The sequence below is a fragment of the Pyxicephalus adspersus genome, chromosome 1, assembly GCF_032062135.1.
Source record: "Pyxicephalus adspersus chromosome 1, UCB_Pads_2.0, whole genome shotgun sequence".
In the NCBI taxonomy this organism is placed as follows: Eukaryota; Metazoa; Chordata; class Amphibia; order Anura; family Pyxicephalidae; genus Pyxicephalus; species Pyxicephalus adspersus.
The window spans coordinates 41,676,279-41,748,367 of NC_092858.1; the positions used below are offsets into that span (position 1 = coordinate 41,676,279).

The following is a 72,089-nucleotide window of genomic DNA, read 5'->3' on the forward strand; positions in this document are numbered from 1 at the left end:
TCCATGAGCAATTCTCATTCTTATTGGAATACAGCTGGTGGAAATGCAGGGTTTTTCTTTTATTCTTCCATGTGCAGTTAGCATCCTGTGCTCCATCCCGCTCCCATTTTTTTATGCACTTCTGGTCCTGCAGCTGCTTACAACATTTAAAGTCTGACTTCTGATTCCTTCTTCACTGAGTCAGCAGGTTAAACACTTATTATTGTAGTCAGGACTTCTCCCCTGGGTGAAGCTACGTTAGGCTAGGTACACACGTGCAATAATTATCGTTTGAAAATGAACAATCAATGATTATTCCCAATTATTTTGAACAATCATAATGTGCACAATTATGTACATGCTGTAAAAATATGATCGTTCAAATATAATCCACCAATAGTGTACACACTAGATACGATCGTTTGAACAATGCAGGTAGTGACATGTACAGGAGAAAGTGTATCACAGAACAATCCACAATCACTGAACGACCGTACACACAATAGATTTACAAACGATCATCGCCCAATCAGATTCGCCAGAGCGGTTGATCGTTTCTAGCGAGATTCCTCATTCGTCTGAGCTCTGCCATTTCCCTGATTGATAAGAGTATCTTTAGGAACACTTTGATCACTGCCACTTCTTTAAGCAAATAAATACACTTGAAGATAGTTTCTAACTGGGCTTTATGTGATTTCCTTGTGAAGTAATAAACCCCCTACTCTTACACACATGTTACTAGTTGAAAATATTTTTTTAATCCTGGACCAGATCTTTTCCATAGTTACATAGTAGGTTAGGTTGAAAAAAGACATAATTCCATCAAGTTCAGCCACTAGGGAAATAAACATATCCCAGATATAAAACCCTATAAGACATAGTTGGTCCAGAGGAAGGCAAAATAAAAACCCTGGTACAATTTTCTTCAACAGGGGAAAAAATTCCTTCCTGATTCCATGAGGCAATCAGATGTTCCCTGGATCAACAGTATTATCTTTACTTTAAAGCCTAATACCCAGTTATATTCTGTGCTTCTAGAAAAGTATCCAGCTTTTTTTCAAAGCAATCTAAAAATATTACATTTTTCTGTGTTTTACCTGCAATTAAAAAGACAGTAAAATTCATCATTATTGCCTTACATTTAATTACGCTCACCTGTACAGTAAACTCCAATCTGACCTTCAGAAATATGACTCTCTGCCCTATCTTGGTTTGCACGCATTAATACCCTTAAAATGGATATCTTGCCCTGGTTACTATATGTGTTCCAAACAGTGACCATATTCTTACCTGTTACGTATCTTTATAAAATACAAAGACTGTTTCAGATTTTCTTATGAAAAGCCAAACGTGGTCGTTTTGTACTCTAACCAAACCCAAGAACAAAGGGGGAGTAGGGGTTCCGGACATCATATCATACTACCGCACATCTGTTCTGGTTCGTCTGATAGATTGGTTTCATAGTGGAGCAGACAAGGAATAGGTTTTATTAGAGAATTCTCTCTCCCCAATCAATCTCAGATCCCTGCCTTGGGTAGACCGCTCCCTTCTGCAACCATTCATCCCTATAACCGGTCTCACTTTTAATCTATAACACATTTGGGATACTTTTATTCGGACACGTAAACTCCACGCCCATGTCCCATGACACCATTATTTGACAACCCAGCATTCCCTCCAACTATGGGCAAAACACATTTGCTGTCCTGGAATTCCTCTGATGACTGCCATCTCAGGGTATACTTCGCAATGGACAGGTCCCCCCTATAGCATCCCTTATTATTCCAACTCAAGGTAACATGTTATCAAGATCCATGGGTCTGGTCTACGTGACATTTGTGTCCTCATTTACCAATACAACACCATTACAGAGAGGTCCCACTGGAATTGAGACGATACTCAGTTCACCTGATAGGCCTTCTCATATTATTTCAATGGTATATAATTTGATTGCCCAAGACACTGACTCTGACACCCCTGTTTATACATGGTACTGGCAAAGGGATTTAGGTAATTCTATATCAGAAGATGGCTGGTAGAAATCTTTTATCCTCACATATAAACTCGCTTTGACATGGAAAGCACAGGAGACTAAATACAAGATCTTGTCCAGATGGTACTATTGTCCTGTAGACTTGCATCATAATTCTCCTTCTATGTCTGATAGATGCTGGCGCTGCCTTTCCCAAAGAGGTTCAATGCTCCATCTGTGGTGGGAAAGCCCAATTATTTTTCGTGTCTGGTAAACAATTATTCAGTTGTTTATTAACTGTACAGGGTCCGATGTAACAAATAACCCCAAGGTTACTCTCCTGTCTATGGTTCCGGGGTTGATTAAAACCACCAAAATGGGCGTGCTTTACCACTTCCTTATGGCTGCTAGGGTTCTCAGTCTGAGACTTTGGAAATGAAAGACAGCCCCTCTTTTAAGGACTGGGTTTTAGAGCTCGAGAAAATTCGCCACACGGAACTGATAGTTGCGGAGGACGATGATTGATTAGAGCAGTTTAAGCTAACCTGGGCTGCTTGGGACTGGTTTAAAGAGTTCCCCCCACTTCAATCATACAATATAGAGATACCTGTGGATAATATGAGAATCCTTTTCTTTTTGCTGTGCTGAGGGTTACCATTTCTGAATTACCTCCCTTGATTTTTGTTTCCCCCTCCCCCCTATATCCCTATAGGCTGACTTGTTTTTTTTTTGTTTATGTTATCCTTCCCCTCCTCCCCCTTTTTTTTTTGCTACCAACCAAAGGTTTAATTTGTATTTTAGGCCTCTAGGTCCACCATAGTGTTCCCAACATGTTTCTGCATTATAGTCCAGCTTGATGTGTACAGGTGGTTGTGATGTTCATGAGGGCACATACCCTTAAGTTTACACAATTGAGCGAATATCCACTGGTCTAAAAACTATTTATTTCTTTATGTACACCCCTGGTTTGTATTTGGTATTACCTTGTACTAGTATTGTGAATGTTCTGTTTATTTGTATTTTGTTGTTTCTTTTTAAAAATTCAATAAACATAATAGACACAACAATTATTATTGCTTTAAGTGTCTGTATTAATATAAATAGCACTAAGTGGTCTTTTTCTTTAGGTGATTTCATTTATTAATAAATGACATTTGATTGCAGCCATGGTTATTACAATATGGAAATGAAGAATCAGAACTGTAAATACTTTTTTTTTTAAATTAAATATGGCAACATGAACACCTTGCTGCAAAAAATCCTTACAGTGACCCAGTGGTAGTCAGGACAATGTGGAATAGTTTTATTGCTTGTTTTTACACAATGTACAATTTGGCTTTTTAGCAATGAAGGGGTTTTAAGTTTTTGGCCAGGTTTTCAGGTCAGTGAAGACTTAGAGCTCAAACACATGGAATTCTGACATGTGAGCAGCATTTGGTAATATTTTTACATTCCATTATTCCAAAATTAAAAAAGCGTCGGTAACATCTGAGGTCACTATCATTTTCCAACAAATCAGAAAATTGAACCACAGGTAGGATAAAAAGAAAAGCAAAACAATGTAGTTTTTGCATAAGTACATCATTAGCTGTATTTTTTTCAGGGAGTACCAGAACTTCAATTGGTATCAACCTTCTGCAACTTTTGTACACTTATTCTGGGAAAAATGTTTTTTTTTATTTTAGTTTTTAATAGAGCGTGGAAAGAATAGAACTTTAAATCCCTCCACAGTTGTTGTCCAACTTATCTAGCTGCTCACTGTGCTTCTCCAATGGCCTACTAATGACTTCCTCACTCAAAATCTCATCACACACTCCAAGACTTTTCCTGAGCTGCTTCGACTTTCTGGAATGTCTTCCTCGTCCTATACCGCTTGCTTCAACTTTCTACCCAAAACGCATCTTTTCAAACTTGTCCACGTGTCTTCTTCTGTCTCTTAAAACCCTCACTACTTCCCACTATTACATATCCACCTCCTATTGCGTGCTACTTGCCCCTCCTCCTAGATTGTAAGCTCTACGGGGCAGGGTTCACTCCTACTCCTGTGTCACTGTCTGTGCCTGTCTGTCATTTGAAACCTCTATTTAATATATAGTGCTTGGTAATATGTTGGTGCTATATAAATCCTGTTGATTATTATTAATATTAACAATATTAATAAAATATTAATAATAATAACTTTCAGATTGTAATAGATACCTGAGTGGCTGTACATGGGAGATTTCATTTTTTGTATACCTGTAATACCAGGACGATAAATGTTTTTGTTGCTGTCTCTGCCTCAAATTGGTAAATGGATCTCTTTTAAATGAACATACAACCTGCAATAAAAACCTATATAGAAATTTGCTATGTCACAAATATTATTGTATATATAAAGTTTCTAACTGACAGTAATGCTGGCCAGAAAACAAACAGTACAAGTAATTCACCAAAGCAAATCATAATATTTTTGACTGAATATTAAGGAGTGGGCCATCATAGATATTATAAATAGATTGGAGACGCTGCTCCTTCAGATTGTATGAAGTAATTAAAAGAGCCATAGAAAGAAAAATCCCAGCCAACTTTGTATGTGCAGACATTACCAAGGAATCTGAGTATTATTCTTACCTTTATCCCAGACCATGATGACCAAGTTCACAAACTTGGTATAAAATCAAGAGTGATGTTTTCTATTAGAATTTATAATGCTGACAGTTTCTGATACTTACCACATCTAAAATAAGAAAAAAAAAGATATATTTATGTAAATTATTATTTATTACCTTTTTAAATATTATTTTAACACTTTTCTATTACAGGCAACTATTGTCCTGTCCAGGATAGCGATAAAAGACCTGTTTGGCTCAGAGGCCAGTCAAAATAAAAAGAGAGAGCGAGGTCAGCCAATATAGAGAGAGGTGATCAGCCAAGATGATGAGGGGATCAGGCCAGCCCAATGGAGAGAGGGAGTCAGCCAAGGAAGAGAAGCACACTCAAGTGAAGAATGGGGCCAGGGACATAATGAGTGTACATCCAGGTTCTTTGACAAGGAGTATGGGCCAGCCTGCCAGGGAAGAAGGAAAAGTGTGGCATCAACACCCCAAGGCAACCTCCAACACATTTAAAAAAATTGGTGACCTGGTTCACTTTGCCTTCCAAAGCTGGTTCCTCAGGGATTTTGGTCCATGATGACATGATAGTTATTTGCTAGACATTGATGATGCTATTTTCACATTCTGTTACATCCAAGATCTGCTCTATTGGATTGAGATCTGGTGATTGTGGGGTCCACTTGATTACAGTGAACTCATTGTCATGAGCTTTGTGACATGACACATTATCCTGCTGAATGAAGCCATCGGAAGGTAGCAAGCTGGGGTCATAGGGATGGTCAGCAACTATACTAAGGTAGACTGTGCATTTTAAGGGTGCTTACTACTAAGGGGCCCAAAGTGTGCCAAGAAAACATTTCCTACACCAGTACTCCACCACCACCAGCTTGATCTGTTTCTGATGTTAGGCAGGATGGAATACTGCTTTCATATTGGTAATGTCAATTTTTTTCAATCTCCTGTTTAATTTTGCTGAGCCAGTGTAAATTGCAGCCTCAAGTCCCAATTCTTGAGTGCTCCTGAAACTCATGTGGTTCAAGACATGGGTACATGGGTACACAAGTGCATTCAGAGATGTTCTTCTGCATACCTTGGTTGTAACAGTGGTTATTTGAGTTACTGTTGCCTTTCTATCATCTCAAACCAGTCTGCCAAATACACAGAGTTGCTGCAGCTGAGTTGCAGTTTAAATATAATTTAATTTTATCTTTCAACTTGCTTTTACAGTTGTCAAGTTTACAAGTTTAATTTTTTACATACTTGTCATCCATATAGCTTTGAGTTATAGGATGGCAATTTACAGCAAACTTTGACCTTGTATCTACAGTCAATCTAACTTCAGAACTAGTCTCTTCACTATGTATGTTTTAATAAAATACATTTTTTCTTTTTTTCTACTTTCAACTAAATAGAATGGCTGCCATTGGTTTTATATTTGGTGTAGATACACATTGAATGTCTTTAGCTGACTTCAATATTGTTGGACTAATGTGTTGAGAAGGAAAAGACTGCATCCGGGTGAGCTTGCTCTCAATTTGTGCAACGCTAAATATGTCACGTATCTGGGCACTATAAATTAAAGACCACATTTAGGTGCCTTGGTGAGACAATGTTTCTTTACATGTATTTGCACTTGTACACACCATGGCTAAAACAATTTAACATTTTTTCCTTGCTAGCATGAAAAAAAAAAAAAACAGGCAATGTTGACAGAAAGTAATAGCAGTAGTTGGGATTGGGAAATTTAGAACACCAAAACCATTACAAGCATGAATCAGAGGAAGGCATTGATATAAAATATTGTGTTTTTCTTTTTCCAGTATAGCATACATATAACATGAAAAGAAATTAGGAAGTTTGCATTCTGTTGTGACCCAAAAAGGATGCTTTATCTCTAATAGAATATGTTAAAAAAGAACACTTAGGGGTCTATTTTTAAAGCAGAAATCTGACATTCACCGCATCTGTTATAAGTACTAATGATCATTTTTAAAAAAGGTTGATAAATGGTAAATTTTAAACATACACGATTTGACATTATTGACAAATGGTAACATATATTATAGCAAGGTGTGTCTGTGGTAGCCATGGAATGTTCCGCAGCAAAGTTGAATTGAAAAAGGTCAGAGAGCAAGAGTAAAACTCTAAGAGTTGCAAACAATTCCTGGAAGCTTCACTTTTAAGAAATTGCTGGGAAGGAGGGAGACAGGAAGAAGAAATATCAATGAGACAAGGAAGCAGCTAGCAAAGATATAATACTTCCGGAAAGGATACCATTCAGCACTGACCCCAAAAAGCACAAATCTGCTGAGTAAGGGAGATGAAGGATTTGTTAAGTGCTCATGACTAAAGTTCAGGAACATGAGAGATCCACAAAAAAAATAGTAACTATTCACAGGATTTCTTATTTCTGCCTTTGAGTAAAATATTAAGAAAAACATATGAATGTGCACTGTGTAAGTGAACCCATCTGCCACTGATATTAAAAACAAGTTAAAGGAACACCACATGGTGCCTATTTTTACCTATTGCTAGTAAACAAACTTTCCTTTGCAATCCTTCTCTGAAGCTAATTTTGTTTGCTTAATATGGGCCAAACTGATGTAAGCATCTACCAGATTTAATTCCCTGTACAATTAGAGTGCCCTTAAGAGCCTATAAGGACTCGCATTGGTAACTGTCAAAAACAGGCAAAAACTGGACCTTTACAATGATGGGCCCATTACTCTCCTCACCCTTAGGTAACCATTGTTTGGTACTCTACACTTTCCCCTATAGGTATCAATAGGGTACACAGTCTTGGATTTACCTTGGATCCACAAAGTCATTTCTTTTGGCCCTTTGTCTTAGTTTAGTACAAAGCTTTGTTCTATTTGTATGGTGTTGGTCAACTGGCTAGCTCATTGGAATTTCAGTATCACTTTTTTGCAGATCACACATCATCATCTATTATGCCCTTTGGTTTTCTTCTAACTTGATAAAACAGCTAGTAACTAAACTTGAAGGCAAGTAATATTAATAACAGCTTCTCATTCTTGGCATTATTATTCATTTTCACTCATTTAAATCATACTTTCACTTACTAAACACCTTCTGTTATCACCAGCATACATGTGGGTAAATCTGTGTGTGATATTTCTGTTACCTTTCTAATCTACTGTACCTTTTTTTGCTTGCTTGCAAAGCCTGTATGGCTCTGTCATTTACTCCACTGCCCTACAGTTTTTCGGAGAATACATACGTCTAAATCTGTCTTACAAGGCAAGTTTTTGTTATACAACAGTATCTGAAATCCTAAAAGTGTGAAACTGTGTCAGAACCATGTAGATCAGGGCAGTGTAGGCGATTGCAGGTGTCACACTTACCTCTCACCCTATAAACCGCAGACGCCTTTCTCCTGCGTATGCTGGCAGTTCTTATGCTGGGTCTGCCTCTGTTTCCAAGCTTTATCCGTTCCATCCAATCCGCTGGTCAATCACAAAATAGTCTCTTGACAAGGTCTGGCTATTTAGCCAGCTCACACATTGCAATCTGTGTTCGTGCAACGTGTCCCATTGTGCGGAGCCCCTAGTTCTGTGAGCTAGTTCCTGTTCACCTGGTGCTTAATACAGTGTTTCCTCTGTCCAGCTCCTGTGTTAACCCCCTCGTTGTCCAGTCTGTTGGTTCCCAGCCAACTTACCTGTGCTGTTCCAGTGTTCCTGTCTGTCTGTGGATATCCCTGAGTTACTTGTGCCTCCTGTTTTGCTTCCTGTGTTCCCTGTGCCTGCAGTGGCCCCTGTGTCACTAGTGTCTGTCTCTTGGATCCCTGGCAATTAACCCCTGGCGTGTGACCTGACTTCTCTTGCTTGCTGCCTCCCTCAACCCCTTCTGCATGGTGATTTGGTACCGTGTTTTGCCCACCTTGGTGTGCCCAAGGACCGCAACCTGGCAGTAATTAGCGGCGCAACATCCTCACCATCAGAGGCTCTGGAGAAAACCTGGTTACTGCTTAAGCTACGTACACACTTCCAATTTTTATCGTTGGTAAACGAACGACGAACGATCCTGCACGATATCTGCGAACGATCGTATGGCACCGATCCTGTACCTACAGATAACGACACGATCGTTCAAAGATATTGTACACACGATAGATAGCGAACGTTCCTTCACCGCGCATGCTCAGACCATGGACGATCACTGAACGACCGTACACACGATAGATGGTCAACGATCGTCGTCCAATCCGATCCCCCGGTCCGGTCGTTCATTTCCAACGACTATCCTCGTTCGTTGGCGTCGTTGGTTACTTTTTTTACGAACGATTTTTGGCCAATCGGTCGTTCGTCGTTCATTTCCAACGATAAAAATTGGAAGTGTGTACGCAGCTTAAGGCTCTGCACCTTGGCCCTTCTCAGGGATCACACCATCTCTGTGCAAGTCGTAGCACCCCCTAGTGGTCCTGTCTCTCTGTGCATAACAGAAGGGCTCTACTATTTATTGCTGTTATGTATTTTTATTACTTCAAAAGCAAAAGCAGAAGCCAGACAGCGGACATATAGGGATAGGTGAAGAAGTTCATGAATATTTGCCAAACTGATTTTGCCTGGAAAGTCCCATTAATAATATTATTATTTTCAGGATAATTCAATAAAATACCAATCATTTTTGAACCCATGGAGCAATATTCCAAGGTGACTCTGCAAAGCATACTGTGCATATACAGCCACCTTCAGCAATCAATAGGAACTCAGCCCTACTCTCCATAAATTAGCCACAGACTTAGAGTTTCATTTCTATTTGGAGTCTTGCTTTTGATGCCTATAGTAAAGGAGAGTGTGTGGGAGAAGAAGATAGCTTGACAGCTTTATAAAAACCTCTACATTTTTTTTATTGAGGAAGAGAATGGGACTGCTTATCATCTGCAGTGATGGCTGCTTTTGTCCTCCCTGTTAGTAGCTTCTCAGTGCTGCTGCTGTCTTATAGCACAGTGAGGCAGAAACCACCATTTTTAAAAAGCACAGATTTCTCATTTTGGTAAACTTTTTCTTTTTATTTGTAACCCATTGTAAGATTCCTTTTGTAATTAAAATCATAATGCATTTTTCAAGAACAGTAAAAATTGTATTTTCACCTTCTTATTGACTCTCATGCATGTAAAGTTAATTTCACTAATCACTATTGACAAGGCAACAACTTGTCCAACTTTAGGGGACCTTTAAGTAAAATTACATCATTGTATGACAGTAACACTTTTGGGACACCTGCAGGACCATGATGGTTAATTTATCTCATAAACTTTAAAAAAATGCCAGGAGTTTAAGTAAGATTACATTTATCAAATATACTAATAAAAACATAAGCAATCAGTGATAGAAAAAATATACACAGAAGTATTAGTGTAAAGTTTTGGCTTTGATCAACTATACATGTTCCTTTCAGTTGCAAGGAATTTACCCTATAACTTTTCCTGAAACATAGTTAATGACTGCTTTCCTGTTACGGACCCATAGACTATTGTAATATATTTTGCAAGTGTTCTTCAGGATAACAAATAACTGCAGCCTCTGGTCGAACTAAACAAGCTTTCTCTTGTTTTTGAACTTTGCACATAAATTCTTTTTTTTCTCTAGTGGTTCTTGGCAGGACAGAAGAGGTAGGGATTTCCAAGTTTTAAATCTCCATGCCACATATTTAACCCATTCCACAGATGGAGTTGTAGATAATCATCACATTCTGCAATGTAAGCATGCTCATAACACCTAATTAACACAACTCAAATTGGTATAGATTTTAGAAATGCCAACCTTAGTTTTCTGTGTAACAAATCCGGTGCAGAAATTAGGGAGCAAGGATTAAAATAATTTTACTTTAAATACCTATGTCTTCTTGTTCTCCCCTATCTCTAACATTTACACTTACAGCCCAGCTTTAGCCATTTTTCTTGGTCTGGTAAAGGGTTATAATCTCTGTTGAATTTGTATTGTTGCCTTAGGGCTCGATGCCACAATTGTGTAATGGTAACTGTGGGGGAATACACACACCATGCATTGGTTTCCAGTGCTGCCATCAATGCTTTATGGCACCCCAAATGCACCTGTTGGGAACAAGCTAAGAATAGGAAGAAGGAAGTAAGGAGAATGGTTTAGGTTTGCCATAATTACAGTATTACCTTTAAGAGATTCCTAAAGTCTTTCTACCTGAAACAGTTGATAACTGTAGGAGGGTGAGATGTTTAAGCAAGAGAAAACATGGTTCCTATATTTATTCAACTTACACACTACCTGCCTTTGATTTGTCACTGGCCTTTGGAGTCCTCCTCCTGTCTCCTGTGCGTAGATCTTTTGCAGCCCCCATAAGAAGAGTTAAGCTTGTGGTGAATAGGACCAAGGACTGGGCCTTGTGGTATATCAAAAGAGAAAGGACAGGTGATAAAGTGGATTTTAGGTGAGAAACTATGAAGGTCTGGTCAGTCAAATATCAAGATATTCAAAATAAGTCTAGAGCTTGAATTCTAGAGGAAGATGGCATTTGCAGTAACAGACTTTTGTCAATTATTTCAAAGGCTGTATAAACCTTATACTCAATTATTACACCATTGTCACCCTTAGAGACCATAACGTTTCATGTTCCTCTCAGTACCTGATGTAACCTAATACTGCCTATATTCAAGTGGGTTCTAAACTTGTTGTGACTAGAGTATGGTTTTAACATCAATATTTTGCCTAAAGAGTAAGTGTTAAGGGATTAAAGGGCATGGCAGATACTGTGGTTGGGTGGATCAGGGTAGATCATGCGTGTGATTTCTGTTTGCAGGATGTATGTTGGGCAGATGAAAGCATGGAATAGTTTGTTCATGATTTTTTTTTTCACTTGGTTTAACACTTTATTCTCATGGAAGCAGCACTACCTTTGCACTTTACAGCACACAGGGACACAAATTACCTTTTATGAGCTTTCATGTTGTCATTTTAGGATAGCTTATGCACTGTTTTGACCCTCTTCCATGAAATACCTCTGTGATGTGCAGTGGATATTTGTTACAACATACATTGGTTTAATAAAACCACGTGTCTGGGTACATACATGGGAACTTGTCCTGTGCCTATAACCTGGCTGCAGTCTCTGTCTATTGTAACATGGTAGCAGTCTTTTATAATATGGTAGGAGCTTTCCACAGTCTTTTTATTTTACAGGGTTCAGTATTCTAATGAATTCCCAGGTAGCAATTTGTATTCAGTGCAGCAGTTGTATTATTGTTTGACAGTCCTTTTTGACAGCTCTTTTGTGGCATAACAGGCCATTATAACATAGCAGAGACAAAAGTGGATTTTTGGCAGCTTTGCTGCAACTGCAGATTGGACTAAGAGTACAAAGGGGTTTTAAAAGTGCCTAGGGTTAGTTAGTTAGTTAGATGTTCGTGTAGAACATTTTAGCTCTTTCCTTTCCAGGTAAAGTGTTCCGATCTGAGTTTCTGATAATCAGGCGTGATGACTTGCACATGAGGAAGGATAGGAAATCAAAAACTCTGTGTAACGTTTGACAACATCCGATACAGAGTTTACCAAAGTTTGGCAGTGGAATGTCACTGTGTAACGCTACAAAGTAGAACCTGCATGTGTATTGTACAAATATGGTTGTCTCAGATGCATAAATAATAACTTATAAAAGCAGAACTTTAATCATTACCGCATGTATAACAATAACTCGAATATTCTTCCCCTTTAACACAATACAGTGTTTTGGTGCCATGCCAATCTAAGACCTGCAAATCAGGATAGTTAATGATTTGCGGACTGAATCTAGGACATCTAGGATGGAAAAAAATGAATATATGTGGCAATATATTTACCTGGATGTCTGTTGAGAGCTGACAATAAGCAAGGTAAGGCTAACATATTACCTCTTATTTATTTGATGATCATGATACTGTCCATATTAAAACACTACAGTTACAAATGTTCTAGATAGGGGGCTAATAACTTATCAATATGTTGATGTTTTTAAAATGTGCTTTCTATTGTGGCACATTTTACATTCATCTTCTAAAACAGAGCAAAAAAAGACATTCAGTGAGCGGAGAAAACTAGTCTGCATGTTTTAGTGGTGGAAAAGTGGTGCTATTAATTTTTACAGACAATGAGGTCTGATATATATAATAACAATGGCACAGTATGGAATTATAACCATCAAATAGGAAACAACAATTAAAATGACTAAACTGCTTATTGAGGAGGGATGTTTGAGGAGGTATTTTCCCACAAAAAAAAAATGTGGACATATGTGTATAAGAGTTTACAGAAGCCCGGCAGAAATACTATGGGTGAGCCACAAGTAGACGTTTGTACATGCCATTATAAAACACATTGGGCTAGTTGACTACAGGTACTGTAAATCTTCACTAAAACAATTGTGTGAATATTTCATTCAGTTGTCCAATCTTGTTAAAAATACCTGCACATCAGACGGATTTCACCTTTTACATGATTGAAGGTAAAAGTTACACATTTTTTGAGTCAAGCTTGTCTCCAAATCTGCCAAAACTAATTGTCAGAAGTAGCCATGCCTGGGATCTCATACTGCACAGGAGTGCCAGGGCAAAAACTTGATGTTATATAACTGCAGTTTTATTATATCACTACTAATAATAATACTAATACAATAACATGTCAAAGTTTACCCTAATACGTAGCATATATTATTTGTTTTAATCTTACTCTACCCTAAAGCTGATCTCTGGGTTCCTACTACCCACCCATACCTACCCTAATATCCTAAACCCCTGGTCACATGATGTTCCAAGCCCCGGTCTTCTGTGTTTTCTGTATATAGGAGGTGGGGTCCTCCTTTGTGAGTCCACATCATTGCCTGTAGACACTTCCAATTGGCCCAGAATCCAGAAGAGTAAAGTCAGTTTTATTGGACCGCTGGGGGCTGGCCAGCACAGGGATGTGCTGGAATTAGTAATTAATGAATAGAATTTACCAGTTATAATTCCTGACACTCAAAATGTTACAGTAAGATACTGTAACATCTCAAGATGTTATTAAGTAATAAACACTTTTCAAAAAAATGCATGTTTTTTTACTAATACAGGTTTTGTAAACTCTAACCCCGTATTATTCTTTCATTGCTTCACCTAAACTTCAAGCTGGTAAACATGAGGAGCTGGAGAGCAGCAGCAGTCTTAGAGCTGGTTGGCAGAGCAGCCATGTAATGACAGAGAAGGCTTCTTTGTCACCTGTAAATCTGTGTACAGAACGTATTAATAAAGTGCATGTAAGGGTGGCTACACTGGGGCTCCAGGGAGATGCTACAAGGCAATGTAGCCTCCCTTAAGTCAGAAGTATAGGTTGCCAAAAATGTTCTGTTTCAATGTAGCACAGAGTAAGAAAGCAGTAAGCGTTTTATAAAGCAGGTGATGCTACCACATAATATTATACAGGTAGTCCCCGGGTTACATACAAAACTGTAGGTTTGTTCTTAAGTTGAATTTGTATGTAAGTCCGAACAGGTACATTATTTTATTGAATGCAATTAGGAGAGATGTTTGTCTCAACATATTATTAGGCAGCACGGTGTCAGTTACTGTATAAAATTCTCACTGAGAGTTAATCACAAAGCAAAAAAATATTTATGGAGCCTAGACATTCATTAACTTCTGGAGCAAGCTGTGCTTTAATATGCAAAAAGAAACAACTGTAGAGTTTGTCTTGGTCGTAAAAGGGTTACAAGAGGCTGCAAAAAGAGCTCACCCCCCTAAGGTCACTCACAACCTCAGCTGTGTTTAGCAAAAAATTTCTTCTGCAAGTCATGCAAGTCGCCCCCTCCCCCCTTCAAGCCTCTGTTCTGCACAGGAGAAAGCAGGGAAGCCCATTTGTATTTAGGAGTCGTCCGTATGTCAGATGTCCTTAACCCAGGGACTACCTGTATTTGTTTTGGGTTTAAGATCACTTTAAATGAAATAGGTATGTGAAACATTTGCCTTTCACCCTCAATCCTTTTCTAGAGTTATAGAGTAGATACAAGCTGAGAATCAACACGTTATGAGATTTTATTGACAGCCCAGAAAAATTGCTTGATATCCCTGGATATATTTATTAAGATATATATATATATATATATATATATATATATATGTGTGTGTGTGTACAGAGTACAGATGTGCTTAATAATAAAATGACAAGATAGCCACTTTTAGGTTTATTTATTTAGATTTTATTGTAAGTCAATCTAATGCATACAGTAAAATAAAGATACAAGGCACAAACTTTTTCTTCTTAATTCTAAATCCTATTTCTCACCACCTTATCAAAACTATCACAATACTACAACATCATTAAAGTGCAGAACTCCTTTAGCATACTTATAGGTCCCCTAATCTACCATGGGAGGCTCTATATGTCCCGTCACAATCTGGTGAGATCTGTGATGTTTTACACTATTCATCTGCTTCCCTTATATTTTTCTCTTTTTTCATTTCAGGTCTGTGGGGCTTAGTGAATAATGCAGGAACAGGGATGCCTGGTGCACCTAATGAATGGTTGACAAAAAAAGACTTTGAGAAAGTTATAAATGTGAATTTGCTGGGTCCTGTCGACATAACCATTAAGCTTTTACCTTTAATAAGGAAATCCAAAGGTCGCATTGTTAACATGTCCAGTATAGTGGGAAGAGTCACTATCTGAGGTGGAGGATATTGCATTTCCAAATTTGGAGTTGAAGCATTTTCAGACAGTCTAAGGTAAGAGAGAAGATTATTTTAATATACTTTAGCCCAAAGGTCTTTCCTGTAATGTGTGGCATGTTTAAAATCATTATTTATAACTCAGGACTTTGACTTGTGAAATACATTCCACTCCTAATACTCAGCACAACATGCATATAATAGACTTACCAAATACGGAATACGTTTTTCTATCTTCCATGCATACATCTCCTTCTGTAGGAGGAATGATCCCAGTTTACAGTAATCAGATGAGAAAAAGATGGCTATTGCACTTTTTGTATTAACCTTGTACCTTACTGAGTCAACCTCACACAGCTTTAATGTAAAATCTGAATAGTTCATAAAAAATTAAATTCTTTAAAACTGTTATACAGCTGTTAAACATGGTTTAAAAAAATGTATTAATCAACAAGATGTCAGCATATAATGAAAGAACTCAATACCAAGAGATTAAATTGCTGGTTTAGACCCAGGCAATTGGCTATGCCACATATTTGGTCCTTTAATTGAAGGGCTAATCACCAGAAATGGGATCACTAAAAGACCACTTATCAATTTTGCCATTACCTCCACCCCCACTGGCCTGATCAGAAAGGTGTCATTCTATCAATCGAGCAAGGAAGTGGCTTCTAATATAATTATTATTAATATTATTAATATTATTATTAATATTATTAATATTATTATTAATAATAATAGTAATAAACAGTTTTTAATAGCACCAACATATTACGCAGTGCTGTACAATAAATAGGGTTTTCAAATGACAGACAGTCACAGACTGTAACACAGTGGAAAGAGAGGACCCTGCTTAAATAAGGCACAGTGGCCCCTGCATCATGGTGATTCTGTCACAGATGATGAGCTGAAGTCTGACATCAGCCTTCTATTTCTCTACCACCATTTACCGGATCTTACACAAAATGCATTTGTAGGACTTATCCAAGATACCGATACCAATAGGATGTCATGCAGTTGAATGCAGATTTTTGATTTTGATGTACTGTATTAGGGTAAAAAAATTAGATAATCAAATGACAGTTGTGTGGGGAAGACTCAGTAAGATACAGGTGATACAAAAAATGCAATATTCTTTCATCTAATTACTGTATATTGACATCATAGCTACAGATAGAGCTGTATACATGGAATATATGAAACTGTATTCTGTACTGGGTAAGCCGGTTATAAGCAAGTTGTGCTGAGTATTAGGAATGAAATGTATTTCACAAGTCAATGAAAAGACCTGAGTTCTAAATTATTTCATACATGCCACATATTTTCTATAATTATCAGCAGTCAGTCAAGCATTTCATACTGCCTCTAAAGACCTAATCGATTTAGTCTCTTCAAAATAAAACCTATCCAACAACCTAGTTATGATATTTATATTTTATTTTCTGTAGCTACAATTTCTTTAATGCTTGTATATACCGACAGGCGTGAGCTGAGTCCCTTTGGAGTAAAAGTTTCCATTATTGAGCCTGGTTATTTTAAGACTGGACTGAATGATATGCAGAACATGAAAAATTGTCTAAAGAATGTTTGGAAAAATGTCCACCCAGAAGTCCAATATAGTTTTGGAGAGAAGTATTTTGAACAATGTAAGTTCTACAACCTTTTATTGCTTTATCTTAACATCCTTTTCATTTTAGAAATCAATTTATTAAACAATCTGATTATGAGAAAAACATGGAAGTACCCATTACTGACATTTAAATTCGTTAGTTTTACAGTTGTAAGGTCGATTACAATAATTAATGATTCACCGCCTGCACCATTTTTTGGCCTCCAGCATTAATGTTCCATGGATGCTGGTAAATACTTTACCCTCTGTGCTCCTACAAATACTGATTGGGTTTTTTTTTTTGTCACTCAATGTTTTTATACATTTTTTTGTCAATTTTTAAAGCAAAGTAGGCCATCCTATATAATAAATTTTGTCTTCTTTTGCACCTACCAAGGTTTGTATATTTTTTATTAGGAAACCTCTAGGAGTACCTTACCTTTTTATCCTATAAATAAAACTGGAGGAAGAAAATGTAGAAATGTTTATTGTAGATTCCACCATATAAATCTCTAAAACTGCTTGTTAGTCACTGAGCTGCCACTTCCACATTTCCTGAAAAGATTCTGTAATAAGCCTAAGCGAAAACAACTTATCACTGATGATACTGATAGTTTATTTAGTAATTGTAAAGTAACCAATATATAGCTAGATATGTTCTGTTTAAAAATATGTCCTCTTTTGTTTTTTAACAGATGTGTCTGATATGGAAAAGACCTTTTCATCCATGTGCAATACAGACCTAACTCCTGTCACAGACTGCATAGAGCATGCACTGACCGCAGTCCACCCAAAAACACGCTACACAGCAGGCTGGGATGCCAAAATCTTTTTTATTCCACTCTCCTATGTCCCAACTGTGATATCTGACTATCTGCTTACTCGAACAGCTCCCACACCAGCTCATTAACTCATAAACATTCTTTTGGTTTACCTTGTCTTTGACTATTTGCTTGTGCAAGAATAATGAGACTGTCGTTATGTTTTTGTATGTGGAAAAATCTGTATTCAAAACATTTTACCCAAAAAAGGGGTATGTACGGCCTGCAGGGGCTGTTATTTCTAGCTAGTATGATCATGTGACCCTGACTTTCTTTACCTGTGCTGTACCCACCATGTGTTCTGAGCCCACCCTTGTACAGTGTTGCTGGGTTTTCATTAGGTTTTCAAAGTTTTGGAGCAGCCATGAGCCTGGTTATAAACACTAAACCAGGGGTGCCCAAAACTTTGATGGTGATATACTGGTCGATCGCAAAGGCAGCGCATGTCAATCGCGGTGCCCTACCTTACCCCTCCCTGCTTTTTACCAGCAGCCCTGCTGTAAGTCTGTAGGGATGCTGGGGATGTCTTCCAGTGCGTGCGTGTGAAGGCTTGTGTAAAAGTAGGGAGTCAGTTCAGGCTCGGAATCAGGGTTCAATTACCGAGATACCTTTGTACAGATTAGCAGTTCTTTTTTCTTGTGCAGCACGTCATTCTCCTATGATAGGTGAACTGTAGATTTCCTGTCCCTATAGTCTTGTAGTGCAATGTCTGTGCAATGGTCTACCATTCAATGTTAGCTTCAGTCACTTCTGTGTAGTATACTCGGTATAAATCAATAAATTTATGTTTAGCATTTTTGTTGCTGGTAGATCATTTTGACTTGTTCATTTTAAAAGTAGCTTGCAAGCCAAAAGACACCCCTGCTCTTGAACTTTATTCTACAACATCTTGGAACTTTGAACAGATCATCATCCCTTCTAAGAGTTAATGCAAAAGGGCTCAGGCTCAGAACTCATTTGACTTGCAATTAAGTTGTTTTGATTTCCGATTTAAAATGAGTTGCTACTATATCCTGAATTGCATAAAGAGCTTCTTAGTTTCATGGAGTTACTTTTTTTTATTTGAGTCCAAAGGTCAACTACTCTTTCAAACAGACTTTCAGCAAGTAGTGAGAGGGTCAGTAGCAAAAAAAATCAACATGACGGGCCTATACAACAGCCAAAAAGTTTAAAAAAAAGGACAGTTTTAGTATGTCATTTGGTCTTTTTCTACCAACTTTTAAAGTACGGTCGTTCAGTGATCGTCCATGGTCTGAGCATGCGCGGTGAACGAACGTTCGCTCACTTCCTGTGGTGCACGTCACTTCATGTATCGTTCAAACGATCGCATCTATCATGTGTACAATATCTTTGAACAATCGTGTCGTTATCTGTAGGTACAGGATCGGTGCCATACGATCGTTATATCGCAGATATCGTGCAGGATTGTTCGTCGTTCGTTTACCAACGATAAAAATTGGAAGTGTGTACGTAGCTTTAGTTTCATGGAGTTACTTTTTTTTATTTGAGTCCAAAGGTCAACTACTCTTTCAAACAGACTTTCAGCAAGTAGTGAGAGGGTCAGTAGCAAGAAAAATCAACATGACGGGCCTATACAACAGCCAAAAAGTTTAAAAAAAAGGACAGTTTTAGTATGTCATTTGGTCTTTTTCTACCAACTTTTAAATAACATATTACTCTACCTTCAGTTTCTCAGTTCAAACAAAGTTTCTTTAGCCAAACAAATGCACATGTTTGACTCTAGAGCCCGTGCCCTGATATCCACAATGTTATCGAATGGGTTTCATGACTAAAGCTAGACATTTAGGGCAAATTCCATGTTATGGTTGGCAGCAGCAAAAGGAAGAGGAAACAGAAAACTCTGTTTGCATTAAAAACAATATATATATATATATTAGTAAAACAGGGAAAAAGAGAGCACCGTTACTGGGAAAAGTCCTGGATGGACGGTATGTGGGAACACAGTATCTCACCTCATTACTAAGGTGAAACCAGCGGAGTTTTGTTTGCAGGGAAGCTCTAGCTTTCCTTGCTGGTTTTCTAAAATGTCTGTCCTGGGGCTGGTTTCACTGGGAATCTACAAAAGCAGGGTGAGACAGATTCCCAATTCCAAGTTTCACATTTTCCCAAGGCCCACAAGCCCATATAGCACATCTGGGGCTAAGCAGCAGTGGATGTGTTATTGTGTAAGCCTGTCTTTGGAATTGGACCTGTGTAGGGAGAAGAACTGGTTTATGTTAGCCAGGAGGCTATTTTTTATTTTGAGGGAATTTTGTTTTATTGAAACACCCCTACAAGTTATTTCCATTTTTTTGGACTTACGGGCAGGAGCCCTAAAGAGATACTCTTGCCCGGAGTTATTACATTGCCAGCCTGTCATTTGAAGCTAATCCCCACAATATATATATATTTATATATTCCCTTGCTTAAAGTAACATCCCAGTGTAGTGTCTTCTACAAACTAAAGACAATTAAAGCAATTTGTGGTGTTACATGTGTTTCAGGAAAAAGAAAAGTAGGTGGCCTGCTGCTATTCTTGATCCCTGAGTCCCTGAACCAGGACAAATATGCAACTCAATACCTTTTAACTTAACTTGCAGCTTGATTGCAAAATGATTGCATGGCATCTATCTTTTCATAGGAAGGTCAGCAATAGAAGCCTTCAGATTTTTCTCACCATTTGTTTCCTTGAAAAAAAATGTTTCTTCCATGTAATTATTTCTTTAGCTTCCACATTTACTTTGTTTTGTTTCCTACAGACCCTATGGTCCTTATTAGACCTGCCTATAGACTCTTAAAGCACTTTAAGGTTTATATTTTATATGGTAATGGTGCTGAAACATTAATAAACTTTAGAAATTTTAGGAAACTAGATCTGATTGGTTTCCAGAAATTTCCTGGTGGACTTAGTAAAATAGAAGCTTGTCTGTCAAATGCAGAAATACCCATTATAGGTTTGCTTTGCCATTGTTTCTAATAAAGCAAGAACTTTTGAACTCCCTCAGAACCCCCTTTTACCACCAATGTTTCCATGGTATTCCGTGAATACAACACCCTTTCCGCGAAGAACTACTTCCTTGTATTTCCCTGGAGCTATATTCCCAAACAGTTTCAAAGCATGACCTCTTGTTTTAGCACTTCCCCTCTAAAGCATGTTTCCTTTCTATGCCTCAATCATCAACCTATGCAACTTTCATCACTTTCATATACAAAACTATATAGAAACATTTTTGCATATAAGGGTAAAAGAACTAAGTAAATGTACGTAAAATGCTGTTGAGTACAGTAGGTGATGTATTCAAGACAGAAGACTAGAAGTGTACTGTGTGTCTCTAAGGTGTGTACTTTTTTCTTTTCTGTGTGGTTTTTATGATATAAACTGTATTTTCCCAGTACTGTTCAGTAAGTGCCAATTCAATGCAACCAGAATTCATGTTTTATGCAATACATTAGGGTAAAACCTGATTGGTTGTGAAGGGATATTGGGCTCACTCTATTTTTTTAAATAGACCAGATTATGTTTTTAAATTCAATCTAAAGTCTGTTTTTTATAGCATCATGTGTAAGGTACAGCAAAGCATACTTACCTTTACATGCAACCTTTATTTTAAAAAAATGTACTAGTTACTAGTTTTACTAGTTAATAAATTCAGCAATATACAATTGTAGTTTGTATATACAATGTCTCTCATATAGTACATACTAATTCCCCAGGTTCCCCAGTACATGCCAACCACACTTTGTTTTGCCGGTGGCCAGGGGAAAATGGTCCGTATAAGTATTTTTGCATTTTGCATTTTTTGTATGTTGTGTCTGATCACTGTCTCCTGGTTTACATAATTGACATTTACCACTTGAGTTTTAATCAACTTTCATTCTGCCCCCTTTATTTGAGGCCTATAATATTCTCTGAATCTGCTTTATTTCTCTTAATTTTACAATTATTCCCATATTCCCATTTCAGATTTCCCTTCAGGGAGCTTTCCCTATTTACTGCGCCGGCAGAGGTATCAACGCTGGCTACGGTAGTTCCTAACACCCTCTGGCCGGTCTAGCGGCTAGGCCGTATCTGGCCTAAAGGCCGGAGATTGCCGACCCCTGTTGTAGATGGTTCTCTTCTGTGCAAAAAGTGTTTAGTCCAATTTTCTATCACATTGTGACTTCCATACAACAAGCACTAGAACCTGCAGTAGGTATCTTGAAACCACCTCATTTTCTGTCTGATGGACAAACAGGATCCTCCAGCCCACATCTCCAAAACTGTGTTGTCCTGGTCATACCTTTACAGTATTTGCTTTTTGTCCTCTCAGACATGCAAATATAGTTTGCCAAGAAATATTTTGTGACTGTGTATGAGAGCCAAGTGCTGAAAAATCATTTGAAGGTAAAATTTAGTCAGAGCTTTTTTTTTCACTTGGGTAATGTTCCTAAATTCCACCCTATAGCATAATGGCTCCTGCAAGAGAGCCTGGGATTGCTAGGTATCCCTGCCAACAACAAACAGCTGGATGGTGATCAGACAGGTAAGAATAGTTATTTCAAAAGGGACATCGCCTGTTCTATTCTGCAATAAACACCTGTCTGATCACCAGTTTTCAAAGTTGGTCTTCCACTGTAAGTGGGAACTTCAGACATTGCTCTCTATGCAACGCCTGATATCCTTGCTTATTGCAGTAAACAGCACTGCACCGTGCTGCACCACACATAGGAGAACAAAGCCTAAGGCTCAGTGGATATCCAGGGGAACATCTTTAACCACTATAATAATAATAATAATCATATGATCTTGCAGTAACAGTATTTACAGGAATTGGTCCAAGCTGTGCACTAGTTTGTCATTGCACAAGGGAGGTACACAGGATAGAGATGGATTGTTTTGTATATAAATGTATCTATGACAATCATTGCTAATCATATGATAAGGTATGAGGGCAAAGCTGCTATTCGCCGAGGTCCCCATTCTGCCTTAATCTGTCTGTGCTGGGTATAAAGGATATTCATATTTCTATTTTAGTGCATGCATTCCATAATATTTTCTATATTCATGGCCAACTATTATTCACATACTCCTCAGAGGAGAATTGGATACAGGCATTTCCTTTTTTAGAAGTCTCAATGTGTTTCCAACTTTCCATGGGATAAAATCTTCATACACCCAATAAAAAAAAAGAACATTAAGTACGACAGCATAGGAAACAATCAGTTGGAATATGAGTTGTTTTGTTTTTGCTGAAGCATACGGATATAATTTCCTACATACTGCTGAATATATGACTTTTGAATTCTTGGATTAATTTGAAATAAAATTGGCATTCTGGGCAAAGTGCTCCCTTGTTTCCCTTTCAGAGGCATTTCCTGCTAACACAAAAGATCTTTGTGTATATACAAACAGTTAAGCACCTTTGCCAACCAGTCTGTGATCAGCATTACAATTCTATTCATCCTTGACATCTAAGGCACATCTGGAGGCTCCAAGCCCAGGCTGACTCAGTAGTAGTTACAGAACATCCCCATAGAGGAATGGGAGGCCTGACAAGTTTATTCCGACTTTTGCAGCTCAGGCAGATGCTGGACATCTCAAAACGGCTGCTTTCAAATTACAGGTAAAAAACAATTTAATGGCATGTTGGTAGGTGGCTCCTACATGTATATAGCAGGAAAACATAGACTATAGTAGGGCAATGGTTTATATAGTACTTTGATTCTGCTTTACTGTGCAGATTTGTGATCTGCTGCTTACAATATAAGTTTACAAACTTTACCAGGTAAGCTGACTTTATTTTTCATTCATTTATGAAGAACCTTTGCTACATCTACAGTTCTAATTATTTCTTTTCAAATGGAAATTTAAAAATAAACTACAATGTATGTATATAATGTTAAGTTTCATGTATGCTTTTTTTCACTTGCTATATATATATGTGATGTTTCTTTTTTAGCTGTGAACTATAGCACTTTTTTGCATGTTGTTGTAAAGACTGATCCACATATATACATTAGGCTGTATTTATAAAACAGGGAATCTGACATTTCCTCAAACATTCCCTGTGCCCATGTGTTTCAATGGCAGTAATTGATTCCCACCAGGGAATGCATTTTTACTTTCAAAGTAAATGTTTACTGATGCTTAATAGATGAGATAAAATAAAGTGAACTTTTAGTTTTAAAGCTCATTTATGTGCAAGTATAAATAGATTTACAGGATTTTTGCTTTTTCATGATTAGGTAATTCAAGTCAGCAGAAACCTTTCTAATTCATGAAGTTAAATACAAAATCACAATTCATGGGAGAAAATCACTTAGCTTGGAAAACAAAATGAAGTTGTACCACTTGAGCAAATCTTCCCATAATCTATATAAGTAAGAGTCTAATTGTTATTTTTCCATAGCCCAGCTTTAACCAAAATGAAAAAGAGCAGGCATTTAGGGAAGGTAAAAGTCACATTAGATCATACATTATTGTGAAGCTGTATTTTACATGCAAGGCAAAGAAACAGATTATTGTGTTAGTTTAACATGCTCAGCCTTTCTTTATTCCTCCAGACTGCAGTAAAGCCCAGAGAGTTAAGTAGAATCCTTGCCACCTTATGGGTATAGGGGTATGTGTTCCTATGGGGGAGCATGCACAGCTATGGGGAGCATGCGACTCTTGAATTCTTTTCACATGACAGTGCAGGTGCTTGTTTATTATAAGCAACCAATTCTGCCACACTGGGGGAGAGATGAGTGTTCATAAGCTTCAAGATGCAATATCTTCACTCCCAATGGCCAACCAAGTGCACGGGGTAGGGAATGGAAGTTTTGTGTAAGTAGCTGAAGAGGGCAAAAGTTAAAATATCACAACAGTCAAACACAGAAATTGATATTTGTTTCAAATCTTCATGATGCATTCTTTCTTTTTGGTTCCAGAAACGTGTTCAGTTAGTCCCCATAAATACTTAGCATGCTTTGCAAAGAGCAGCATATGTATAATGTCTTTGGTTACAATTTATGCCCCATTCAGAATGTCTTCATTTGTAGCCACCCCTTTGTGCTTTAGAGAGCTGGGACTACAAGTGTACACAACCATATCCATGATACACAATGTACCGAATCATGGAACATGGAGTTTTCCTATAAGCAGCTGCTTTGCTGCTCTTTAGTATTTAGTTAAAAGTGAAATCATCAACCACCTTTAAAAAGAGTAACTGCATAAAGGAACACTTTTACACAAGAATGCATTTACAAAAATGTTTTTTATTCATATATGATGAATAATTCATATATGATGTTGTGTTTGTTGCTCGTTATAAATCTTAATCTGAAGTCAATGACTTTAGATCAATTATCAATTTTACGTGATGTTCTACTGCAGATTCTTTGCAACCAATTTTTCTGTCTGAAATGGCCTGTGTGTGATGGGGTTTCTTGACTCCTTTAGTTAGTAAGGACATATATAGATGATGACATGACAACCCTTTTCACAAAACTCTATAAATACCAATTTATCACCCAGCTCCAGCCAAAACCTTCTTTTCAATATTATTAAACTAGATGGAAGAGGCACAAAATCCTCAGGTTTTCATTTGCAGCCTGTGTAACTATTGAGGAGATGTTCCTACACTTAATGTGTGAACAGGACGTGTTGGAAAACCTCACTCCAGTGGCTGCAACAAAACTTGAAGAAGATTAGGATTTAAATATTAACAATAATCACCAAATGGGTATTTTTATCTCCTGCCTCTTCCTGTTCATAGATAACCACTTCCCTAATGCCTTGGGGACAGGAACAGGAAATAAGTAAATAATGACACCTACTTTTACTGTAGGCTTCTGTCACCACCCTAATATTGGTATTGTGCTATATCCTGAATATGTTATGTATTATGCTGCTTTACTTTTTAGTTGGTTTTATGTATCTAAGTACAACATTTGGTTTTAGATTACATTCAGTGATATCCCATGATCATGTGGCTACCTCTGCTGCTGGTGTTGGGTCTGATCCTCCTGTACAGATGGTACAGACAAAGGCAGTTGATGGAGAATTTGACAGATAAATATGTCTTCATCACTGGATGTGACACAGGATTTGGGAATTTGCTGGCAAAGCAGTTGGACAAACGTGGAATGAAGGTTCTGGCTGCGTGTCTGACGGAGGCTGGGGCTGAAAACCTGAAAAAAGAGACCTCCAGCAGGCTGCAGACAACAATTCTTGATGTTGCTAAAACCCAAAGTGTCAGCTCTGCTGCTTTGTGGGTTGAAGAGAATGTCAGCAGTAAAGGTAAGAAAAAATGTATAGAAAAATATTTATTACTTAAGATTTTAAATTTTGATGAATATGCAGTGGTAGGAATCCCTAAAGCTGGACATATTTGGGACAATACAATGATTGGAATAAAAATATCCAAAGAACAACACTCAACATCCAAACAATGGTCAGCCCAATTGTGCTTGTAGGCAGATCAGTAGCTTTAGCAACTTCCGGTTTGGCTAGAACATATTTCAGAGCAAAGCTGGCACCACAAGAGGCTCAAAACAGAGGCTTTTATTGCAGATAATGTGAATACAGAACAGGTTTTTGTTTTCTGATGACTTGATGACATACTTCAACGTACACATGATGATCTGCTTGTTTTTGGCTTTTGGCAACTCTGAAGAAGGCCACAGCCGGTACTGTAGTTGATAAAGGCTACATTTTGTTTCAAAGGGATCAAACATTGGAAATTGTATTTATTACTATATTATTGTAATGATAGGTGGAAAGTGCCGTCATTTGTTTCTTGGATTGCATGTGTGTGGCCCTTAGTAGATGTCTTTTCAAACTTGCCTACACGTCTTCCTTCCTCTGTCTCCTAAAGCCTCACTACTTCCCACCACTCCATAACTTTTCTCCTAGTATGTGATACTTCTCCCACCTACTAGATTGTAAGCCCTTCGGGGCAGGGTCCTCTCCTCTTGTGTTACTGTCTGTATTTGTCTGTCATTTGCAACCCCTATTTATTGTACAGCACTGCGTAATATGTTGGTCCCATATAAATCCTGTTTATTATTAATATTAAAACCATGGCCCAATTCAATCCACTAGTTTAATTTAGGTTGACATGAATTAGGGGGTCATGCTTGTGACTTATAAACAGCAAATAATTGCTTCTACAAATTGCTTATGGCAGCTCCTAAAATTGCAAAAAGTTGCGCTAAATAATTACATTACACTGTTTTTTTAATGTTACAAATCACTTTGTTTTAGGGATCATTCAGGATTTTTTAGCGAAGCCATAAAGATAAAGTGATTGTTCCTAGTGAGCTTGTCCCCGACATAAAATGCTGCACAAACTCAATTGCTAAGTGGTTGAAATACTCACACAATAATAACCAATGTGACATGGTCCTTAGACTCTAGAGTAGGAATATAGGTTAAAGAGAAAGTAAACTGAAAAATGCCCAAAACAAAAAAAATCCACTTACCCTCAATCCCGCAGCGCAGTCGATCGGTCTGGAGGTGTCTTCCATCGACTCAAGTGTCTGCCTAGCGAACAAGAATTAGGATGCGGTGCTGCGCACTTTTACTCTCAAATAAAATACAAACAAACATAATTTTTACCTTACATAAAATGGTTGTCTACCCTTTTATGTAAAGTGAAATTTCTGAGTTTAGGTATGCTTTAAGTTTCAAGTTTATGGCTGGAATGATATTTCCATAATAATATTTATCTTTTTCTTGCAGGGTTATGGGGGCTTGTGAATAATGCTGGTATCGGGATACCCACAGCCCCCAACAGCTGGCTAAGAAGGGAAGATTTTGCCAAGGTGCTAAATGTGAATTTATTGGGGATGATTGATGTAACACTCTGTCTGCTGCCCCTTATTAGTAGAGCCAAGGGACGTATTATAAACATGTCCAGCGTCATGGGCAGACTAGCATTCGTAGGAGGAGGATACAGCATATCCAGATTTGGGGTGGAAGCATTTTCAGACTCGCTAAGGTAAAAATAGAAAGCATGGTCATTCGGTGCCAGCATGACCATTCCTCACCTAACTTTTCCATTATTTTCTACCCAGCTCATAGCAATATTCTGTACATATTTGTTCTTGTTACAATTGGGATTTTGTTTTTTTGTTTTTTCATTTCAATGAGTTTTATTAGTTTTCAATTAACTAAAAGGGAGAACAATAACATCAATGGAATAAAAAGTAATGTAATAACAATAAACAAATCAAGGATGGTACAACAGACAATTCCAGAGCATATGGTGGTAAGGAGAGGTTGTGCAAACCCAAGTGGGCAGCACTGTGAAATTATAGTCTAACAGAAAGTAAAGGAGGAGGTGTAATGGTAAATGTCATTACAATGAATTAATGGTGGACTGGTGTAGAAGAATGAAAATGTTGCAAGCAGGGATTCCAAACTTGTTAAAACTTCTGACAATCCAAGGGTATGCTAGTCGTTTTTTAGTGCTAGTAATGCTAAAAAATGCTAGTATCATTATTACAGATTCTATCAACAAGTCTTATCATAGCATGAAAATGTACAAACTGTGTTTTCCAAGCTAGAGCAAAAGCTTGCTTACTGGCAAGTAATACATACATAGACAATTTATACTGTGGCATATGTAAATATTTTATTTGTTTTGATTGTAAGCTCTTCGGGACAGGGTCCTCTCCTCCTGTGTCACTGTCTGTATTCGTCTGTCATTTGCAACCCCTATTTAATGTACAGCACTGCGTAATATGTTGGCACTATATAAATACTGTTTATTATTATTAATAATAATAATAATAATAATATTAATAATAATAATAATAATAATGATGAAAATTAATGTGCATTGCTTTGTATTTCTTGTTCACTTTGTAAAATGTAGCCACCAGATGGCACTTGTAATCAGTTTATCATTCACCATGCTGAAAAGTGAAGGCTCATTGTAATACAAAAGAAAGTAACCTGTAGTGGGTATTCTGGTAACATTCTAAACAGTTTGCAATGGGAGTAACCTTTGTGCAAGGCATGGATGAATGCTGGGATAACCCCAAGTGAGATTAAGCTTTTCTTGCAATGTTGGAAGAAAGCTGATATAATGGTTCCTGATAACAGATTTTTTCTTTGAAACATATGCTTAATAAAAAATGTCATACTTAAGCCATGCACATACTATTATATCCATGGATTTACCATCCTTGTTTCTATGTTATAATAATACTATCTGTCCCTAAATTGAGTATTTTTATTCAATGACCTGGAACAAACGTTATTACGAAGTAAGCTCCGTGTATAAAAATAATATCATCTGACCAAACCACGAATGGTGGAGAATGAAGATTTGGCAGTGAATCATTTCTCTACCCTGTGTTCTAGAAATGAATGGGGTTGGTTTACTAAAATAATTATTGCTGTTCAGTTAGCAATATAAATTCTAATTTTAAGGTATAGTTCACTTACCTTAACAGAGTAAAGTTCAGCTTATTTCAACCAATCAATTACAAGCAAGAATCCTTTTTTTGTTTTAGATTTCCTTGCACATGATTGGGTGAATTTTCACAGTATTTGCTAAACTAAGTGGTATATCCCTTGCAAGAGGATAATACCATCCTAACTTAATTCTCCTAATAAACCAACCACAATATCTCTGTTAATAGTTTGTCAGATCACTATTCCCTGTTGTATAAATTGACAGCTCTTGAACACCAACATAAGATAAGAAACAGACACCTAAATTGTTCTTTTGGGGATTACATAAAGCAATTTAATCTGAGCATATCCAGAAAATATTTACTCTTTTGGAGAATCAAGAGAATTTACACATGTTCTGGCAATCTGTAACACATCTGTAAGGCAAAAGCTTGTGACTCACTTCTACTTCGCTAAGAACAGATTTGCCAAGGTTAATTGCATCTCTCAAAGTGATTATTTGGACTTACAACAAAATACTCATTTCATAAATCCTATGCATGTCTAGGTTACAATGCCTGGGGGCATGGAGTTTCTTATCTATCTATGCCTAATTATGAAGCAAGAACATAATGGTGATCGCCTAGTGAATTATGGAATAATTTAGGAAAATTGGCAGTAAAGATGTGATTGCTCAGCTTAATAAAATAATTTAATAGAACATCAATCACAGCTCTGAGACCCTTTGATTGGGTGTAGGAAAATTGGACAGCCAGTCCCAGATCTTAGAAAAGAAAAACTGCCCAACAGCAGGGAAGCTCTCATTAGCATTAGAAACTACCATCTACCATTAGACTTATTCCAAAACATCTATCCAAACTTTGGATTTTACCAAAGACTCTCACTTAAAGTCTATGTAAATGCATTTTCATTTTTTACAAAAAGTAATAAAGAGTTAGACTGATGATGATTATCAGTCAGAGAAAACACTTTGGTCCTCATTTATCACAACCTTCGCTTATTACTTCATTGGACTATGATGGAAGAACCTTGGCGATCCAGCAAACATGAAATTCATTTTTTTTAAATTAGTTGCTATAAGTTGGCAAATGTTTTCAATCCTGGACCAGATCCATTCTGAGGTTGCTAGACCATCCAAGTTCTCCCATGATAGTCTATCTTCTCCAGTCTTGGGGAGTTTTATTAACCTCCCTAGCGGTTCATTTCCTTCCGGTTTTATATGTCTAAAAGCAGTACATTGTTTTTCATGAAAATTTATTTTACAGTATAATATAATAGTATGAGTATAATAAAGTTTGAAACACAAAATCATTTAAAAACAATAAATTGAATAAATTAAAAAATCTATATATTTAAAAAAAAAATTTAATTTTTTTAAATTTAAAAAATAAATATACATTATACTCATACTATTTTATATACTGAAAAATAAATGTTCTTGCAAACAATGTACTGCTTTTCCACATAAAAATCCAATGTATTGCATTCAATACAGTTTTTTTGTATTGAATGCAATACAAATGGATTTTGAATTTCCCTCCACACCCGGCCGGGACGTACACACGCACCAACGTCACCGGGAACTCCCCAGGTGACTCATCAGATCCAGAAGCAGGAAGAAGAAAGAAGACGGAGATCGCGGTGCTGGGACGGCGTGGGACCCCGGCGCATCAGGTAAGCGCTGTATTTACTAACCTTCCATAAGTGTTCCAACCCCGAGTCACACTCGGGGTTACCACTTTTAGCAACTTTTTTCTACACCGAGTCACACTCGGGGTTACCGCTAGGGATGTTAAATCAAGCTCATTGAGTTGTCATCAGAGTAATGGCTAAGGAGGAAACCTGTTTTTGGAACAACACTCTGGTATAAAGATTTTTTGAACATTAGTACAGAAAGTAAGGAAAATCTCTCTAATGTGATGCAAACATTAAAACATTTTTTCCAAAAGTTTACCCCTTCTCTGCTTTATATACAGTACTAAAAAAAAATTTTAAGGCATAAAAAAATCTAACTGAATTTCTGAATGGCCTTATTAGAAAGTAAAGACCTCTGTTTATTTGAAGAAGTGACCTTTATGTAAATCTCTGCATTCTTGTCTGAGCATAGCAGCAAATGATATAGACATTCTTTAAAAGCCAAAATGCCTCCTCATTTGCTGGCAATGGTACTGTTAAGAGATAGTTGCATACGTAACCCATCCAAGTGAAAACTACTCCTAGTCTGCTGCCAGATTAATTGTTCTGTGAACATGAAAATCTCTGTGCAGGGGTGACTGAAAGGGGTATGTGTCACACTGGGCCCTATTCAATAAAGCAGGGTTGCCCAAAATGTTGATCGCGATCTACTGCTTGATCGCAAAGGCAAGGTGAGTGGATTGCGGAGCCCTGCCTCACCCGTCCCTGCTGTTCACTAGCAGTCCTGCTGCAAGTCTATAGGGATGCTGGGGATGTCTTTTTGTGGGAAGGCTCCGTGTAACAGTGGGGAGTGGGGAGGGAGCCAGAGAGGGCGGGAGAGCAGTCTGAGGTGAGCAGTGCTGGGTGGCCCAGTCAATTCAAGCTCGGTGTCAGGGTTCAATTAATGAAATACCTTTGTATAGATTAGCAGTTCTTTTTCTTGTGCAGCACGTCATTCTCCTATGACAGGTGAACTGTAGCTTTCCTGTCACTATAGTCTTGTAGTGCAATGTCTGTGCAATGTTCTGCCATTCAATGTCTTATTAGCTTCAGTCACTTCTGTGTAGTATACTCGGTATATATAGCAATAAATATATGTTTAGCATTTTTATTGTTGGTAAATTAAATGACTTTGTCATTTTAAAAGTAGCTTGCACGCCAAAAAAGTGTGGGCACCCCTGCATTAAAGCTTTCCAAGACTGGAGAAAATACACTTTCATTAGCGAACCTGGGAGATCCAGCAAATCTGGAATGGAACCAGTCCAGGATTGAAAACATTTTGTAACAAATAGCAAATGATATTTAAGAAATCCATTCCAGGTTTGCTGGATCACTAAGTTTCACTGATGAAAGTGTATCCTCTCAAGCCCTGGAGAGCTTTAATAAATCAGGCCCATTATGTTTTTGTTTCTGACCAGTCCCCTAGATAATATTGATTTTTACTGGGTTAGCATGACAGCTGGTTAACTAGCATTTTAATAACAGAAGGTCAGCAATAGCTTTTCCTATATTCTTAGTAAAGTTTTAATGTAAGTCTGTCACAAACCAGGGCAACTCAGACTGAAAAAAAGAGATATTATATTTAGTGAAATATTGTATGTAAAAAAATAATAAGTAGTAATATAGTAGATTCTAAGATATAGGCTGCTGAATTTATATGAAAATTGTTTTTTTTTTTTTTTTTTACAAAACATTGTAACAGCACAGTAAAATAAAATAAAAGTTATAAAGTTATTCTACCTATTTGACTTCCAGGGTGTGACTAGAACCCTTAGAACGGGTAAATAAGTCTTACAGCCAATGGTAACAATTTAAACTCTGTTGTGATTACTAATAATCCAAAGTGGATGATTGGCAGTCTTAGTTCCTTGGATTTACAGAATATTATTCTCAAATTCAAACTAATATTATATTTAATGATTATTTGTTATTTAGTGACATGTATTCTTTATTTATAATATAATGTGCTATGATCAAGTTTTATTGTGTATTGATTTTATCAAAATGTTACTACAGTAGGTTTGCAAATAAGAAATTTAGGTAAATTCAAGTACTCTATGGGGTACAACAAATGTCAGGTCACTGGACATTATAATACACAAGGATTTTATTCTGCAAAAATTCAAAAATGCAGTTACAGGCAATAACATGTAATCTCTTTTACTATGCTGTTTAGACGTGAACTTCAGCCATTTGGGGTGAAGGTTTGCATTATTGAGCCCAGCTCTTTCAAGACCCCAGCTACGGATTTAGAAACCACATTACAAAGCCTCAATGATGTCTGGAGACAGGCTCCACAGTGGGCCAAGAACAGCTATGGTCAACAGTATTTCCAGGATTGTAAGTAATATTATTATAATGCACCCCCTTTATAACTTAGATATGGGCCTTTCTGCAGCCTGTACTTTCTGACTTTCTAAAATCAAAACCTGGTCAATACAGACTATAACCAATTTTTTCCAAATTAAGAAAGCAATTTCAACTAGAGCCTCTTACAGAACCTTGGGTAAAGACCTGGTTTTCACTGGCACCGTTACAATCCAATCTTCTGCTCAATAGTTTCTGCACAGTCAGAGTCAGGAGCTAGGGGTGCAGCCTGAATATCGGCCACTGAATACAAAAGCATGGGGGAGAGCTTCCACTTAATACCAATATATAGGACTTACAGAACACCAATGCCAGGGCCAAAGTTCCCACTGAACACCAATGTAATATAAAAAGCTCCCAAAAATGTAAAGCTAGCACTGAATACCAATATAAATTACATCACTCCCACTGACCAGCAAGGACACTGAATTTGTCTTAATATATAACACTTGTTTTCAATCACTATAAAATGCATACTATTGCAATAAAACCCAAATAAATCAAAATCTACATATTTGTGCATGATTTATTAGAACTAGCCCAAATGGAGGCCAACTGATCGGTCTAACGCACATAGATTTTGTCCATCATCAAATGGTATCTCTTCGTTGATTCTCTGCTACTGAGAAGACTACATACACATCCCATTCCTTAATCAATATTTCCCAGGAGAAAGGAGAAAATATGTTTTTTCAGTAGTGGAGAATGAACACACCTGATGAGAGGAGTATTTGAGATGAGAACAAGAGGCACCTTTTGATGTCCACAGATATCCATGTGGATTTGACAAATCAGTCAGCAGACCTTCATCTCATTTAATATTCAAATTAAAATACCCTTTAAAAGGGGGGTCGTTTACTTTGTTATGTATGCAGCTTTTTAATAACTGTAACTGTAACTTTGTTAAAACAGTTGGGAAATAGATGACTGGGGCAAAACATAGCTTGGTCAACTTGCCTACCGACCATCCCCAAACTAACCCCTCCAAATCCTCTAAACTTTACCACAAAACATACCTACTAAACCTTTCCCACACAAAACATTTCCCACCAAACTCATTTACCTTAAATCCCCCACATCACCCCCCTTTTCTTAACACCCCCCAACTTACACCCCATTGAACACACAAACGTTCTCCCCTCTCCTCCCCCTTCCCTTGTCCCGCACAATTAACAATTAACCCTCTGCTGTCTCCCTTCCTGTCTGCTCAGTCATGCTGGCCTTCCTCTATCCTCCTTCTCTCGTGTGTTCCAGGCCTCCCTTTATAGCCCATAACACACTTGAATTTAAATTGTACATTGTGTTAGTTATTGCAAAAGCAATAAGTAAAGTAAAAAAAAAAGTCTGTGAACCTTGTTAGTGGAAGTAAACCATTGCTGTGGACATCTTAAAAGATTAAGTAAACTAATGTTGAAGACCAGTGGACATGGCCAAAAGTGTGGGAATGGTCAATAAAGGGAGTGTAACGTCACAATATTTAGTTGGTAGTGTGGCAACGTTTCAGCAAGCCCAATCATGTACAGATACAGTAATAACCCCCAGCATTAGTGTTGGTACCCTGGGATGGCTTTCAGTGGACCCAATATTAACCCCAAGAATTGATCCCAGCTAACCCCAGCGTTACTAATTTTGGATGCATTACATACCTCCCATATTATGTGGACATAATAATGTTTCTAATAGTGCATATACAGGTAATCCCTGAGTTAAGGACATCCGACATACTGACAACTCCTAGATACAAACGGGGCTTCCCTGCTCGCTGGTGTGCAGGATGGAGCCTGGATGGGGGGAGGGGCGGTTTGCATGACTTGCAGAAGAAATCTTTTGCTAAACAAAGCTGAGGTTGTGGGTGATCTTAGGGAGGTCAGCTCTTTTAACATCCTTATGTAACTCTTTAATGAGCAAGACAAACTCTGCAGTTGTTTCTTTTTGTATATCAAAGCACAGCTTGCTCCTGAAGTTAATGAATATCTAGGCTCCATAAAGTTTTTGTTGTTTTTAGTTTGTTTGTGAATAACTCACAGTGAGGATTTTATACAGTAACTGACACCACGCTGCCTAATAATATGCTGAGACATATGTTCTAATTGCATTTATTAAAATAATGTACCTGTTCCGACTTACATACAAATTAAATTTAAGAACAAACCTATAGTTTCTATCTCGTATGTAACCCGGGGATTACCTGTAGTAATAACTCTCAGTATTGGTTTAAATGGACAAAAAAATAACCCCAGCATTGCTATTGATCAACATAATAATACCCCAGCACTGCTATCACTGTTTGGCTTCATGTATATATCTTCTGTGCAGAAAATTATTTAGAAGAATTTCTTTTGATTTGTTTGAATCTGTGTCACTCTTGCCAATTACTTAATAACATAATTGAACTTAATTATTATTAACATAATACATATTTGACATAATTGGCAAGTCATTTGTGAATACAAGGAATGTAGCACATGTGTGTAGTGTATACATTTAGTACACACTGAATACACACAATTACACACTTAAGCATGTCCGTTTCAAGCTACATTTATTATCCAACACAATGTAGTCATGTCTGTTTGTGTTGCCCTCACACTAAAGTGTCTATTTTTCTCAAATTGGGATTAATGCCTGGAAGAATGAGTGTTCAGCATGTCTATTTATTCCATCTATGTGACTCAATATTATATGTGAAAGAGATTACATGAGACACAAGTTTGTAAAGAGTACATTTGCCTCTAAAGCAAAGTGTGCTTGCATTTGCAAAGTAAAGCAAATTGCTCCAGGGTCCTCATACATAGGCCCTGATTTATGAAAGCTCTCCAAGGCTGGAGAGAATACACTTTCAGAAGTGAAGCTGGGTGATCCAGAAAACATGGAATGGATTTTTAAAAATCATTTGCTATTTGCTAGCAAATGTTTTGAACCCTGGACCAGATCCATTCCAGGTTTGCCGGATCACCCAGCTTCACTGATGAAAGTGTATTCTCTCCAGCCTTGGAGAGCGTTCATAAATCAGGGTCATAGTGTGTTACTGTGATGTCATGTGAAAGACTTTCATAAAGATAAGTACACAAATATTTTTTTTAACTTGGATTACATATTTATTCTGTTCCAGATAGCAGATTCATCAAGTACAGACTGTCCAAGTGTGATCCTCATATACATCGTGTTACAGACTGCATAGAGCATGCCTTAACTGCTGTATACCCCTGGACTCGCTATTCTGTTGGCTGGGTTGCAAAACTCTTCTTCGTGCCAGTGTCATACCTTCCTACTTTTATATCTGACTACCTGCTAGCTCATCCATTGAAAACACCATCTGGCCTGCACTTTTAACAAGAAAATTGCTGACCTGCCCAACCCAACTGGCCTCAGTGTATTCTGGATCTGTATTTTTTGTGTTTGCCCATTGTTATACATGTGTTCCTTATAAACTCAAACTTTTTAAAGTGAGAAAGAGACCTTCTCTCAGAAAATGAATTTAAACAAGATTCTTTTGATAATTTCTTAGGTGAACTTAACTTACATTATGCAGATTATTTACATTAACAAGCCTACCATTTAAAAGCCTTGGGATTGTTGATAGTTACAGCTATCTTGGATTTGATGTCAGCAGCTCTGACAGACTTTTACATAAAATAGCATTTCATACCAGTGATTCTCAGACTGTGTGATGCATACCACTGGAGGTACATTCCTACAATTTAGGTAGAACGTGAAGAAGCAGGCTATTCTTTGGACTATTTTGCCACCTGGAGATTATTTTGCCATACAGGAGAGAACTGCAGCAGATAGTGGCAGAGCTGGAAGTGAGACAGGCAAGGACAGGCTTGAGGGTCTCGGACTGCTGTGGCACATAGGCATTATTTGCCTACACATCGGGAAGGAAGGAGGACTGACATTGTGGCATTGTTGTAAGGTGGGGGGTGCCCTTGCACCCACTACACAAGTGCGTCAATATTCTTCCCCTTTTTGGGGCACAGGGGACATTAACGTATACAAAAAGGAATTCATACACAAATATTTGGATGGAAAATATAAACAGAAACTCAATTGGCAAGTTTTCACTTAATGGGTATAAAAGGGACTACGGTCTTGTTATGTTAGGAGGGATTATTGGTGAGTTGGCTTTCCGGACCTGGTGGTTTATTTGTATTTTCTATCTAATTGGATGTGCACTTACTTCTACTTTCATATACATAAGAAAAACTTTTTAGGATAATATAAAGAAAATATAATAGTCAAATCAATATTAGATCACAGCTTTATCCTCACAGTTGTGTATTGCAGATTTTTTCATGTTATTATCTTGTTTTTTGAGACACAGAATATTTATATATATATGTTTTGATCTATTTAGAAATAAAATGTCCATGTCACGTTTTGTGAGTGGAAATCTCACTAAAATCAATTGTATCTTTACTATACCACCCATGTAATGGAGATAAACAAACCAACTTGGGTGACAAAGCTGGCTCCCTCTGTAAATCCAATGGAGGCATGTAGACACACAAAGACAATAAACGTATTATTAGTATTATTATCAGGATTATTAGGTAAATAAAAATAGATAAAGGGATTGGTAAACAAATGCAGCAACAGTATCCAAGGACCAGTAAGCTGCAATATATCACATTTTTGATTTTCAGTTTAATATGAGTGTATCCATTATTAAAGTACAAATCACCAATGTTGGCATTCTCTCAAATTCTTAAAAACACATGGATGGAGATTTCTTACAAGAGAAACTTAGATGAAGTTATAAGAATGTTTTCATGGGGCAGGAATTTAAAAATCAATAGTATTGCTAAAATCAATTTCTTTATATCAATGTCTATCAAAAGCACAAATTATTTCTACACTTACCTTGTTTACCACAATCCTAAATCTGCATTATTAGACACATCAGTAACTCTATACCTAGAGGCAGACACCATAACCATGAAACATCCCTTTTGTATCCTGCTCATTCGGCTTTGGGTATTTTCTCAGAATTTTGGGTATTATTCTGTCGGAAAAGAATCAAAACAAAACCATTCTCCTCACTCTGATGAACAAAAAAAGTTCTACAGTTCCTTGTGGGGGCATGTGTAAGCGTGTTTGGGTGAGCCGTGTATTTCCGTCAGCATATTTCCCTGCAGTTGGGCTTTGCATTTTTTACATTATCATATTTTAGTGATATTCTTTTCAGTTAGAAAAAAATTATTGAATGTGTCTAACAGAAAAAGCATCTTTAGATTCATATCATGTCATATGCTGTCAAATCAGTTACTACAATGCATGTACTGCTGTCTGGAACCAGAGGAGTGGCAGTATAAAAATAGGTGGAATAATTTATTCTGTAATACATCATTTTTGCATTGTGCAGGATTGACAACATTTGCTAACAAATAGTAAATGACTTTTAGAAAATCCATTCCAAGTTTGCTGGATAATCTAGCTTCACTGATGGAATTGTATCTTCTCCAGCCCTGGAGAGCTTTAATAACTCAGACCCATAGTCTTCATTTCTGCATTTACAAATATTTGGCCTTCCAAAATAATATGAATAGTTTAAAAACATTAGAAAATGTTAGACACATTTATTTAAATACATTTTATAAACCTAGCACTCTTAAAATGTCATTCTAAAAATAGAAAAATACATATATATATATATATAGATATATATATATATATACACACACACACTTACATACGTACTGCTGCAAATAGTCTCTGATCTATTAAGGCTCTGGAGAAGATAGACTACTAAGGCAGAATCTGGCTGATCCAACAAACCTGGAATTAATTTCTTAAAAATTATTAATATTTATCTACCGAGGATGCAGGATCAATGTGTAATAAATTAAGCAAACTATTATTTTTTCTATAGGAATTAAGATGTTGCTAATCAATTGCACTTGAATAATTGATCATCAGCAAGCTTGACAACAGCCAGCAGAGATTTCTTTAGACCTATGATTTGTCTTTATTTCAGTTACTTTTTTTGTTTAGACATGTTTTTTTTTTTTTTTTTAATAAAAACGCCTCTTCATCAATGTTTTGTCTGTACAAAAACTGGGTACTATGTGAAGTTTGTCTACAAATAAATCAGATCTTCAGTTTTTGCTCCATCTCAGTTATTGATGGGGGAACCCAAATACCAATACTAACTCAAAGCACATTTTTCTTAACAGTGTTTGAATTACCTTGTGTGAATGTCAGTTAGGTGTGGTTTGGTGTTATGAGCCATTTGACACCCAGCTTGCCCAAAAACGGATGCATTCTTGGACTGTGTGTGTGAGTGAATACACAGAACAAAAAAAAGGTAAGAATGCCATTAAAAATATAAAATTATAGCTGGTAGATTGCTGAGTTTATAGAGCCCCTAGGGTGGGATTGAAGAAGACTAGATAAACTGGGGCCAAGAGAAGCTAGCACACAAATACAAAGAACACTGTGATGGGGCCAAGCTCATAACACTTCACCAATTACCTGAGTTGTATAGAGCAGCATTAAAACAAAATAAAGTATGTGAAAGAAAAACGGGCACACATCGCTTACAAACAAAACACGGGGGGAAAAAACATTAAACATGCAGGCTGCTTTTTACTCACATAAACAACTGCAAACCCCCAAAGTGACCCACATTTATTACTTGGCACAGTAACCTCCCCCCCAAAAAAATCTCACCATATGAGAGTGTTAGAATATCTCTATGTGACACTGTTATTCCAAAAGTGTTAAGTGAAAGCAAGACACAGGGACATATACATGTTTAGAACAATGAGAAAGCAAGCACAAATTAGGAAAATAGAATTCAATACACCTTGTGTGCTGCTTGCATTTAAAGGGTTTTTATGTGTAATTTACTCTTGTGGGTCCCATTTCAGTAGAATCCGATGGCTGATTGTATGAAGGAATACAGACCCCAGCAAAGAATGACGGAATAAATTGGTCAAAAATTTTTTTCTCTCAAGAAAATTCAGGTAGAATCAGGCCCTGTGAGCTCAGGGACACATTTTACAATAAACATGCATGCCAGTTCTAAATAATCCCTTGATTGCTAAAAATGTGTTTTGTCCACACGGTCTGCAGAGATGCCTGGAGAACATGACTATGGATCGTAGCCAACGCTCGCCCTCCCCTACTGGTCCTGGCAGTTGCACTCTCCTGCCATGTCCTCCTCCCAACCCTTCCCGGCTGTCTTGACTAACCCAGTGGGGTCTAAACTCCCATGATGGTATCCGAGTGTATGGGTTACCCATTGGGGTTTGTTGAGACTCATTCTCGGGAACTTGTATGACCCCTAGGTCTACAATTAACCAGGCTAAAGGGCCTGCTTCCCCTTGCTTCATTTACTCAAATCTAAGTGTTGTGTCCCCCAGGTGGAGAACCGATGATTAGGTGCCCTCCCCCATATTATGCATAACGGAGTTCTGACATTGTTGTGTTGCTAACAATGACAATTCAGACTATTTGCAAATTATCATCTACTAGTTGACTTGTAAACAAGAGAAACCTGCCTAGAACACACCTGCTTTGTTATCGCTTGGATGCTCATTTATGAACAGTTGGGTATGCAATCATATGATCACACAGGTGAGGATTGCTTATGGCTGCCGATCTTACAAGCATTTTCTTTGTAAATGAGCCCCACTATGTCACTAGTAATATATCGCTTCTGTAGAGTTTATCCGCTGTAGCAATAGTTAATACATGAACCTACTTTTTTTCCACATACTTTTAAGAAAAAGAAAAAAAATGTTACTTTACCTACAAACACATCAGAATTTTTTTTACCCAAGTCATTTTCTGACTCTTTGCAAACTTTTTATATTAAGTAAATTTTTCTAACTATTAAGTAAATTTATTGCTGTTAGTGAAATATTAAACATTTATGTGGACCTTCATGGACTAGAGTTGGACAGTTATGGGTGAGTTTCTGGTATTGCCTGTTGTTTCCCTGCAGCTGATCTTACTCCATCATAACTTGCTTTGCCTTGTTTTGCACTGTATTTATCTTGGTAGAAGAAGAGGTTTTGTTTTTTAAAGTCAAAGTCTCAAAACATAGTCAATTTTCAGTATTTGAAAAAGTTTGCTGCCACTGCCTGATGACATCAAATATGTCAATATTGCTTTAGGCCATCATTTTAGAGTTCCCATTGAGTAGCCAATTTCAGCAAGATGTATACTAACTAAACTAACAATACTGGATGTTTTAAATTATTAAGGTGTTTTTTGGCACAGCTCAGCAGACTGACTCGTTCCAGCTCCTTCTATCTCCTCCCTTATTTCTCCTGTGAATCTTATATTTAAATAGGGTATATTCTTTTGTCTTCAGTCTACAGCTGCTCAGGACCTCCTACTGTCATATCTTCAAACAGGTAAGTTCTAAAGTGTAATGATTTAGCAAGCATATGGAGTGATATCAATCTAAAGATGCAAACACTTTTCACTAGACACATTCAATAACTTTTTTCAAACTGAAAAGAATATCATAAAAATATGATAATGTAAAAAACGCAAAGCCCAACTGCAGGGAAACATGCTCATGGAAATACACTCACACAAACACGCTTACACATGCCCCCATAAGCAACTGTAGAATGTTTTGTTTATTTTTTTCATCAGAGTGAGGGGTATTGTTTTGTTTTGTCAACAGAATAATACCTAAAATTCTGATAAAATACTCAAAGTTGAATGGGCAGGATACAAAAAGGATGTTACATGGTTATGGTGTCTGCCTCTAGTTACAGAAATACATTTTGTTTTAAAAATACTTACCCCCTAACTAGATGAGATGTAACCTGCTAAGCCACTGCCTTGTTTTGTTTTTCTAAAAAAATTCTTGCCTTTACATTTATTAAGTGCTATTGATCACTTACACCCTCTGTCAGCCAGTTCCTAATAATCTATTTTATTCTAACTTTGACTTTACATAATTTTTAATAGCTTGGTGATAGCTGCTTTTGGCAAGAGAATCTTTGCTTTTGGATTGCTTTGTTTTAGTTTTGGACAGTGCCTAAAAAACATATCGGCAATAGTTTTCACTGGAGTCTCACATTAAACAACACAAGATATAGCACAACATAACAATAAGCACAAAAAGTTGCCACCCTTTATAGGTAGTATCCAAACAAAAAAAACTTTGTAAATTACATTAATATGGTAAAGCAGATAAATGATATTAGTAATTAATTGGCTTTAGATCTAATTAGATCTAAGAGGAATTACTTTAATAATTATTCTATGAGACAGGTTAGTTAGGCATAATGCACACAAGCAGATATGTAGCCAATTTTGTACTCGACTGACCAGTTGATCCAAATTATATTTAGATCAGTAGCCAATAGGAAGCACCAAAATTCTGCACACGTCTATGAGACTCTGTCCTTTTGATCTTTTCACCCAGAGATGATCAGAATTCAGTTTGTACATACTGTACAGCTTGCATGCTTGATAATAACTAAAATTACATATTTATCCATAATCGAACCCAACAAGAATCTAAATTTAATAATATATATATTACATTTATAAGTGGACTGGGCTGTTCAACGCAAGTTACAGTTTTCATATAACATTGCCTGAGTTTCCAGCTGTTAATTAATGTGACATAATCTTTATATTAATATAATCTTTTTTTTTTTTTTTTTTTTTTTTGCTGGAAATGCTTAAAAAGTGTTGGGTTTTTTGTTTGGTTTTACACTGGCTCTCCCTTGAAGGTACACATCTATTCAAAGACCAAAGTCCAAAGCCTTTTCCATAGGTGACAAATGTCAATGACAAGTCGTTATGTTGGTGCACAATCAGAAAAATGAAAGTAATTTTTATAATTCTAGTGACATACTGCAATGCATATGGATTTGTTTTAATTTTGCTTAGACAAATAAATAATATTTACCCTTTAGTATTAAGATGTATGTTCCCACAGAAACCAGATGATATAATGCAGACTTAAACTAAATGCAAAAGTAATTGACATATTCTCACATTATTAGAGCTGCAGGGCATTCAGATATATATTATGATCACAATGTGCTGTGACTACTGAGGAGGTGGTTGCCCTACAGGCTGTACTGTTTTGCTAACAAAACAACAACATATTAACCATCTCCAAAAACATTCTATTCATATACTGTACCTTCCATACCAAATGGAGAACCAGGCTCCAATGCCTAATAAGGGTGGGTCAGAGGAGCTACCAGTAGAGCTGGGAGCTCAAAATCCTGCGAGAATTCACTCTTCCGACCGACTGCAGTCCATTCATGAGATTTCCAGCTGTGCGGAATAGCATATGATTGCCACCCAAAAGCTCCGGGGGTTGGGATAAGGTAAAGTCAACTTTAATCTTTATATTAATGTCATGTGTTTAACTGGACAATATCATCAGCTTTGTGTGTTTGTTAACTAATTCAATCCCATGCAGTATTTTCATATCTACTAAAGCAAATTAAATGTCAAATTATGTGAACATGTGTTTTTAATATTAAAACTAAAATATGGAAAAAAAGCAAAGAGTAAAAAAGTAGCTTTTTTGGCAAACATAATGGTTATATTGTATTGATGTCATACAAATATATTAGGACAAATAAAACAAATTATACAAACAGGGTTTTCGATGTTCCAATCCCATACAGCGTCATGGTGGGATTTACGGAAACAGTTTACTATACAAAAGTTTTGTATAACGAAGCCCTTGATTGTATATTTAAACATTGGAGTCCTAGCTACATTTTGTGGATCTTTGCAATTGACAACAAGTATTTGTTGTACTGTCCCCCTGTTAGATATTTGACTGGTTTTGCAATTGCTTATACTAAAAGAGAAGGCAGAGGACAGTAGAAGTATTGCACCTCAAGATTGTTTATAGATATTTATATATATATGTGGATAGATGTATATGTATATATAATGTATGTGTATATGGGTGTATATGTGTGGGAATGTTGTGTTTAAATACGGGAACCTGTTTTTCCTTGTACTAGCCATCTATATTACCTAGGGGATGCCTAATCAGTGGTTATTAACCACCTGACCGATAAGCCCGACCTTAGTACGGGCTAAAAAAAGTTACTATTTTCGATAACCCTAAACATTTCTCCCTATATTAAAATAATCACTTACCTGGTCCCGCTGTGCTCATCCAGCGTCGTGTTCGTGTTCCAGCGTCGTCCTACAGCGTCGATCTCCCTCTACAGCGTCGGGTGCCTTCTCCGAGAACCAGCGGGACCAGGTAAGAAGCCGGCCGGCTTCTTCTGTTCCGCTGGCCAGCTTCTTGTTCTCCGCCGGCGGAGAAGAAGATGCCGGCCGGCTTCTTACCTGGTCCCGCTGATCATCCAGCGACGTTCCCCTTCCAGCGTCGGGTGCCTTCTAAGACAAGAAGCCAGCCGGCGGAGAAAAAAAAGCCGGCCGGCTTCTCCCTGCGTGCGTGTCCCTCGGCAATGACGTTGGCGCGTGTGCGGGAAATTCAAATTCAGATTTTGTATTGGATTGAGAACAAACTCCTGTATCCGATCTAATACAAAATAATACAAAATATATACAAAGTATGTAATTGGTAAATTCAAATTCATATTTTGTATTGGATTGGATACAAACTCGTGTATCCAATCCAATACAAAATATTATAAAATTAATACAAAGTACATAACTGGTAAATTCAAACGCTCATTTTGTATTGGATTGAATACAAACTCCCGTATCCAATCCAATACAAAATAATAAAAAAAAAAAAGTAAAAGTAAATAACTTGGAAATTCAAATTCATATTTTGTATTGGATTGGATGCAAACTCCCATATCCAATCCAATACAAAATAATAAAAAATATATTTAAAATATATTTTGTGGTTTTGTCTATAGGTATGTGATGGACACTAGGGAGGTGTTTTAGAAAAATATATTACTATACAGTATACCGAATTATCGCATTTTCAGTATTTTTCATTTATTTATGTATTCTTGTTTAAGCTGATTTTTTGTGTATTTTATTTAATTTTATTAAAAGTAATTTTTTTTTACATGATTGTGTGTTTCAAACATTTTTTATATTCATGATATCTACTAGGACCCTTGTTCAGACATATTTCTGTAAGTTACAGGTCTACAATTTAAAAAAAAAAAAATTCATGAAAACCTGTAACGCTTTTGGAACAGAAATCTAGACCTCAGTGTAACGCTCAGGTGGTTAAAGAATCTCAACCAAGGAACAATAAACAAACAGATAATAAAACATATGCCAGTACACAAGATGTAGTTGCCATAACAAACTGGTTACAAGTAGGACCCTTAAGGGGTAATAAATCCATCAAACCTGAAGTAGCAGAAGATGGATGAATAAAGGTGCGTACACACTTCCAATTTTTATCGTTCCAATCGAACGACGAACGATCGATTGGGAAAAAAATCGTTCGTAAAAAAGTAACCAACGACGCCGACGAACGAGGAAAGTCGCTGGAAACGAACGACCGGACCGACGGATCGGATTGGGCGACGATCGTTGACCATCGTTCGTGTGTACGGTCGTTCGTTGATCGTCCATGGGCAGAGCATGCGTGATGAACGAACGTCCGTTCACTTTCCTGTCGTGCACATAGTTCCTCTATCGCTTAAACGATCGTATCTATTGTGTGTACAATATCTACGAACGATCGTGTCGTTAACTCTATGTGCAGGATCGGTGCTATACGATCGTTCATATATATCGTGCATGAACGTTCGTCGTTCGTTTTCCAACGATAATAATTGGAAGTGTGTATGTAGCTTAAATGGACAGGTGGGTTGAGGTGATGACCCAACTGAACCTTTTGTTGACCCCTAAACTTAGATTCCAGCTGCAGATTCAGATATCAAATTTAGCTGTGAGGTCCATCAAATTACATTACCAATCCCAATCTAGTGGGGTGTGTGTCAACCGATGGTCATCGTACAGAACACACCCACTAACCAATCCAAGAGCCCCAAGAATACCTAATGGGAATTAACTATATAAAAATGGGAACTGAGAGAATTTAGATCTCTTGTTGCTCTCCTGATCTCCTGAGGGTCTCCTTAGGTAAGCTGGTATGGAGTCTTCTTCTGAAGGAAGTAGGCTCCTGAGGTATCCATTAACCTCTTCGCAGGTATCTATAAAATATTCCTGATTGTAGTCTTATGGGTGTCTATATTATTATTGCATTGCTTTGCCAGTTTGTAATTACTGTATTAGGTACTAACCACTGTTAGATTATTGCAGGAGTTACCTACTAATAACCTCATTTCCATGTACTGTATATATTATTGATTGGAGTGATATGTGAATTGATAGGGTGGTATAATACCCATATTTATGCAGATAAATATCCCAAATCAACGGAGGTGACCCCTTGACAGAGCCCTATTGCTTGTAGGCCCTGTCTGTAACTTTAATTTTTTTCTATGTGTTTTATGTATATTGTATTTTTATTAGTGTTATGTATATTGTATTTTTATTAGTGTTATTTTCCTGCTTATATTACTAGGGTATTCCTGTACATGACTAGGGTAGTTCGGATACACCCCCATACGATAAACCTTTTCCAACCCCCAAACAAAACTTTCTCAACTAAAACTATTCCTGCCCCAAACTTTTATCCTCCTAAACTTTTCCCGCACCATCCTCCACTATTGCCTACCTTCCTCTACTCCCCCAAAAACAAACTGACACCTTCATTGGATTTAAAGTGGCTGGCAAGCAGCCAATTTATTACCAAAACAACCTAAATAACAATAAATAACCATTAATTACAACAATATTTAAATACCATAAATATTACCTTAAATAACATAACTTAACTATAAGAACATGTAACATCAATATATAATTCACAATCCTTACAAATATAAAACTTTTCTCCACCCAATAAACCTGTACACAAAAATCATTTTAATCACTGTGCCCAATTGCACTATAACCAAAACCAACTCCAGTTTACTCTACCAGGCTGCAGATCTAGGAAAAGGTAAAGTCCGTTCCAACCAAAATTGTTTAAAACACACACTGGCCTTTAGCCGCCCAGCACCGCCTCAGGGGCCACACCATAACACCATTTAAATGGGCATCCTACTAATGGGTTGCGCTTCCCAAATGACCAACAGGACTCTTACCCTCCTAAATCCCATCCTGAGCGCCCCTCCACACACAAAGAGCTCGCTGTACTCCATGTTGCAATCCCAGGAACCACATATCAATTCCTATCGCATTTAAATGTACCCAATCCTGACGCAAGAACTTGCTGGTGTCCTCCTTCAATTCTATATGGTGAACCACCACCCCTCCGTTCCGGGCCACAAACCTGCCCACCTCATTATTCTTAATTCTAGCGTTATTTACCCTAGCCACCGAGCGCGCCTCTCTCCATGTGGTTCTGGCCACTATATCAGTCCATACAATAACTAGCCCTGGGAACTCCACCTTTATCCTAAGATAATCAAGCCTGATATTCCTAATTAGCTCCTGCATGGACCTGCATCCCAAATCAATAACCCCCGCATTAATAACTACCACATCCGGCGGGCGCTCCAACGATGCAAATCTTCGGATGTCTGGCACCACTCTGCTCCATATAATCCCGGCAGCCCCCGGGGCCCAGCATTATGCGAGACCTCGGCTTCAGGTGAGGCCTCCACCCGCGACAACCGACCCCTAATATCCAGCCACAGCCCCCCTCTTAGTCACTTTTGGTCGGGTCCCGGCCAAACGTAGGGCCCAACCTCAGGTGCGGCCCCCCCTCTTAAGGCTTTACCTGCTGGGAAGAGAAAGCTGCTCTCCCTGGCAGCCACAGCCCCCTCACCAGAGCTCCGCAAAGATAATTCCTCCCTACCCTCTGCCCGGCCTGGACCAGGCACTGCCCAACCTGCATGGTATGAGGGTCCCTCTGGGGGCTCCCAATGTGGCGCTGAGCTCTAGTAAATGGCTTAGAAGCACCCAAAGCCTATGCCTCCGAGGCCGCAGCCCCCCTAACCTAGCTACTTGGGGCCCACTGGCAGCTCCCCCAATCGCTTCTGCAACCCTTTCCTGCAACCAGGCCCCTGCAGCCCTAAGCTGTGCCATCAGGGCGTCACAAGACTCCATGATGTGGACCTACCTCTACTTTTCTTCCAAGAAAAAAATTGTCCTTCACTTCCCTCTTATTTAAACCCTTCTATTCTCCTCACCTCTACTTCCAACCCGACTTCTAGCTAATCCTACCCCTGCCAGCGGTGGGGGGCTGCCAAAACACCCACTCATGCCGGCCCTACACTTGCTGCAGGCCTCACTATATAATCTTTTGCCTGACTTTTGCCTGGTGCCCTGGGTGTCTGGTACTCTGGATTACCACTTGCTATACTTCTCATTTTCCCCCCTTGCCCAATGTTGTAGACCTTAGAAAGGCAGCTTTTAATGCCAATAAAACCCTGTCATGAGTGAAGGATTAATGAATAGCATGCAAGTCATGCTATGCTATGACCTGGCTGTGCACTGATTGCCATCATCATTGCATAGTGAGTGATGGCTGCTATCTGTGTCTTTGTTGATTTTTTAAAAAAGTAGTTTATTCACTATTGGACCTGGTACATAGGGAATAATGAAGTGATATATGGGTATGCTTGCTGTGAAGTGTATAGCGTAGGTTGTGGTGCATCCCTGTGCACTTTGTTACATATTCGTGTCCCCTGAACACTGTGACCTAGCTGGTAGATTACTCACTCCGAACCCTGACACCCGGTGTCTTGGGATTTTTACTGCATATTGGCCACTGTACTTTATGTGCTTGGCTGATGCTTCATCTTCCTTACAACTAAAATCTGAACGATATGCCACACCTAACTTATGATCACTGCATTCTGTCTGCTGGGTACCTTGTGCTTCTTACCAAATGGTTCATTGCCTCATTAGTTGCTGGATCTAGTTCTCCTTAAGTTTTTCTTGAGATTTGAGAGCACAGCTGTTTGCAGCAGTTCACTGTGGATTTATTGTTTGTGTCCTCCAGGGTGCACTAGTTTTTTTCAAAATCTGAGCAACACCCTTGTTGTAAATAATTAGGTATGTTATTTTCCTTGTTTAGGCATGTCCCTTGTCAAATACTGTTCCAGAAAATAAAATTGCATGACTTAATATGCTCCTTTATATTTAATTAAATAAGGAAAAAAATGATTTTTGGTATTTAGTAGCTGAAATAAAACAGTAAATAATGTAAATAGTATATAAATAATGTAACAGTCTATGTTATAGTTAACAATTTGTAGATTAGATAATTATTCTTAAAAAGCATTCTGAAAAGCCTGGTTTAGCCTGCTAGTAGTACGATTATCTGTTGAATTACATGTTGCTGGCTCTACCTGGATCTGACTTTTGCTGGTGGTCTTGACACTGCTTGTCTTTATTTTTGTTTGGTGGGCTAGTAACCTGTGTATTATTTGTGGTTCTGTTTTCTGGACTTGTGCTGGGCTCCCCTGTACTGAGTTATCTGTGGATCACCCATCTGCATTGAATTGTGTCCTCAATCCTGCTCTTGGTCCTGTCAGTGGAGGCTTACTTTAGGTGAAGAGTAGTAATTAGATTGGGGGATTGGCACCTGGTAAGCATTGGCACTGCATTAGAGCCTTACAAATACAGCCCAAAGTGATCTTGCCACCCATTGTTAGTTTATCAACTGAGATAAAAGTTGAGACATTTTTTTTTAAAACTTTGTTATGCTTTGGTATACAATATGTCACCAAACATTCATTTTAATGGCTTTATCATTCTTGTTATATATGTACTGGTAATGCCATACATGAAATGAAGTAAAAATCATGCCAAATGCAGTCAATAGGCATGGTTCTATTATTATTTCAATATTAGGGCGCTACATGTTGAAATCCACCGCAACAAAGATTTTTGTCCTGCTGTGCATGTAAATCTTAAACCATTTGTAAACCCAGTCTCAAATAAGCTTTATTATGTTAATGTTATTTCAGGAGTACGTTCCAATATTTATATATCTGGCGTTTGAATATAACAACATGTAGTGATACTGCTAGGAAGGGAATACTCTTAAGGTAATAAGGTAATACTCTTTGCTCAGGCCCTTCCTGTTATGAGGTGACTGTGCTCCACCTCACCCTGCCACATGGGCCTATATCGCAGACCCCCAGTATACATTTCAACACACATTTTACAAGTCAGGTTGACTTTCAGGTTACTTGTTGTCATCATTGGGAAACCCACACTGAGAAGCATGCATGCAGACAGGAGGTTGCTGCAAAAAAAATGAATTTTCATTTAGTAAGGTTTACAGCCCCCTTAACTACTTGTGATGACAGAATAAAAACCAAAAATAAAAATTACTTTAATCGTGTTTGTATTTCTACATTACAGGGATATTGAACACACTCTGTCATGTTCCTGTATGCTGTGCCTGTAGTGTTGGGTTTGATCCTTCTGTACAGATGGTACAGGCAAAGCCAAATACTGGAAAACCTTACAGATAAATATGTCCTTATTACTGGATGTGACACCGGATTTGGGAATCTACTGGCAAAGCAGCTAGACAAACGGGGCATGAAAGTTTTGGCAGCATGTCTAACTACACAAGGGGCTGAGAAGCTAAAAGAGGAGACTTCTAGTAGACTACATACAGTAATTCTGGATGTTACTGACAGCGAAAATGTGAAATCTGTTGCCAAGTGGGCTGCTGATATTGTTGGAGATGCAGGTTAGTGGTTACTGATTATAATACAACTATTTTAGTTTAAAATGAATATAATTTTTAATACATTTCAATATTGTTTTAAATTTTAGTTATTGTCTGGGTCATTATCAATGTAGATCATTTTCATAGTCAGTTACCCTCCTATAAAAACTGGTACATGTTCTTATACACTTTTATCATTTACTCCAGTGTGCTTATAACTTTCTGTATGAGCTGACCATGTTTCACTGTAAGTGCAGATTTCTGTAAGTATACGGTTTTTACTGTCTTGCACTGCCCAGGCTCAAATCAGCATTTTAAATTTTCACAGCCAGCAATTTTAATCAGTCATATTAGGTACAGATCGCCAAGTACCCATTTCTTCTTCTTGCTGACTAGTTTGACTATTTTCTAACTATTTATTTATATACCTGTAAGGTGTAATGGTAAGTGATTCTTACAATTATTGTAGAGACCATAATTTGTTAAAAGAAGATAGCAAAAAGGTTCTTATACTTTAGGTTAAAACATGGTGGGTCAGACACTTCCGTAATAAAATAATCCTATGCTTTGCCTACTAAGAGCAAAGTAAGTGGCCAACCTAATTGCCTATCATCACAATGTATATTACAGCATTAAGGCTTGGCGATTGGCCCCTTAGTCACCAACAACTGCATCTTGAGAGGGAGCAGAAAGAGCAACATGCTTCCTGTACCTCAATGTACCCATTTCTTTAATTTAGCATTTTTAATAGTGTTCCTGTATGTTACAATTAGACTATTAAATAGGTAGAACTACAGCCTAAAGATGGCATTGTTCATCCACAGACTGAATTAATTCTCCAGCGCATCTGACATAGTGATCACATGGTCAGGAAATGCTCTGATTGTTCTAGTTTGTCAGGGGTCACCCCCGATGTAAGGATTGACAGCCAAATGCTGCATGAATTAAGGACAGGTTTCATTCCACAATGCATATCCCAGGCACTTGATTAACAGCATTCCATTAGGCCAGTATTGGAGGCTATGACATAATTCAGAAACATTGCAATTTTTCATACAAGCCTAACAATTATGATGACTGTTGGAAAGAGGATTTAGAAAAAAAAAATGATTGAAAGAAGCATTTAACAAGGCTAAAGGAGAGTGGAGAGGGCTACCTTAACAAAAGTAAAATCAATATAAACAAAACTCACATCATTACAAATTATAATTTACAAACTCAAAAAATTAGGAATGCTTTTAAAAAAACTGGCACATTATCTACAAATATATTGAGCCCTTTTCAAGTATTGTTCATAGAAGTGATACTTCCTTAAGGAATACCTTGGTAAAAGGCTTCTCTACATGTTCTACACATATGACAAACCTACAGTAAAGGGGCCTTTGCATGTGGGACATATACAATAAACATTTTTGAATACGTAAAAAATAATTATTTTTTTCCCAAACATTTTGCCATCTGCAATACCAAAGGCATGTATATGAAATTCATTTTATGTAAGAAAAAACATTATATTCTTCAAAAAGAGGATTTATGAACACATATGGCTTTATTTATAAAGCAGGAAATCAGATGTTCTCTCAAACATTCCCTGGTCAAAAATCATCCAGGCCCATGTGTTTCAATGGCAGTAATTGATTCCCCACTAGAGAATATTTGAGGGAATGTCAGATTCCCTGCTTTATAAATAGAACCCATGAAAGATATTATGCATGAGAAACTTTTAACACCAATAGAGAGACATTTTGCCAGTTTTGGGTCTTGTATCTATAAGTATAAAAATATAAAAAATTATACACTTGTTGAACTTCTGTAGGGATGTATGTCAACCAAATCCATTCCAGACATAATTTCAATATCAGGTCTAAGTACAGTATATTGAAAGGTTGGGACAGCATATACTTTTAATATAGCTTTTTAGTAGCACTGTACCAGCACTGTACCATTTTTTACCAGTCTTTAATTGATCTCTCAGGGAATGCTGACAAACTCTGTATTTGTTTAATTATCTCTCTTCAACTTAATGTATTTTTCAGGACTTTGGGGTCTAGTGAATAATGCTGGTTTTGGAAGTGGATTTATTCCTAATTTATGGCAAACAAAGAAAAATTTTGTGAAACTGATGGATATAAACTTTCTGGGATTGGTTGATGTAACACTGAACCTGGCACCTCTAGTTATAAAAGCAAGGGGACGAATCATAAATGTCTCCAGTACTGCAGGAAGAATAGCCATAGTTGGAGGAGGGTACTGCCCATCAAAGTTTGCTGTACAAGGATTCTCTGATAGTCTAAGGTAATCCAACATCAACCACAGTTTGCATAACCAACTAGGCATGGGACATAATAGAGTGGATTGAAAAGAACCTCTGATTGCTCGAAACAACTATTTAAGAGCCAAATTTATAACAGTGTGCTCAGCAAATGGTAACTTTGTGTAGAATCATAAATAAATCATCTTCTAGCACTTAGAGTTCTAGTTCAAAGTTTTACTGGAGTTCCTTACAGATTAAACTATAAATATAAACTACAAATATTCTATATTTAATGTTCTAAAATTAATGATAGTTTCCATTACACAGTTCTTTTTACTCTTACCGTGTTGAAAATATATATGCCATTTCTAAAACTAAGGGTGATAAATATATATTATTGAAATAGAAAAATTGTAATTTATTTTTTTCAAAGAAAATGTATCTATTCAATAGTTGATATCACTATGAAGTCAAAAAACTATTATACATTACAATTTATATACAATATATAATTTACTACTAATGGTACTTCCAAGAACTCCAAATAAAGAGTTGACTCCTATTCCCTTGTTCTATTAAGTTAATTTTTTAAGTGTGTTGTTATAGTTAATAACTGATGGACAATCCATTCACAGTGTGTTGTTGTTGTACAATGTGCTATGTATACCCTTCACATTTATAGCCATAGGCTTAGATGACTTTGCATCCTGGTTGGATAGAACAGTGCACAAAAGATACATAAAAATGCTCAGGAATGTTTTACTTCTAAATCACATACAGTTGACAATTGAAAATCCGGCCATCGATAATCCGCTTCCTTCAGTTTTCCGGCATGAGTTTCAGAGCGCATTTTCAATACAGGGACTGGAGTACACAATTTGGCCACTGATATTTTGAGGGCGCTGTTCTGCAGAAACAGCCATTAGGTCTTGCTTGCTACACTAAACACAGATTGAGATGTCCCTGCTGCCTGCTCCCTGGAACTGTGTCTGCGGGTGCGGATAGAGGAAGACTGGCCTGTGTGTGGAGGTAGGGGAAGAATTTTCGAAAATCTGGCACTTCTGGAAAATCTTTCCGTGTCAGTTTAAATTACACTGCTTGACAGTACTGGCTTCAATTCAATGCCTATGGAAGCTCTGGAAGGTTAGATTATGCTCTATGAAAAAGTCATGCATTAAAAAAAAATATTCCAAGTCTGCACTGTATTAACACCATGAGTTGATTGCTTGAACCTACCTTTTTTTCTTACTATGGTGTAGATCAGGGGTGTCAAACTCTGGCCTGCAAGGTCCTTTTTTTGGCCCCCCAAAGATTTCTGAAAATTAATTACATATGGCCCGCCCGCTACTACGTATTACAGTGAGTGATGCTGCTACTACAATTCCTGGCATCAGGAAAACGATGGGTTAAATCGTCCCAACTGTATTTCTATGATTGTAGTACATAGCTGGGAGGACTTACAGTCAGTATTAGGCTGAGGATCTAATACAGTGTGCTGGAACATTCACAGATAATCTCCATTCATTTCCTTACACATAACAGCATCCACATGTTACCACCTCACATCATCATTTTCAATATATGCAATACATAGACATTATTCCTGTACACCCATCATGTGACACAAAGCTTAGGCAATGGACACATGGTGCCTGACTACAACGGGCATTGTGCTTGTTTCAATCCATTAGAGACTGCATAGTGTGTGTAGAGGGGTTTGTTTCTGTTAGTTATGGATGAAGTAGTAAACTTCCTCAATTTTTACAATAAATTTCAAGTTTGGCCCCCGACTTGGTCTAAGTTTTTCATTTCAGCCCTCTGTTTATTTGATTTTGACACCCCGGCTCTTTGTTTGTATTGCACAGTTACTATCAACATTGTGGGATTTACAACCCATGTGCAATTGTGTTTTATTTTTGAGTTTAATTAAAGGAATAATAAAATGTGAATATATTTACGTAGTTTATATATGTATTATTATATGTATTGGTGGTTTAATCATATACATTTAGATTATTAGTTTATGGTTTCTTTTTATCTGCAGAAGAGAACTTCATGCTTTTGGAGTAAAAGTCTCTATAATAGAACCCGGAGGTTATAAGACATTAATTATTGACAAAGATCGTCATATAAAGCACCTGCAGCACATATGGAATAATCTCCCTGGAAACATCAAAGAATTGTTTGGAGAAAAGTATTACCAGCAATGTGAGTGTCAGCTCTTCTAAATTAAAGAAAAGCTATAATTACAATTTACTACAGACACCAAGTACAAAGATTTTTGTGCTAAAAACTGTTGTCTTAACATTTTCATATTCTATATAAAACATCAAGATTAAGGGCCTGATTTAATAAAGCTCTCCAAGGCTGGAGAGGATACACTTTCATCATTTCTTAAAAGTCATTTGCTATAGTTTTCAATCCTGGACCAGATCCACTCCAGGTTATCTGGATCACTAAGTTTCACCATGAAAGTGTATCCCCTCAGCCTTGAAGAGCTTTAATAAATCAGGCTCTAAGAATTATCAAATGAGAGATCTTGAGGTTGCCAATCCCCTTCTTAACATGCTAAATGTATTAATGGTAGGTAGACCCACTGGAGACAAGAACATCAAGTTCAACCCATCACGAAATAACATGAAAACCTGCATACACAGAATCTTAAACTCTTGTAAAGCATGGTCCAATTTGCTCAAATAATATATTTATTTAAAATCCCCTAGATCATTCTTATGGTCAACAACTCTTTTAATATTTATTTATAGAATTTATGAGCTTTATTTTTAACTGGCCTGGCCAGAACTGCTACCTCGGGAAGTTTCACATTTTCAAAGCCATTTTAAAGAACCTTTCCATATGTGGAAGTTAAACTTGTTTTCCTTCTGATTCAGAGTTTCCCTTTGTTCTATGCAAGCCTAAACTAAATACTTTTGCATGTTCTCTGTATGGGCCATATATATATTATTTTTGACTTGTTTCCATGGGCTAATAAACGCCACCCCCAGGTATTATGTAATTAAGTTCAATTTAAAATAGTTTTTTGTGCTACTGTAGAGCCAATAACTGCAGTATGTGTATTTCTTCATACAGATGCCAACAATTTACTACAGCTGCTAAACACAGCCAACCCCAAGATCCACCAAGTGTCAGACTGTATGGAGCATGCTTTAACCGCAGTTCACCCCTGGACAAGATACTCAGTCGGCTTGGACTGCAAGCTGTACTACCTACCTGTATCCCACCTCCCTACTGCCATCGCTGACTATCTGCTGAGTCGTTCTGCACCCAAACAGGCTAAAACACTGAAATGAATTCAATCTTCAATAGTTCTACATAAATTCTGCGGGTCACAAGACCATTCCAAAGATCGTTTTATATTGGAAACAATTTTTATATAAAAAGAGTTTTGCAGCAAAAATACAGAATAAAAGTTTAAAATTTTATTATAATGTATGCCTGTTTTGCTGGAATTCAAAGAGCATTCATGTATTATGCATCTTTCAAAAATATACTTAAGGAGTGTATAATATATAACATTATATAGTCTGTTCTGATTTATGCTCACTTTGCCTTTATATATGTAAAATCATTTAAATGCAAAATTCCTCATCACTTAGCCCTTCATAATAGCAAAAAAACTTCAATCACTGTTTCAAATTTTTAATAAAAACACCATTTGTCATCATTTCCCATTATGAAAGTTATTGAGTCAAGTTACTAGATTGTAAGCTCTTCGGGGCAGGGTCCTCTCCTCCTGTATCACTGTCTGTATTAGTCTGTCATTTGCAATCCCTATTTAACGTACAGCACCGTGTATTATGTTGGCGCTATATAAATCCTCTTTATTATTAATAATAATAATAATAATAATAATAAGGGAAAATAATATTAAAGTTACAGTATATTCATACAGGCAGTTATTCCAAGCAATGCCATCCCAGTTAACTGCTTTGGAACCAGTTTACCCAGGCAATTAAAATGAATGAGAACAGTTCAAACCCCTGTTTACACAGGCATTAAAGGTGGGATGGTTACATTGGGATTTTGCAGGGTCTATGAAGAAACTCTTTGATCTACCACTGAACTGTTTCCATTGGCCTACTTATGATCGGTTTGCCACTGCATTGACAAGAAGCTGCAAATTTATTAAAAGGACAAAAAAATTAAAGGATTAAAAGGACAGCAGATTACAGGTGATCCTTTTCAACATGCAAAAAAAAAAACAAACCAGTGCTTTTAGAAAATTCACCTGAATGTGTGTCCATACCTCAGTACTTCCAATACCCAATCATGCCTGAGGGAAATGAAATAAAAAGATTTTTTCTAGCACATGATTGGTTGATTGAGCAGTATACCTCTTCACCTTTTTTTTTACTTTGCAAAATTGTTTTTAAACTGAAGATCAAATAGCCTTAATTCAACAATAAATATTATTTGCATTATTGACCAATAGAAGTATGAAAATAATGGCCACCTGGCAAAAAAATACATTTTATGTTAGGAAAATGTGTCTTACAGTATGACTAGATCACAAAGTTTGAGTCCAAGTGTGGAAGAATGTGTAGGCCTCATCTATTTAAGCAATAAATAACCTATTAAAAAGTATATTTGGTCAGAGTGCATGGATGTGAAAGAGAAATGATTCACCTAGTTTCATGGAACAGAAAACAGTTCATACCATGTTCTACAAGCATCTGAAATCCAATAAACAGCTCACCATTAACCACAACTCTGATATTTACCCTCAAACTACCACTACAATGTTAAGAGAGGCCCACAGCAGGGAATATGCGTAGGGGCTGCATGACAGGTGTGCTCGGGCTGCACTGAAAAGGAAGGGGGGGTAAGAGTTAAGATTGAATTACAGAAAAGGAGGAGGGGGGTGAGAGAGGGTAGGGTCGGAAGTTTAAGGGGTGGAGTTGGTAGAAGGTAAGGAGAGGGGAACGGAAGTTCAGCACATTTTTTTGGAGAGAAGAAATTTGGTCGGGTGCAGGTAGGCATTATGGAGTCAATTGACGCCTTGATGCAGCAACTTAGGGCTGCGGCGGCCTCACAAGGTGAGGCTTGGCTGCGGGGGAGAGTAGCGGAGGCAGTTGGGGGGGCCCCTAGGGAACAGCAGTTAGATAGGTTAGAGGGGCTGCGGCCTTAGAGAGCTAGGGCTCCGGTGCGCCTGAGCCCAGAACCTTTTTCCAGAGCTCAGCACCAATCTGGGAGCCCCACTAAAGACCCTCCTAGCAGGTCAGCCGGGCGCCGTTTGCCTAGGTCTGGTCTGGGTCTAGGGAGGAATCCCCATTGCCGGCGGAGTTCTGGAGAGGGGGCTGCGGTTGCCAGGGAGCGTAGCCCCCACTCAGACCCAGGTGAGGCCTTGAGAGGGGAGGCCTCACCTGTGGCTATCACCCCGCGTCCTGCAGGAAGGAGAAGATTAACGATAGAGGGGGGCTGTGGCTGGCAGGGGGCACAGCCCCCGTTTGCAGCAAGGTGAGGTCCTGGTGGGGACCTCATCCGGTGCTGGGGTCCTTCATGCTGGAGGTCCCAAGAAGATGGCTAACAGGAGGGGGGCTGTGGCTGGCAGGGAGCGCAGCCCCCGTTCCCCTAGGGCGCGAGCGGCCTATGGTCAGGCCTTACCTGAAGCCAGGGCCTCGAGCAGTGCGGGGTCCGGGTGGAGGAGCGGAGTGGCTAGTCCTTCCAAAGATGCAGCCTGGGAAGTCCGGGAGGAGCACGGTGGTCCGGTGGCGGCGAGGTCTCAGCGTCCTGCCGATTCTGGAGAGCCGGGCCTCGTGGCCAAGATGGCAGCGGCTCAGCGTGTCCTGGAGGAAGACGGGTCGCCCCAATATGACACGAGAGGTCGCACTGCGTCATCAAGGAGACCCGGAAGTGAAGAGGAGCTGGAGGCGGAAGTTCCCCGGTCGGAAGGGGAACTCTCCACATCGGAAGAAGACGAGGATGTGGGTCGGGCGCTGGCAGCGGTGCGGGGCCCCTCCTGGGGGCGAGAAGGGGTTTGTCTAATTTGGATGTGTGCGGGTTGCTGGACATGGGTGGCAAAAGGGGGGACAAGTGGGGGGCTGTATGCGGACAGGAGGACTTGGGGGTTGGGGATAGGGGGGTGGGATGGGATGGTTGGAGAAAGGGGAGAATGTTGTCAGGGTGTGAGCCAGCAGAAAGGTGGGGGGAGCAGGGGGGGTACAGGGGGCCCGGGACCTAGTACGGAGGGTGGATTGTGAGGGAGGGTCCGTGCGGTTCTTGAAGGGTTAAAGGAGGTGGTGAGGAGGCTGGACAAGGGGGAGGAGGTGCGTATGTGGGAGAGCAGGGGGGATGAAAGAGGGGCGTCAGGGGGCTATTGAGGGAGGGGGGCTGGGGTAGTGGGGGAGGGTGCGGCTGGGGGGGGGACAGGCAGGACTGGAGGGGGGTACACAAAGGGAGCAAGTTGGAGTTGGGGACGCGGCGAAAGGGGAAGTTTATGTTTGTTTCCAGGGTCCCTTGGGGGCACACTTGAAGGAGGAAGTCCGGGAGTGGATTTTAAAAGGTGAGTATGTGGATATCTTTACTCTACTGCCTTTGGAAAGGTTTAATTTGTACAGAAGTGTTGGGGGGAAGGGCGCAAGGAGGAGAGTGAGTTGCGTCGGCATCAGGTGATACCGCGTACGTTTTACAATTGGATGCAGTCTTTCAGTATTTTGGCGAGTGTGTTGGGAGAGAAGCAGCCTGAATTGTGCGCTTCGCTTTTTTGTTATTTAGATACGATTAGAGAAGCACACAGAATGTTTGGCGGGATTGCTTGGCTGCGTTATTACGAGCAGTTCCGACAAAGGAAGGTGGTAAGGCAGTCGTTGCGCTGGGATCATAAAGACATAGGGCTTTGGATGAAGTTGATGTCTGGTCCTAGGTTTGGAAGGGGGGGGGCAGTTTTTTCCACGGGGGCGGTAGTCAGCAGACAGCTGGGTCGCCAGCCAGTGGAAAGAAGGGGCTTTGTTGGCTCTTTAATGTACGTTTGGGGGGGTTGCAGATTTCGGCACGAATGTTTCGGGTGTGGTGGCAATCACGGACTCTCGCAGTGTTTTAAAGTGGGGGCCGGTAGAGGGGGAGATAGTGGTGGAAAAGGGGGTGACGCCGGTGAGGGTAGAAAAGATGCACCCCTTTTTAGGTAAGTAACCGGATAAGGAAGCAGCTAGGGTGTTGGAGGCAGGGTTTTCGGAAGGGTTTTGGATTTCAAGTGCAATAGGGGGAGTACCTAAGGAATCTCGGAATTTAAAGTCGGCGCTGCGGCATGCGGAGGTGGTTTCGGAGAAACTGGCAAAGGAGGTAAGTCTGAGTCGGATGAGTGGGCCCTTCAAGAGCCGCCGATGGAGGGTTTGATAGTGTCGCCGTTGGGTATAGTGCCTAAAAAGGAGCCAGGAAAGTTTTGCTTGATACATCATTTGTCTTTCTGCCGGGGGAATCGGTGAATGATGGGATCCAGCCCGAAGCTTGCGCAGTGGTTTATATATTTGGGCGGGGAGCACTGTTGGCTAAGGCCGACATTGAGGCTGCCTTTCGGTTGCTGCTAGTTCATCCGCAATACCTGCGTCTGCTGGCAAGTGGGGGGGGGGGGATTATTTTATAGATCGTTGTCTGCCGATGGGATGTTTCATCTCTTGGGCGTTGTTCGAAAAATTTAGCACTTTTTTAGAATGAGTGGTACGGTCGGTGGCGGAGGTGGATTCGGGTATTCATTATTTGGATGACTTTTTGATGATTGGCCCGGCTGGGAGTTCAGTGTGTAGGGTGTTGTTAGCAATGCTACAACATGTGGCTGAGAAGTTTGGAGTGCCGTTGGCGGCGGACAAGACGGAGGGGCCTGTGACAGTGTTGACGTTTTTAGGGATTGAATTGGACACGGTGGCCATGGAGAGTCAGCTGCCGCGTGATAAGCTTTTGGATTTGAAAGCGGAGGTGGAGAAGGCTAGCGGGAGGCGTAAGATGCGCCTGCAGGAAGTGCAATCCCTGCTGGGCAAACTTAATTTCGCATGCAGGGTGATAAGGATGGGCAGAATTTTCTGCAGGCGCCTGGCAGCAGCTACGGCGGGGATGAAATCGCCGTCGCATTTATGGTTGGATGGGCCTGTGGAGGCGGTTGACCTAGAATTGTTCACTGACGCTGCGGGTGCTTCTGGTTTTGGGGCGTATTTTGGAGGCTAATGGAGCGGAGGAGTATGGCCCAAATCATGGGTGGAGGGTAGTTTGGTGAAGGGCTTAGTTGTCCTGGAGCTGTTTCCGATAGTTTTGGCAATAGAGTTGTGGGGGGTGGAGCAGGCCAACAAGAAAGTTAGGTTTCACTGTGACAATTTGGGAGTGGTGCAAGCGGTGAATAAGTTCTCGGTGTCATCGGTGCCAGCGGTTAGATTGATGCGGCATCTAGTGCTAAGATGTATGCAACATAATATTTTTGTCTTTGCACGGCACATTCCGGGGGTGTGCAATGTCATTGCTGACGCTTTATCTCGTTTGCATTGGGACAGGTTTCGCGTGTTGGCACCAGAGGTGGAGCAATGCGGTTGTCCATGTCCGGAGCAGTTATGGGAAATTGTGCTGGGATCATAAGAGGTTTGATTCAGCGGTCGGTGAGTGAGCGCACTTGGGTTGCGTACTCTGTGGTTTGGGGGGAATGGGAGGGTTTGTGTGAACAGCTGGTGGTTGTGGGCAGTGAGGTTGATGCGGTACATGTTTTGTTGTATTGGTTAGTTAGGAAATTTTCACGGGGTGTATCGGTGGCAGCAGTTAATAGGTTGTTAGCGGGGAAAGCTTTTTGGTTCAAGTGGCAGGGGTGGCAGGATGTGACAAAAGATTTCATTGTGCTGCAAGCTATGAAGGGATACAGGAGAGGTCGTAGGGTACAGGACAGGCGGAGGCAGGTGTCCTTTGGTTTGTTGCAGAGGTTGGTGGGGCAACTGAAAGAAGTGTGTAGTAGCAGGTATGAGCAGGTATTGTTTACGGCAGCGTTTTGTTTAGCATTCTTTGGGGCCATGAGGATAGGTGAATTGGTTAGCCCGACGAAAACTTGCCCTGGGGGTATTTTGTTGGAGGACGTTGTGTGTTCTGTGGAGGAGGTGAGTATGTGGATAAGACAATCTAAGACAGACCAGAGCGGTAAGGGTCTTAGGCTGGGGGGGGGGTCCCGGGTTTGCCCGGTGGAGGCGTTGATGAAAGTCAGGGGAATAAAGGGAGGTCCCCTATTGATGCATGCGGATGGGGCTTTCTTGTCGAGGTTTCAGTTTATTGCAGTTTTTTAAAAAAGTTTTCTTCCCATTCCTTCCGGATTGGGGCTGCTACGGAAGCTGCTAGATGGGGGTTGGGGGAGGAGGCCATTAGAAGGATAGGGATGTGGGAATCAAGTAGGTTCCGGTTGTATATTAGGCCTCATATGTTGTAGGGTGGTAATGGGGGCTGAGGTGCTGGAGGGGTGTTGTTGTTGGGGTCATTGGTGTCTTGGGGGGGAAGGGAAGGTGAATAGTTGTTATTTACTTGTTTGTTTTTTAGGTGAACAGCGATGTTTGGTTTCGATTGTCGGGCACTCCTACGTTTGTTGGGGTGCGAAAAGAGCTGTAGTCAGGCCGGAGGGTCCTCAATTGGGTTTTTCCCGGAATGAGGCGATGGTTTGGTGGATCGGAGTGCGAGGCATGTTGTGGAGCCGGATGGTCCCGGAGATTCGGAGGTGTGCGGCGCTGGATAGAGCGCCGGATGTGGTAGTAATGCACGCTGGGGGTAACGATCTGGGGAGGAGAGAAATGAAAGGTTTAGTCAGGGATGTGTGGTTAGATTTTTCGAGACTTTCGAGACACCTTTCTCAGAGGTGATTTTTTTCCCGATACAAAGGAAGTGCCCTTTAGGCATCAGGAGTTGGATAGGACTGTCAGAAGGTTGCAACTGAGTTATTGATCTCTCTTACTGTTCAAGAGGTGGTATCTAGTAGAGGTGCATGTCTTTTTAACCTTTGCAACCAATCTCTTTAGCCTAAAATACATGATTACCACAAGCAGGTAAAGTAATACCGTGAAAAAGAGTAATATGATTGTTGGATGAAGCAAAAGATTTTAAAAGGCAGTTGCTTTGGGAATGTATCTAAATAAACATTCCCACCTAGATACCTTGGCATCCTCCACAGGAACATGTGACATCTGCAACAGTTTACTTTCTTCATGAGCCAGGCATATGGTTACTTGTTTTCATTTTCTTTTTCAAAATTTAATAGGCAAGCTTTTAACTCAACTCCATACCCTAGAGGAATTTTCTGCTCCTTTACAGGGGTATCAGGTAAGATGTCTAACCTTTTTTCTAGGAGTGCGTCCTTGTTTTTCAGCTACATCCACACCCAGGGTAGTAGCGAAAAATTGAACTCCACGAGGTTAGGTAACGTTTTGAGTACAACTGAGGGAAAACACAGAAAATGCTGTATCATTAGTCATATGATAACATGTATGATGAAACTTAGTATAGACACTCCCCTCCTTTAATACATCTTTTCAGACATCAGTTTCTATATTTAAGACCAGTGTCTTTGCATATTTTGTCATATTAACTGTGCTCGATTTTTCAAACCATTCAACTTGTTGGGTTATGTTACAGTTTAGTTCCAATGGAACTTTCATTTGAGGCAATTAAGTAAGTAAATGGGTATTTTCTGCAAGAACAGGACTCCTAGTAAAAAATTTTCTAGAAGACCTTGAAACAGGTTCAGGTTGGTCATATTTTTTTATACCTTGTATGTTGTTTTGTTTCCCCCACATTATTATTAACATAAATATTATACCAAAATGCATAATTTTCTCCCTTGGGATCCTCAGGTTACAATTTATCTTGCTTACCAAAAGTGGATCTGTCGCATTCACAGAGTCTACACCTATGTGTGAATCAGTCACTGTACCATTACTCACAGACATCTTTTTGTTAATATCATCACCATTAACCAATTTATAAATATTTCTGCAATATGACAGACCTCTACTTTTGGGTCTTGACCTCTTCCACACTCTTGGATAAGTCATAATATTCAGCGATGCGTAATTTGTTGGCGCTATATAAATCCTGTTTATTAATATTTTTAATAATAATAATAATAAAGTCAAAAGGACAATCTCAGGTATATAGTTACAAAGTTACATAGTGGTTTAGGTTGAAAAAAGACATAAGTCCATCAAGTTCAACCACTAGGGAAGTAAACATATCCCAGATATAAAACCCTATGCATATAGTTGGTCCACAGGAAGGCAAAAAAAACCCTGGTACAATTTGCTTTAACAGGGGAAAAAAATTCCTTCTAGATTTCATGAGGCAATCAGATGTTCCCTAGATCAACAGTCACTGTTATTTTTACTTTAAAGCCTTAATACCCAGGTATATCCCGGGCTTCTAGAAAAGTATCCAGCTTTTTCCTAAAGCAATCTATAGTAGTTGCTGAAACTACTTCCTGAGGGAGCCGATTCCACATTCCACGCAGGTTATGTATGGGTTAATGTGAGGGAGGGATTTTAAGGGGTGGGATTAACTAGAGGTCTGGTCGGAAGATGAGGTGAGGAGGATAGAAATGTTTAAGTAAGAGGGTCCGTCGGAAGTGAGGGACAGTTTTTTCTGGAAAGGAAAATTAGAGGTAGGTCTACATTATTGAGTCTTGTGACGCCCTGATGGCAGAGCTTAGGGCTGCAGCGGCCTCACGAGCTGAGGCCTGGTTGCAGGAGAGGGTGGCAGAAGCTATTGGGGGGCGGCTAGTGGGCCCCAGGTAGCTAGGTTAGGGGGGCTGCGGCCTCGGAGGCATAGGCCTCCAGTGTGCCTGAGCCCAGAGCCCTTTACTAGAGCTCAGCGCCACAGTGGGAGCCCCCAGAGGGACCCTCCTACCATGCAGGCTGGGCAACGCTTGGGCAGGCCAGAGGGTTGGGAGGAATCCCCTTCATCGGCGGAGCTCTGGTGAGGGGGCTGCGGCTGCCAGGGAGCGCAGCCCTCTCTTCCCTGCAGGTGAGGCCTTGAGAGGGGAGGCCTCACCTGAAGTTGGGCCCCTGCGTTCAGCAGGGACCCGATCAAGAGTGTGCAGGAGGGGGGCTGTGGCTGCCAGGGAGCTCAGCCCCCGTGTTGCTGTTGGTCGGTCGGCGCGGGTGGAAGCGCAGGACAGCCGGCCTGGTCCGGTTCTTGTTCTTGTTGGGGTGGGGGGGAAAGGGGGGGTGGAGTACTGCGGAAGGTGGGGTGGTCTCGGCGGGAGGGGGGATGCAGGAGGTGCTGGAGGGGCTTAGGGAGGTGGTGCGGTCGTTGCAGAAAAGGGGGGGAGTGTCACCAAAGAGGTGGGTTTGGAATGTGGGGGCAGGTTGGGGGTGCGGAGGGGTTGCAAGAGGGGTCTGTGTGTTCAGTGGGGGGGAGAGGGAGTGTGGGACTGCAGTGGGCCTGGATGCAACAGAGCGGTCGGTGGACAGTGTGGGAGATGCGGCTGGAGGGGAGGTCTATGTCTGCTTCGAGGGACCCCTGGGAGCCCACCTGAAGAAAGAAGTGTGCAAGCGAATTATAAAGGGCAATTACGTCAATGTTGTCTTTGTTACCTTTGGAGTGGTTTACCGTGGATAAGCAGTCGGGGGAGGGGCACAAGGAGGAGAGCAAATAGCGCACATACCGTTTGATTCCCCGCACCTTTTTTAATTGGTTGTAGGCATTCAGTATCTTAGCGAGTGCTCTGGGGGAATGGCAACCTGGGCTGTGTGCAAGTTTGTTTTGCTACTTTGATACTATCAGGGAAGCGTACAAGCTTGGGGGAGCAGCGTGGCTGTAGTATGAACAATTTTGTTGCAAACAATTTTGTCAGCGCAAAGCAGTGCGACCTTCCTTGAGGTGGGACCATAAAGACATAGGTCACTGGATGCGGATTATGTCTTTTGGGAGGACGGGGGGTGTGCAGTTTTTTCTGAGGGGGGCCACAAGGGGGGGCGTTGCCGGCCGGAAAGAAAAGAGGACTTTGTGTGGAGGGAATCATGGGCTGGTGAGGTGTTTCAAGCATGGAATGGGCAAAGGATGTGGCGGTAGTGGAAAAGGGCAGGACTCGGTGACAATCGCGACAATGCGCCCTTTCTTCGGTAGGTATCCCAATAGAGCTGCGGCACGGAGGCTAGAAATTGGTTTCTCGGAGTTAAATTCTTGGGTTCCGCAGGGATCACTGCCAAAATGCATGGGATGTGGAACCCAAGAGTTTAAGGTCGGCATTGAACTACCCAGCGGTGGTTTCCGAAAAAATGGCTAAGGAGGTGAGTTTGGGTAGGATGAGTGGGCCTTTTCGGTAACCGCTGCTGGAAGGTTTGGAGATTTCTCCGTTGGGCCTGGTGCCCAAAAATAAGCCGGGTAAGTTCAGGATGATACACCATTTATCGTTCCCGCTGGGGGGGTCGGGGAATGATGGCATCAATCCTGACCTATGCTCAGTGGCCTACACGTCTTTGGATGCTGCAATCAAGTGGGTGCGGCGCTATGGAAAGGGGGCATTAATGGCCAAGGCGGACATTGAGGCCGCCTTTCGCTTGTTGCGGGTTCATCCGGCAGACATTCGTTTTTTGGGTTGTAAGTGGCAGGGGGGGTATTTTGTGGACAGATGCTTGCACATGGGATGTTCTGTCTCCTGCTCAATATTTGAGATGTTTAGCACATTTTTGGAGTGGGTGGTTAGAACGGTAGCGGGTGTGGATTCGGTCATTCACTATTTGGATGACTTTTTGTTCATTGGGCCGGCGGGTAGTTCGGTTTGCAGGGTTTTGCAGGGGACGTTGCAGCACGTGGCTGAGAGGTTTGGAGTGCCGCTAGCGAAGGATAAAACAGAAAGTCTAGGGTCTACCATCACCTTTTTAGGGATAGAATTGGATTCTCAAGCTATGGAAAGTAGGTTGCCTCAGGAAAAACTGGTTGCTCTGCGGGAGGAGGTGGTGTAGGCTTGTGGGAGCAAGAAGATGAGGCTGAGGGAGGTGCAGTCTTTGTTGGATAAGTTAAATTTTGTCTGCAGCATAATATTTATTTGATTGCGAGTCATATTCCTGGGGTAAGCAATGTCATAGCTGATGCCTTGTCCTGTTTCCAGACAGGTTTCGCATGTTGGCGCCGGAAGCAGAGCAGCACGGGGAACCTTGTCCGGAGGTGTTGTGGAAGCTTGCACTGGATTGATTGGTAATATGATTCGGAGGTTGGTGAGTGAGCAGACTTGGAGGGCTTATGCTGCAGTTTGGTTAGAATGGGAGCAGGTATGCGAGCAGTTGGGGCGTTGGAGGACAGGGGTGGAGCCAGTACATTTGCTGTTGTTTTGGTTGGCTCAGGATTTTAACAAAAGGGGTGTCTGATGCGTCCATTAATAAGAAATTAGCCGGGATGGCCTTTTATTGTAAGTTAAAAGGGGGGGCAGGATTTTACGAAAACGTTTGTGGTAAGGCAGGCGGTTGAAGGTTACAGGAAGGGGAGGCAGACGGCCGATCTTAGAAGACTGGTATCATTAGATCTTATACGGGGTTTGTTGCCTGTGTTGGGAAGGGTGTGCACAGGAGGATATGAGAGATTGCTGTTTAGGGCGGCTTTTGTTTTGGCCTTTTTTTGGGGCTATGAGAATTGGGGAGTTGGTCAGCCTGGCCAGGCACAAGGCTGGGGGCATGCTGTTTCAGGATGTGACATGGACACTGGATGAGGCGAGTCTAATCATCCGGAAATCTAAAACCGATCAATTGGGAAAAGGTTTTCAAGATGGAGGGGTCCCCTGTCTGCCTGGTCTCGGTAGTGGGGGATTTTCTCAGGGGAAGGCCACAGGTTGGAGGTCCGATGTTGAGGATGAAGATGGGGCCTGCTTGTCCCATTTTCAGTTTATAGTGGTTTTCAGGAAATGTTTGGGGTTCATGGGGTTAGACCCCGGGGTCTACTCGTCTCACTCTTTTCGGATTGGGGCGGCCACGGAAGCAGCTAGATGGGGATTGGGGGAAAGGATAATTCGGCAGATTGGGCGCTGGGAATCGAAGCGTTTTCAGTTGTATGTGCGGCCTCACATGCTGTGAGGATGATGGGGGGGTGAGGGGCCCCAATCTGAAGGGTAAAGTGGGGGCTGTTTAATGTTTGTTTTATGTTTTAGGTGCACGTCCGTGTCTGGTTTGGATATTAGGACATTCCTTTGTCTGGTGAGGCGCCAAGCGGGCGGAAGTTCGGCCGGAAGGACAGCAGTTGGGGTTCTCCAGAGAAGTGGCTACGGTGCGATGGCTGGGAATTCCCAGGATGTTGTGAAGTAGAGTGGTGCCGGACTTCAGGAGATTCGCGTCGTGGGACCGCCCGCCGGATGTGATAGTTATACATGCCGAGGGTAATGATTTGGGCCGCAGGTCCATGCGGAAGCTAATCGAGGATGTTAAGCTTAATTATCTAAGGTTACAGGTGGAGTTCCCAGGGCTAGTGATTGTATGATCGGATATGGTGACTAGAACTGCATGGCGGGGGGCGCGCTCAGTGGACAGGGTGAATAAGGCAGGGATAAAAATTTATAAGGAGATGGGAAGGTTTGTGGCCCGGAATGGAGGGGTTCGCCATAGAGAGTTGGAGGAGGACACCAGCAAGTTCTTGCTTCAGGATGGGGTGCATTTAAATGCAGTGGGCATTGATATGTGGTTCCTGGGATTGCAGGATGGAGTACAGAGAGCTCTTCCTGCGTGGAAGGGCGCTCAGGCATGAGGTATCCCGCCTGAGCACTGTGGCGGCTGGGGTTTAGGAGGGTAAAAGTCTTGTTGGTATTTGGGAAGGGCAACTCATTGGTAGGGTGCCCATTTAAATGGTGTTATGGTGTGGCCCCTGAGGCGGTGCTGGGTGGATAGGGGCCAGTGTGTATAAACAATTTTTGGTGAAACCGACTTTACCTTTTTCCTAGACCTGCAGCCTGGTGGAGTAAACCGGAGTTGGTTGTTGGTTATAGTGCAATTGGGCACAGTGAGAAAATGGGGTTGTGTTTACAGTTTGAATGGGTGGAAAAAGTTTTATAGTAGTAAAGATTTTAAAGTGTATATAAAGAGTATACTAATGTTATATGTCCTTATATATGTTAAGTTATGTTAATGGAGATAATATTTATATGTTATTTAAATATTGTTGTAATTAATGGTTATTTATTGTTATTTAAGTTGTTTTGTTAATAAAATCAGCTGCTTGCCAGCCAATTTAAACCCAAGGAAGGTGTCAGTGCGTTTTTGGGGGAAGATTATAGGCTGGTAGGCAATAGTGGGGGAAAGTGCAGTAAAAGTTAAGTAGTAAGTTTGCGTTAAGTAGTAAGGGGTGCGGGAAATGTTTGATTTCCTGGAAAACCTTTTGTTGGGGTTTTTCCTTTAGGGGGTGGGGGCAGGAGATCCAAACTACCCTTAGTCAAGACGCAAAGAGTGCCCTCTTTTTCTTTGTAATGATCTCATTGTGAATAATGGGGAAGAGAGTTCTCTATATGGACCGTTTATATATTTATACAGAGTGATCATATCCTCCATTAAACGTCTCTTCTAAAGGGAGAATAAATTCAGTTCAGCTAATCTCTCCTCATAGCTGAGCTCCTCCATTTATTTTATTAGTTTAGTTCCTATTCTCTGCACTCTCTCCAATTCAACAATGTCCTTTTTGTGAACTGGTGCCCAAAACTGGACTGCATATTCCAGATGTGGTCTGACCAATGCTTTGCACAGGGGCAGGAATATGTCTCCATCTCTGCAGTCTATTCCTCTTTTAATACAAGAAAGTACTTTGCTAGCTTTGGATATTGCACCTTGGCATTGCATGCTATTTAAGTCTATGATCTACCAGAAACCCTAGATCCTTTTCCATTTCTGACTCCTCCAAAGGTATTCCCCCTGAACAGTATGAAGCATGCATGTTGTTAGCCCCCAAGTGCAACACTTTACATGTATCTATAATAAATGTAATTTGCCACTTGCCTGCCCAATCATACAGTACATCCAGGTCTGCTTGTAGATTATAGACATCCTGTATGGACATAATTCCATTACATAGTTTGGTGTCATCTGCAAACACAGAAATTATACTTTTAATCCCAAACTCTAAATCATTTATATAGATGTTAAACAGTAAAGGTCCCAACACTGAACCCTGGGGTACACCACTAAAAACCTTAGACCATTCAGAGTATGAATCCTTAATTACAACTCTCTGGAAGCCAGTTCTCCATTCATTTACAGATTGACTTTTCTAAATCTATCGACCCTAACTTGCATATTAACCATCTGTGGGGTACAGTGTCAAATGCTTTAGCAAAGTCCAAGTACACTATATCAACTGCTATTCCACGGTCTACCTGTTTACTTACTTCCTCATAAAAAGAGAGTAAATTTGTTTGAAAACTTCTGTCTTTCTTGAAGCCATGCTATCACTTAATAATATTATTTTCTAGCAGAAACTCCTCTATGTGGTTCTTCAAACTCTGTAAGACCTTTCCAACTATGGACAAAAAACTAACGGGTCTGTAGTTACCTGGTAATGACTTTGCTCCCTTTTTGAAGATAGGAACCACATTTGCCATACGCCAATCCATTGGTACCTTGCCAGTGACTAAACAGTCTCTAAAAATTAGAAATAATGGCTTTTGAAATAACAGAGCTCAGCTCTTTGAGGACACATGAATGCAATCCATCAGGTCCTGGTGCTTTGTCAACCCTAATTTTTCCCAGCTGTTTCTCTATCATATCAATTCTGAGCCATTGTGACTCATTTAAGGCAGTGACATTGCTATTATGAATTTGGACTTGAGCTCTGTCACCATTCCTCTTAATCTTTTCCCTAGCACATATAGCACCCTAGCACAGCAGACCCCCTTTCATTTAGGTGCAAACCATTTAGGTGCATACAGGTTGTACCCCAATGAAAAGTCAGCCCCGTGCTCTATCAACCCTTCCCTTCTACACCAGGACTTAAGCCATGCATTTAGCTGCCTAAGCTCTCTCTGCCTTTCCTGTGTTGGGCATGGCTAAGGCAATATTCCAGAGAACATAGCCTTGGAGGTCCCTTTTCTTCAGCTTGAAACCTAGTTCCCTAAACTGATTTTTAAAGATCCTCCATCTTCCATCTATATTGTCATTGGTTCCAACATGGACCAAGACAGCTGGGTCCTGTCCAGCCCCTCCCAGTAGTTTGTCCAGTCGGTCCACCACATGCCGAACCCTGGCACCAGCCAGACAGCAACATTCGGTTGAAGGGATCCGGGCGACAAACTATTCTATCCGTCCTCCTAATCATAGACTCCTCTATGACAACCATTTGTCTTTTCCTTCCTGCGTTTCTCTCCCCACCACTACTAGATGGGCTGCTCTCCCGGCGGTTAGGGGTAGCAGTAACATCTAGAGTTGCCACCTCTGGGTCTGCCACCTGCACATCTTCACAAACCTTTGCAAACATGTTGGGGTTCTCAAACACAGGGCTGGCCTTCCTTTTCTGAGTGCCCCTACCACTCCCTCTAGCTACATTAACCCAACACCCTACATGTTCATTCTGACTAACCTTTTCACCCTCCAGATCTAAGCCATTAACTGCCTGCTCAGTGAGCAGGAGACCCCTCTCAAGGTGATCCAGTGATTTTAGTGTTGCATATCTTTGCATATCTTTTAACACTTCTTTTTTAACACTCTTAAATATCATGCAGGACTAAACCTATTACACATTATTTTACAAAAACCCTCTAATGTTGTGTATTCTATGTCTAGTTCTATTAGATGCCTCAGTATTTGTAACATGTTTAAGCAGATAAGAATCACAATTTACAGCTAATGTTGCAATATTGTGAATCATTCCATGAAAAAATATCAAGGGAGTAGTTTCCTCTGACTGCACTCTATTCTATGAATTCAGGAAGAACTCCAGCCTTCAGGTTTTATTGCCAATATACCATAACTCTCAGATGGAGTCCATAGTGTGAAATGCATAAGGGATAGGTATTTTCCTGGCCCTTAAATGAACTGGGGTTAATCTCCCATAATGTTTGGTTTTCTGAGGAAATGGCAGTATACACCCTTCAACTGAACACCCAGCCAATGTGCACAGTACAATAACTGTACAATACAATAATAATTTCTCCAACACTTTTGTAAACCTTCTTACAATG

The 72,089-nt window shown here is 39.6% G+C and overlaps 2 protein-coding genes and 1 pseudogene across 3 annotated transcripts; all 3 read left to right on the forward strand.

Annotated features, from left to right (window-relative positions):
* The first annotated feature begins 14,848 nt into the window (after positions 1 to 14,848).
* On the forward strand, positions 14,849 to 18,442 carry LOC140328319 (retinol dehydrogenase 7-like; annotated as a pseudogene).
* A 432-nt stretch (positions 18,443 to 18,874) lies between these two features.
* LOC140328328 (retinol dehydrogenase 7-like) lies at positions 18,875 to 39,083 on the forward strand. 2 transcript variants are annotated; one of them, XM_072407840.1, is made up of 6 exons: positions 18,875 to 23,247; positions 23,870 to 24,004; positions 25,566 to 25,904; positions 27,348 to 27,606; positions 32,881 to 33,044; positions 36,184 to 39,083. In XM_072407840.1, exons 3-6 carry the CDS (start codon positions 25,586 to 25,588, stop codon positions 36,402 to 36,404), a joined length of 963 nt encoding a protein of 320 aa, XP_072263941.1. In that variant the 5' UTR covers positions 18,875 to 23,247; positions 23,870 to 24,004; positions 25,566 to 25,585; the 3' UTR covers positions 36,405 to 39,083. The 2 variants fall into 2 exon arrangements, with proteins under 2 accessions (XP_072263941.1, XP_072263952.1); XM_072407851.1 differs by lacking the exon at positions 23,870 to 24,004.
* Positions 39,084 to 50,416: 11,333 nt separating this feature from the next.
* Positions 50,417 to 56,295, forward strand: LOC140328336 (short-chain dehydrogenase/reductase family 9C member 7-like). The gene is made up of 4 exons (XM_072407863.1): positions 50,417 to 50,751; positions 52,767 to 53,025; positions 55,029 to 55,192; positions 56,075 to 56,295. The coding sequence occupies exons 1-4, from the start codon at positions 50,436 to 50,438 to the stop codon at positions 56,293 to 56,295; spliced, it is 960 nt and encodes a 319-aa protein (XP_072263964.1). The 5' UTR covers positions 50,417 to 50,435.
* The last annotated feature ends 15,794 nt before the right edge of the window (positions 56,296 to 72,089 follow it).

Coding starts and splice junctions, on each gene's coding strand:
- LOC140328328 (XM_072407840.1), top strand. CDS start 25,586: ATGATCATGTGGCTACCTCTGCTGCTGGTGTTGGGTCTGATCCTCCTG. Junction 25,905..27,347: donor AGAGAATGTCAGCAGTAAAG/GTAAGAAAAAAT, acceptor TTTTTCTTGCAG/GGTTATGGGGGCTTGTGAAT. Junction 33,045..36,183: donor TCAACAGTATTTCCAGGATT/GTAAGTAATATT, acceptor ATTCTGTTCCAG/ATAGCAGATTCATCAAGTAC.
- LOC140328336 (XM_072407863.1), top strand. CDS start 50,436: ATGTTCCTGTATGCTGTGCCTGTAGTGTTGGGTTTGATCCTTCTGTAC. Junction 50,752..52,766: donor TGATATTGTTGGAGATGCAG/GTTAGTGGTTAC, acceptor TGTATTTTTCAG/GACTTTGGGGTCTAGTGAAT. Junction 53,026..55,028: donor GGATTCTCTGATAGTCTAAG/GTAATCCAACAT, acceptor TTTTATCTGCAG/AAGAGAACTTCATGCTTTTG.